Source organism: Lotus japonicus, chromosome 4, assembly GCF_012489685.1.
Source record: "Lotus japonicus ecotype B-129 chromosome 4, LjGifu_v1.2".
Taxonomy (NCBI): domain Eukaryota; kingdom Viridiplantae; phylum Streptophyta; class Magnoliopsida; order Fabales; family Fabaceae; genus Lotus; species Lotus japonicus.
This window is the reverse complement of record NC_080044.1, coordinates 63,934,238-64,006,326: the sequence shown is the minus strand read 5'-3', so window position 1 is coordinate 64,006,326 and position 72,089 is coordinate 63,934,238. Positions and strand designations below refer to the sequence as shown.

At 36.4% G+C, this 72,089-nt stretch overlaps 3 protein-coding genes across 3 annotated transcripts; 2 read left to right on the top strand and 1 right to left on the bottom strand.

The window, feature by feature from the left end:
• Nucleotides 1-35,752: 35,752 nt before the first annotated feature.
• Nucleotides 35,753-37,285, bottom strand: LOC130713140 (uncharacterized). The gene is made up of 2 exons (XM_057562936.1): nucleotides 36,553-37,285; nucleotides 35,753-36,351 (listed from the first exon to the last, which is right to left on the bottom strand). Exons 1-2 carry the CDS (start codon nucleotides 37,283-37,285, stop codon nucleotides 35,753-35,755), a joined length of 1,332 nt encoding a protein of 443 aa, XP_057418919.1.
• Nucleotides 37,286-43,125: 5,840 nt separating this feature from the next.
• LOC130716131 (axial regulator YABBY 5) lies at nucleotides 43,126-47,141 on the top strand. The gene is made up of 7 exons (XM_057566330.1): nucleotides 43,126-43,535; nucleotides 44,601-44,720; nucleotides 45,784-45,907; nucleotides 46,173-46,221; nucleotides 46,322-46,397; nucleotides 46,483-46,551; nucleotides 46,889-47,141. The coding sequence occupies exons 1-7, from the start codon at nucleotides 43,449-43,451 to the stop codon at nucleotides 46,934-46,936; spliced, it is 573 nt and encodes a 190-aa protein (XP_057422313.1). The 5' UTR covers nucleotides 43,126-43,448; the 3' UTR covers nucleotides 46,937-47,141.
• Nucleotides 47,142-47,782: 641 nt separating this feature from the next.
• Nucleotides 47,783-49,107, top strand: LOC130716130 (uncharacterized). The gene has a single exon (XM_057566329.1). It carries the CDS (start codon nucleotides 48,084-48,086, stop codon nucleotides 48,705-48,707), a length of 624 nt encoding a protein of 207 aa, XP_057422312.1. The 5' UTR covers nucleotides 47,783-48,083; the 3' UTR covers nucleotides 48,708-49,107.
• The last annotated feature ends 22,982 nt before the right edge of the window (nucleotides 49,108-72,089 follow it).

Below are 72,089 nucleotides of genomic sequence, written 5' to 3'. Positions count from 1 at the left end.
TGGGCATTGCCCTTTTGTTTATTGTTATTTCAAGTTGTGTATGGGCTTCGCCTCTTTCTTACCTTTAATGAAATCTGTTTTAAGTTTATTTGTTGTTACCTTGAGGTTGTTACCACACTTTGTTGTTATTTAGGTTTACATACCTTAGCCGATTTTTCGACGAGGCTTGGTTTCTAGTGGCCACTAGAATTGCCAAGGCTTGTAATATTTGGTGGCGATACTTTCTTATTCCGAAAGGTTTATTCGCGGTAGTATATACCTTGATACGATTTACCTTGCATAAACTCGTAATATAAGTTAAAAAATAGCAATTTTGTTGAAACGATCTTTTCATTACTTTTTCATACATGGGAACAATTGTCCCTTCATTCTTTACACATGCCGCCTCATTAAAAACCTCTCCAAAGAAAGGAAAAAAGAGTGCGGCTTCATTCACCTTTGTTGTTTCTTTTAACTAAAAAACTGCTTCAGATGAGAGGCGTTCCATGTTCGTGGAACCTTTTGACCGTTAAGTTGTTCCAACTTATAGGCTCCTCCTCCAACGTCGCCTATAATCCTGTAAGGCCCGCCCCAATTGGGCGAAAGTTTGTTGTGCTTGTCAGGTATTGTATTTTTTCGGAGCACTAAGTCTCCTACCCTCATCTTTCTTGGCACTACTTTCGTTGAGAATTTTCTTGCGACCTTTACTTTCCCCGCCTCGTTCCTTATGTGTGCTTCACGTTGTTCTTCAGGCAGCATGATTAGATTTGCTATTAAGTTTTCCCCATTGTCATTCTCATTAAACCGAGCCACTCGCCAACTTTGGTTTTCAACTTCAATAGGAAGCATGGCATCAGTTCCATAAGTTAAACGATATGGGGTTTCCCTTGTGGACTTTTTTACCTTGGTAGTGTAAATTTAGAATTTATTTACCAATATGGTGCAACTTTTAAAAAATTTACGGAACTAGTGTAAATCGCCACTACCGGTGGCGATATCTATTTTTTTTTCTCACCCTCACAAGAAATCGCCAATAAGGGTGGCGATATTTATGTTTTTTTGGTGTCGTCATTACGATTGGCGTTAACAATATATATATAGTCTTGACAGTTATTGAAGGAGCCAATTGAGCAGGCCTCATCAAAGTTTTATTTTTCTGTTTATGGAAGGCTGAGCCTCCTGTTTTAATTCCTGTTTTTAATTTCTGCAATTTAATTTTCTGCAAAAAGCCCCTCCGTGGTGGCGTCCTACTTCTCTTAATCCTCTTCTCATCCCCCTCCTTCTGCTTCCGACCCCCTCTTGGTATCAGAGCCTGATGGGGAAGTAGGAACATGCGATCTTGACAACTGGGAAATTCCAAAAATCTCTCATGCTGAGATCTACAAACCAAACGGATCCTTTTTCAAACGATCAGATTTCATTATCAAAACCGTTGAGCAAACCTATAAGCTCAGATCTGATGATGAAGAAATTCATCTGCTTTCCGAGAAAAGCATCAAAGAACATATCAGCAAGAACTTCAACTATCTTCATATAGGTAGTGTTCAAGTTGGTCTTAAACCCCTAACCAGGAAATCTCTTGACATCGCTGTACTCCTTTGCCTTAGGGATGTTAGACATAATCAATTCCATGACTCCCTCTTAGGAACGGTTGAAACCAGCCTGAGTAATGGACCAATCTTTTTCAATTGCTTCCCAGATCTAACTGTTAGTCTGGAAGATAAAAACATCCTTGATGTCCTCTTCCTAAATATCAAGCTTCACGGCCTTGATATGAAAGAAGATTCCATTCCTATCTCTTTGATCTACAGGGTTCAATACAAGGTAATGAACTCTATCAAATCTTATTTCTTGCGAACCAATTGTGAGAAATCTGGAGAAACTACCCTCTTCCTCACAGATTATGATAAGGCCAATGTTATTGTGCCCAAAACCATCCAATGGAGTGATATCACCCTTCCAGAAAAATGGTCTTTGGAAAAGGCTACTCCAGCCCAACCTGTTGAAACTCCTGAGTTTCGTGAAATCATCCAACACCAATCTGGCCAAGTAGATCTCATCTTTGATAGGAGAAATTCCTTCTCTATCCCTAGATCTATTAGGACATCCTCAAATGATTTCCAATCCGCCATGTCTAGAAGATCTTTTTCTATGACTAGAAGGAACCAACCCGAGTCTAGCGCTCGACCTTCCCTCTCTCATGACGGATCTACTATCCATTTGGCTGGATATGTCAATACCACTCCTGTCAAGACTACCTATGACAAGGGTGATGAAGATCATCAATCTACCTTATCTCCAACGTATTCTTCTCTAGAAACCCCTGGAGAAACTTCTGATTTCATTGGAGCAATCACTACTGAATTCGTCATCGACAAAGGAAGTATGAAGGCAGATTTCTACTCTGACCGATGGACTCAGCAAAGAAAATGGTTCTTTGCAAAGTATCAGGGTGAAAAGAGAAAGAAGATCCAAGAAAAATTCTATGGGTTCCTTGAGAAAACCCAGCAAAACAACTTCTTTTTTGAATGGTTTCAAGATTATGCCAACAAGAATTGGAAATCTTACCCCTTCCAAATTGACATGGTTAAATGGCAGCATAAGGATGGAAAAGAAACCCTTTCTAACCTGCCACCTAAAACTCCTTTCCTTCTTAAAGGAGCTCAATCTACACCTGTCCTAGCTTCTCCCTTCAAGACTAGGAAAGAAGAAGGTGATGTCACTGGTAAAGACATCAAAGACCTCATGGAACAATCAAATTATACCAATAAGTATCTTCAAATTCTTGGAGAATCCCAAGTGCAGGATTCCTCTTCCAGGAAAGGAAAAGAAAAGGTCAAGATTGAACCTTCCTCTTCTAATCTTGATATCCCTAAAGGATGTCAACTTGAAAAACCTCTTTTCAAACCTTTTCAAATCAGTAGCCGTTCCAGACACTCGGCTCAAACTCTTCGAGCAAAAAAGGAATCTGACAATGAGCTCCTCCAAAAGGTGGTAGAGCAACTTCAGCTTCTCAAACAAGTTATTCCTGAGACACCGGAACCTCCTGAGACTCCGGAACCTACTCCGGAAGCAGTTTCTAATCCCACTATTACTGCTCCTCCTCCTCCAAAAACTCGTACTTCTACTCGTAATACCTCTACTTCTTTAAATAATATTGAAGATGGTAAGGTTGAGTCTGATTCTGATATTCAATCTATGAAGTCTGACGTTCAATCTATCAAAAGTATTCCGGTCAATACTGTCATTCACAATTCTAAGAATCAGTGGAGAAAAGAAACCAAGCTCTACTATCCTAGAGCTACTGCTCCTGATCTTCTTTTAGAAGAATCTTCAAACTTCAAAAGCTTCAGTGCCAACAATGTCTATGAATGGAATATTGATGGTGAAAACGAGTATGGCATCACCAAAATCCTCCAAAATATGACTATGGTAGCCACTGCCTATGTTACCGCCAACAATTGTCCTGAATCTCTTATCGTTGAAGTCTTGGTTGCTGGTTTCTGTGGCCAGCTCAAAGGTTGGTGGGATAATTATCTCACTCAAGACGAGAAGGATCAGATCTTGACCGCTGTCAAGACTGATGAAGAAGGTAATCCTATCATGGAAGATGGCAAATTCATCTCTGATGCTGTCAACTCCTTAATCTTTACCATAGCCCAACATTTTGTTGGAGATCCTTCCCTCATCAAGGACAGATCTGGTGATCTTTTGTCCAATCTTAAGTGCAAATCTTTGGGTGATTTCAGATGGTATAAGGATACCTTCCTGACCAGGGTTTACACCCGTGAAGACAGCCAACAAGCCTTCTGGAAAGAGAAATTCCTGGCCGGTCTTCCTAAATCTTTTGGCGACAAAGTTCGTGAGAAACTTAGAAGCCAAAATCCGGGGGGAGAAATCCCATATCACACCCTTAGTTATGGACAGCTCATAGCTATCATTCAAAGAGTTGCTCTCAAAATCTGTCAGGATGACAAAATCCAACAGCAACTCACTAAGGAGAAGTCTCAATTTCTTGGTCATCATCTTTGTCGGCGATGCTGGCCCAAGATTTATTTGGAAGTTTGGTGAGGCCTTGAGGTATTTCATCTAAGCCTGCTTGTTTGAAGGCAAGGAGTGTTGGGATGGATAAAGCATAATCTGCTTTAGTTTGTTTTGGTTGGGAAGATTGGGTCTGAGCAGTGGGCTCAATTTTTTGGACAGTGGGTCCAGATTGGTGAGCAGTGGGCTCAGATAAGATTAAAGGATCAGAGATTACAATACCTTTATTCCTTTCTCTGCTTTTGCCTCTTCCTCGTGAGGAGGAGGAGGAGGGGCCTCTGGAGGCCATGTTAGGTTCTTCCCTGCAAATATTCACGAGTAAGAAAATCAGGGAGAGAATTGTTAGATCCTTTTATATATTCAATATCGAAGTCAAAAACGCTTAAAATAGCTTGCCATCTGGCAAAGATATGTTTTGAAGCTAAGTTTTTGACATCTTTTTGTAAGATTTCTTTCGCAGATTTGCAGTCTACACGGACTAAGAATTTTTGATTAATCAAATCAGATTGAAATTTTGAAATAGATAAAACGATTGCTAAAACTTCTTTTTTGACAGTAGAATAATTCTGTTGAGCAGAATTCCAATGTTTTGAAGTAAAAGCAATAATTTGTTCCTTGTCAAAAACCTTTTGTTTCAAAATACCACCAAAGCCAATATCAGAGGCATCAGTTTCAATAATTTTGAAAGCTTGAGGATTAGGGAGATAAAGACAAAGGAGATTCTTGACACGAAGTTTGATTTGTTTATATATATATATTTTAATTTTTTTAACAAAACGCCATTAATAGTGGCGATATTTCTTTTTAAATAATAACGCCAACAAGATTGTCGATTTGTTTTTTTGTTTTTTTCTTAAATATTAAAAATAGTATCCATGTTTGATTATAATGGCATGCATTTTGTTTTTTTTACATGCATACATTTAATTTTTTTTACGGGACTATTTGTTTTTGCTTTTATTTTTAAAAGTAACTGAGTACTAAACCTCTATATATAGTGTTATTATTTAATGTATTACTATTTAACTTAAAATTAACTATATATTTTAGTGTTTAAAAAAACTATATTTTATAAATTTTAAAATAAATCAAACTGAACAAAAAATTAAAACGTGAATGACATACTATAGGAATTTCAAAATACCATTATAACCAAAATCAAAAGGTAATGTTTTGAAAAAGCTTGTTAAAAAAAAGGAAAAAAAAAGTTATCGCCAGTGCTAATGGCGTTTTGTTAAAAAAAAAAAAAATCAAAGTCGCCACTTATAATGGCGACACTAATAAAAAAACAAATATCGCCACACTTTCTGGCGATTTCTTGTGGGGGTGAGAAAAAAAAGTAGATATCGCCACTGGTAGTGACGATTTACACTAACTCCGTAAATAATTTAAAAGTTACACTAAATTGGTAAATAAATTTCAAATTTACACTACCAAGGTAAAAAAGTCTCCCTTGTGCTTGATTGCTCAGTGGTGTTATATGCCCATAGGACGCCTGGTAATTCTTCCGCCCAAAGTCCTTTCGCTTCATCCAGCTTCTTCTTTAAGCCTTTTAAAATGACCTTGTTTGCTGATTCGGCCTGTCCATTGGTTTGCGGGTGTTCTACCGAGGCAAATCGCATTTCAATTCCCATTTCCGTGCAAAATTCCCGGGTAATATTACTTGTAAATTGGGTTCCATTGTCCATCACCAATGCCATAGGGACCCCGAATCTGCACACAATCCTTCGCCACAAAAAATTCCTGACCTTGGCGGCTGTGATAGTCTCCACTGCTTCAGCCTCTATCCATTTGGTGAAGTAATCAACTGCCACGATGATATATTTCATTTGTGCCTTCGCTACAGGGAATGGTCCTAAAATATCAGTCCCCCACATGGCGAATGGCCAAGGCGCCATCATGGTTGTTAATTCTTCCGGTGGAGCCTTGTGTAAGTCAGAAAAGACTTGACATTTTTCACATTTCTTAACATACTCCAAACAATCCTTTTTCATTGTCGGCCAATAAAATCCTGCTCTCAAAACTTCTACTGCCAAGGATCGCCCGCCGATATGGCTGGAACACACACCTTCATGGACTTCCGCCATTATTCCATGGGCGTCCTTGGTATCAACACATTTGAGCATAGGAGACATGATTTCCCGCCGATACAACTCCCCATCCACTAGCGTGTAAAAACTGGCCTCCCTGCGTTTTGCTCTTAAGTTCACATCGTCGTCGTTTGAAGGATTTTCCAAGAAAATCTTGATTGGCTCCATCCATGAAGGCTCGCCTTCGATAACTGACTTTACTGCTTTTAACTTCACTTCCACCAAGTCAATACTGGGGCGAGGGAGAGTTTCCTGAATAACTGTTTGGTAATTGCCCAATCGCCCCGTGCTAGCCAACTTTGCTAGCACATCAGCCCTTTCATTTTGACTTCTGGGAACGTGCTCTATTCTGATCTTCCCTATCTCCATCATTAGTCTCCGCACCACCTCCAAGTATTTTGAAAGTTGCGGGTCCTTGACTTGATACTCACCATTTACTTGTTTAACAACCAGCTGTGAGTCGCCTTTGATGAACAATTTTTGAACTCCTAACTCAATGGCTAGCCTTAGTCCGGCGATCAGAGCCTCATACTCTGATTGGTTGTTGCTTGCCTTGAATTCGAATTTCAAAGATTGCTCAATGACCATCTTATCTGGGCTTTCAATAGTGATTCCAGCTCCACTTCCGGTGTTGTTTGAGGATCCATCAACAGACAGGATCCACTCGCCCTGATTTTTCTCGCCCTCCGTGGGTGTTAATTCCGCCACGAAGTCGATCAAGCTTTGGATTGTAACTTGCCCTCTTGGTTCGTATTGTATATCGTACTCAGACAACTCAACTGACCAGCTGACTAACCGCCCAGACAAGTCAGGCTTTTGGAGTACTTGTCTTAAAGGAACATCAGTTTTAACTTTAATTGAGAAACTCTGAAAATATGGCCTAAGGCGCCTTGTTGTCTTCAAAATTGCCAAGGCCGCCTTCTCAATTTTCTGATACCGCAATTCAGCGCCTTGCAGGGTGTGACTCACAAAATATATAATCTTCTGTTGCTTTCCTTCCTCCTGAAGCAACACCGTGCTGACCGCCCTATCCGTGACAGCCAGGTAGAGCATCAGAGGAACGCCTGGCGTAGGTTTGGATAGTACTGGCAACGTTGCTAATGTTTCTTTCAACTTGGAAAAAGCTTGCTCGCATTCCTCCGTCCATTGGAACTTGGAATTCTTTTTTAAGAATTGAAGAAAGGAGCCGCTTTGTCTCCCGCCATTGGCAAGAAACGTGCTAAAGCCGCCATGCGTCCTGTTAATCGCTGTACTTCCTTGACGCTTGTTGGACTTTTCATTTCTAAGATCGCCTTGCCTTTATCTGGGTTTACTTCAATCCCTCTTGATGTTATCATAAAGCCCAAAAACTTTCCCCCTTGAATCCCAAACGAACATTTCTCAGGATTTAGCTTCATTTGATATTTTCTTAGCTGAGCAAAGGCTTCCTTAAGATCGTCGCCATGATCCTTTGACTTGGACGACTTAACAATCATGTCATCTACATACACTTCCATATTTCTTCCAACTTGTCTTGAAAAGATTTTATCCATGAGGCGTTGGTAGGTGGCTCCAGCATTTTTCAAACCAAAGGGCATTGTTTTGTAACAATAATTCGCCTGGTTAGTCATAAACGCCGTACTTTCCTCATCTGAAGGATGCATCATGATTTGATTGTAGCCAGAATAGGCATCCATGAGACTTAAAAGTTCGTTGCCAGAAGCCCCATCTACCAACTTATCAACATTGGGAAGAGGATATGAGTCTTTGGGACACACTTTGTTCAGGCTTGTGTAATCCGTGCACATTCTCCACTTTCCATTAGCTTTCTTGACCATCACGACGTTGGCGAGCCAGGTTGGGTACTGCACCTCACGAATAAATTGTGCCTTGATCAACTTCTCAGTTTCTACTTGAATCGCCTTGTTCTTTTCATCGCTCATCTGTCGCCTTGGTTGGATGACTGGTTTTGCTCCTGCCCGTATCGCCAACTTATGAGTGATTACGTTGGGATCAATTCCTGGCACGTCATTGATTGTCCATGCAAAAAGATCTAAATTCTCACCTAACAGGTTGATCAATCTTTCTTCTTGTTCTTTTGTTAATCCGCTACCGATTTTCAGAACTTTATCCTTGATTTGTGCTGATTTTGTTTCCTCCAAAGGTTGTGGGCGGAAATCATCAGCGTCATCTCTTGGATCCAAACTAAATCCTTCATGTGGAAAAATCTCCGTGATACGGTGGCTTTCCTTGGCGGCCTTTTTCCCATAAAGAGCCACACTGCGAAGGTAACACTCCCTTGCTGCGCTTTGATCCACTCGAAGGACGCCCACCTTCCCATTACAGGCCGGGTACTTAACAGTTAAATGCGCTGTTGAAATTACAGCACATAACTTGTTGAGGGTGTCCCGCCCCAAGAGTACGTTGTAATTGGCCCTACATGCCAATACCAAATACTTCACCTGAAATTTTTTGACAAAATCCTCCTCGCCAAAAGCCGTCGATATTTCAACATATCCTCGCACATTGACTCGGTCTCCTGTAAACCCCACCAGGGTTCCAGTATAAGGTTTCAAGTCCGACTCCTTCAACCCCAGGCGCTCAAAGGCGTCCCCATAAATAATGTCCGCCGAAGATCCCTGATCCAAAAACACTTTTTTTGTCATGTAATTGTTGACCCTGATTGTCACTACAATCGGATCATTTTCATGGGGAATAACGTGTGCAAAATCTTGAGGGGTGAAAATGATGGGAGAGTGATTCAACCAGCATTCGCCCTCGTACACCTCATGCACCGAATGAACAGCCGCCACGTACCGCTTTCTAGCCTTGCTTGAAATAGCGCCTCCTCCAAATCCTCCTGCAATCGATGAGCATTCCCCAACAGGGTCGCCCAACTCTTCCACTATCTCTTTTCCTTTCCCCCTGTCCCCCTGAGTTACCTTAGTGGCCTCTGATGTTGCTGCTTCTTTAACAAAATTTGCCAGATGGCCAGCCTTGATCAACCGATCAATCTCCCGCCTCAAGTTCCAACAATTATCTGTGGTGTGCCCTAACGTTTTGTGATACTCACACCATCGGTTTGTATCCACGTTGGCTGGTGGTCGCCTAGGAGGCGGCGGGTATTGCACCGTGTTTGTTTGTGCAACTGCCTTTAAGATAGTGCTTAGAGGGGCATTCAATTTAGTAAGTGGAACAGGAGTTGGCGAGGGTGCTTGTTGACCAGCCGGGGCTGCCGCGGTACCTTGGGGATTCCTATGCCACGTATTCTGGAACCCGGGCTTGGTATTTTGATAGGGGCCGGGTCTTGGAATACGAGGAGTTTGAGCTACCCGTGTATCCTTTCCAGTCTTGTTCTTTTCCTGAGAAACTCCGCCAGCCTGGACGTGTTTTCTCCCCTCCTCCCTTTCTTGCTTCTTTTGATCATCTTGCTCAATCAAAATGAATTCTTGAACGCGGGCACGAAGATCCATCATGTCCTTAGCCGGTCGTCTAGTCAAATCTCGGTTCAAATCACCCGCCCTGAGGCCATTTTTGAAAGACGCCAGGCAGACATCTGGATTGTCTTCCTCCAATTGAACCGCCATTTTACTGAATCGCGCCATGTAGTTCTTGAGCTTCTCCCCTGGCTGTTGATGTATGCTGATAAGGTCAAACATGGTTGCCTTGGTAGTTTTATTGGCGGAGAATTGAGTTAAGAATTTCGTGGACAAATCAGTAAAATTGTCAATGGAAAAGGGCGCTTGTCGGATGAACCATTGCATCGCCATCCCCTTGAACGTTGACGGTAACAATCTACACTTCACCTCATCTGTTGCTCCTCCGATAACCATTTTTGTGTTAAAGTAACGCAAGTGTTCCATGGGGTCAGAGTCGCCTGAAAAGGCGTCCAAAGCCATCGTTTGCAGATGCTTTGGTATACCCACCCTTGTGATGGCGGGAACAAAAGGCTGGAACTCGACAACATCCTCGGCCTCGAGCCGTTGTTCTTGCTTATAGTCTTGTCGTTGGGTTAAATACTCCACCTGGGCTTGCAACTGCTCGTTCTGGCTTTGTACTTTTTGCAAAGTATCCAACATTTGTTGCAAGGCCGCCGGAGTGATTCCCGTCACTACTTCTGGTGCTTTTCTCGGAACGCTGTTTTTGAAGTCGTCCAGATTCACGTATTCAGGCGGCGCTGATCGTCGCCTGACTCCTGGATCTGATCTAGCTATCAGATCTGAAGGTCTCCCCGGAGCAGCATTCACCAACGACACCGGTGACTGCGCCACCGAGTGAACCCCTTCCGAAGAAGCCTCATGCTCAGGCTCTTGAGGCACTTCATGGTTGTTGTATTGTCCGCCGCCGCGGCCGCCGTGACGACCACCACCCCTCCGGCGATGATCGCTGCGGCCCACACCACACGAACGGGTTTCCATGGATCTTAAAGCTCACCGTCTACGTCAAGTTGTAGATCGAGGTAAGACCCACAGACGGCGCCAATGTTCTGTACTAGGGAAATCTGACCTAAGAGACTGACAGAAAGCAAAACCCTAGCAGAGTACTAAAAATATCATAAAAGGAATATTCTCATTAAATGTTCAAAAGGTACTTTTTACAAGGTGTTGACCTCTCCTTTTATAGAGGGAATGATCACGATGTGGACTTTCATTGTACTTGGGCCTGACAACCGGGGCCCAAGTCTCTATACATATAAGACAAATCTAAAGGAATCTTCCAGCTGGCGTGTGGGCCCGGCTAAAGGAAGGGCGGCATTCAATGTTGTTCCGTGAATCCCGCCAAGGCTGCTTTCGTTCATGTGTTTGCTCGATTCGGGCGGGCATAAGCATTCTTTATGTCCCGCCCAGTCCAGCTGTCAAGTTTCACAATTTTTTTTTTGAATAATTGCTTTCAAGTTACACCATTTAACATTGATTGAATTTTAAAATTATTAAAAACTCAAAAATATATGGTTAGATGATAAAATTTGTCATTATCATTTTTTATTAGAATTAAGAGCAGCCATTGCTGACTACATATACGTATTAAAAAATCCACCTAGGCGAACATATACGTATATGGATATCATGTAACTTAGGCATGATGACATCAATTAGTAGCCAAGCATCTCTGACATAAAGAAATCTTCCTATAGGCGCTCATTTTACTCTAAATTTTATAGTTGTGTTAAAATTTCTGTTGAACTCGACGATTATTATATTGAATTCATTGTGGTAAAAAGAAATTCTGATTCACATTCAACTCAATGTGATAAATTATAACTTTTTTGTTGATTCATTGAGAAATAATCATACACAGAAAGACATGGTTTTAAATTGCATGCTTGAAAGACAATTATAGGTAGCTTACTAAATGATCATGCATTATGTATATATGTCCTAAACCGTGCAAGGAAGAAGTCACTTATTGGAGAACACCTTTCACAACTCACAAGATGAGAGTGACACAGATGCATTGGTTTTCTACCCTTTGTTGGATTGTTGCATTTTGCATGTTTAATTCCGTGGTGGAAAACAAGAATCCGTGTATGATATGATTTTCTGATTTGTTTGTGATTTGCTGAGCTCTTATACAAGTTTGGATGAATCATTCGGACTCATCGTGCTCTTGAAGCAATTCCAAATGCTTGCTCTTGAAAAATCCAGAGGCAACTAGCACGCAGTCCACATTTCAAGCATTAGCACCAACAACAAAAAAAATCACTTTTTGAAAGTCATAGTTTCAGGAATGCTATTCCTTCTAGCTTGGATTCCCCCCATTGTAATATAGCTTAGTGTTCTGAGAGATTCCCAAGCAAGATATATCATAATGTGCCTGCCTACCTTTGGTTTTCATGTTGATACTTTATCTCAGCTACTTTTACTATATACAAGAAACCTGTAGATTAGGGGACAGTTACATGGTGAATGGTAAGATGTGAATACATAGTTGCATTCACTTTAACTGGGTAAATTAATTCAAGAACTTTTTATGGACTCCAAGTGTTTCTTTCCCATGTTCACAAAGAAAGTGTTGTGTTGGCCATCGGAGGTTAAAACTACGGAATCATCACATTGAGCTAAATGGGAAATTACAAGTGAATTATGGACGTATTTTTCACAAAAAACCTTAAGACATTTGGTGTGTGAGCTCTCTCACTTATAAAGTACCTAACACATTCTAATTCTTCAAATATGAGACTTACTCAAGCTTGATATCACAACATGTTGGACTTGAAAGTGCGGACTTAAAGTATAGCTCTAGGCTTGGGTGATTGCGATGGGCTAGATGTGAGTATAGTTGGGGTCTAAAAATGCCTCAAGACATTCTTAGACTTGTACACATTACGTAAATAAGTATCGACGAAAAGATGCATTGATGCCGTGGATTTCCCTCTTATTTTTGTATTTTTGTTCCCGATAGAAAAAGGCATCTCTTGACCTCTACTTTCACTTTACACCGGGCTTTGTTGGATGTGAGATTATCAATTATATACTATGATTTTGGTTGTAATTAATCACTATTGTGGGACTTCTCTTTTCAACACTTCAATTAGACTTGTTTTTTGCAAGAGCTAGTACTCAAGTAGAACCTTAAAAGAGGTTTTGTTTGACTTAGTGCTTCTTTTGTCTTGAACTTGAGCCTCAAGAGCTCATAACTTAATTCTAGTCTATAGTTGTTTGGTAATGCAGACAACCGCCTAAAGTGAGTCGAGGCGGTTTACCTGCCAGAGAATGTAGGTTGAAAAAATCAATTCACGGTACTTTGCTGCTCTTAGAGTGAACTTACATTTGGTGTCTAACTTCAGCAAATCAATAGCTGTTGTAATTATAAGGTGGATAATGGATAACTTTTTAGGTGAATTATAATATGAGAAGTTGACAAACTCACTTTAACACTCTTTTTAGAAGTAAAAATTCACGTGAATCCTATAAAATTAGAAAACAATCCATATTTTAAGTGGACTCACATAAATTTTAAGTAAGCTCACCTAAACTTTAAACAATAAATAAAAAATGTTGAAAATATAGCGTTAATGTGAATGTTAATTAATATCATTTTTATTATATATAATAAATGGCTCAATGCCAAATCATTTATTAGTTAAAAAAGTAAAAAAAAAACATACTTAAGAAGGTGGTTTTGTTCTGTCCAAATCAATTATAAGTGCGTCATGCTTAATCTGGATTATTTATAAGTTAACAACGTGATTAGATGTATTTTAAGCCCATTATATTCCATTATGATTGGGTGTTGGGTCTATCAACGTGTTTGGAAAACTCACTCAAATTCACGTTTGAGCTTAATTTATGATTTCAGAAGTAAAAATAATTATTTTTAGATTCATATATCCATATTTGGACATCCAAACGTGAAACCAAATATTCACCATTACTAAAAACTACAAATTTCTCATTGTCCACTCCGTTTGACCTTTTCCTACCGATCTATATTCCATTGCACTTGCCACTTATTGGTTTCATAGGTTTGAAACTCAAAGTTAAACCACTGAGGAAGTCAATGATACATCGTTTGATTAACAATAATTAATGTAGTGTCATTGTTCTTCCTAATGCCACGACAAAGTAGAGCACACTTTAGAATCAGGTCCATGTGTCTTTGCATTGGAAGTATTATAACTCCAACCAAGTAGAGACCAGAAAGGTAGGAGCTAGGAATCTAGGAGGTGATGTATTCGATTCTTTCAGTTTCTCCACCTTTCATACGAGTTGGGTAAATTAAAAGAAGGAAAAAGCTCATACTCACATTTTACCTAGCAGTTTATACCAAAGGGGATAAAAGATAACTTTCATGGTTAATAATAATACCTACATATACTCACAAAGTGGAAGCTTGGTTTTTTTAGCAGCAATTGTACTTTTCCAGCTTGGATTGATGTTTGTGGTACCCAAAATTGTGTTCAAATGATCAGTAAATTTGATTCTATACAATTGTTTGATTTTTTCCCCAAAATCACTTCTAGTCTTTAAATCATGTTCAACTTGGTTTAGTTTTTCAGTGCATATTCACGATATGAAATCAGGGTGAAAGTAAAATCATGGTGGACAACCTCAAAAATTAAGTAATATCGCTCCTGTTTGCTGTGATTTTGGCTATTTTTTGACTTTTCAACGTTTATCTGCACATGAACTTACTTAAAACAATTAAGAAAAAAAACTGTGGGCCACTACAAATGAAGCTCACGGATGCATACAAAAACAATAAAACTACAATTCCAATAAAAACTAGAAGAATAATAATCTGGATGAAAGAGGATCCCATTGGTGGAGAAATTCAAGGGTGGCCTAGATGTGTGCTTCATGTACACCTCGCAGTTGAATAATGTCAGCTACTTTCTCCTAGACCTCATGAAAAGAAGAACATGAATACACTCTTCTCTTCTCCAATGCATCTATTTGATTATAATTGCTTGATTATATTACTTTTTTATTGTATAAAAATGCAATTTCACTTTTTACTTTTTCAGATCAGACTTATCTAGTATAGTGTATCTATTCCCATGAGAGTTGAGGTAGAAGAGGTGAATTAACCACAGCAAGTCTCACCCACGGCCAAAACAAAATAGGCAGAGTCAGCTCTGCTGTACTGCAGGCTACTATTTAATGCCTTTCTGAATCTGATACCCTCCTCTCCTCTGCACCATATTCACTGCTACGCCCTTTCACACTCATGCTCATATGTATGCGGTGTGGATGTTGCTCACCATGTTTAGATTAAGTTTTTTTTTATCAGAATTAATTATTACATTTTGTGCTCACATAATTAACTTTTTTTTCCCATGATTGATTTAGAGTTTGGAATCAATTAAAGAATTTACACTCGAAACAAGTTGGAGATGATTAAAAGCACTTTCAATCATAGTTGTAAAATTCAGATCGAATCAGCTGATTCAACCGATTCACTCGAAAGTATCGAAATTGTCAAGAAGTTAATTTATTTTAAGGAAAAAGCCGGTGTTAATCTCTAAAACAGTAAGCACTAATAAAAACTAGTGCTATTGAACCGATCAAAACTGGTGTTATTGAACGGACCAAAATCGATTTGAATTAAACAGTGAACATTTGTATTCATCTATTCAATATCAGCCCAATTTTCAATCATTAAAACCATCAAGTTAATTTTACTTTTTCTCCTCTAGTACACGTGAAAATGCATTTATTTTTCTTTTCACATCACAATACTTATTAAATTTCTCAACATTATTTTGAAATTTTCTTTCTCACTCTCATAAGGAGATGAAAATTGAATCTTTATGAAACATTAACAACTGTAAAATATCTACACATTTTCCAACATATATAGCTACACCCTGGAGCTCCCCTCAGATCTTTCTTTAGGAAGCAACACTACTGGGCTAATTTTCATACGAGAAAATGCATGTTACTCAATTTGGTTACACACACTTTTATACCAATCAATCATACAAACCTCCAAAGATTGCATCGATTGCCCCCTGAATGCTTCAATTCTTCCGTACCATTTTCTCTCTATCACTTTCTTGCATACATGTCTAGGGTCCATTACATCTTTTGTAGTACTTTGTTTACTTTAATTACCTTCCCACCAATTCACAGACATAGAAGCTCCACCGCGCATGCTAGGTTGGCTGCTACTTATCAGTCACCTTTTCTGCCTATAGAATAGATACAGAGGCAGCTACTCAAGCATCCATCGATAATTTGGTACTATGAATTGTGTTCTCGTGATAGAGAGAGATATAAGTTCTTTGTTGCTCCAATACCTTGTTTGGTTGAGAGAAAGAGAGAATAAGAAAAAAGAAATTAAAAGAAGAAAGTGATGGGAAGAAAAGTAAATCTATAATAAGTGGTTTGGTATGAGAGAAAGAAATGAGAAAGAGAGAGTAAGAAAAATATAAAAATAATTCATTTTTACACAAATAGACATTTTAATCGATAAAGAGTAGCAATAGGTAAAAAATGAGGGTGGTGGAGAAGGAGGGAGGACCCGATGGAGAGGGTCGGGTGAGGGCAGTGGAGTTGAGGGAAGAGGGTGACAGTGGAGGAGAAGGAGCGAGGGGCTGATAGGAGAGGTGATGCACGTCTAAATAGTATGTCATTTACATGTTTTTACCATAATTGTATGTGTAATTGTTACACTTTCTATACATAGCTCATATATTTTTAAGTGTATTTGCAAATTGCAGGTGAAAAGAAGAAAAATGAGAAAACATGGAAAAAGAGGCAAAAAGAAACAATTTTAGTAGAGTTTCATGTGCTAACGAAAAAGTACGATTGTGCTTGTCAGAGGCCAAGCTATTGCCATGAACCTAATGTCTTAAGGTTTTGGGTTAAGATGTGGCGTCGAGATCTCTTGGTGTCTTGTTCCTCGGCCTATGGGCTCCCCTGTCTCCCCCAACAAGTGGTATCAGAGCCGATGGTTGGTGTAGCCATGGTTACGGCTCCTTGTGTCGAAAGTCTTCCTAGCGGTGTGGCTAGGCGGCGGGTTCCGTTGACGCGGTGAAGCGAACGGCGATGCAAGAGTGGATAAGCTTCCGCGGAGGGGGGGCATGATAATGTGGAGGTGACTCACACTTGAGGAGGAGATTGTTGAGAATTCAAGTGCGGAGTTGGAGTCCCACATTGGTTAAGTGTGGGTGAGGAGAAGAGTTTAGAGTCCCACATTGGTTAAGTTTGGGTGAGGAGAAGACTTTATAAGAGATGTGACCCATAAACCTAATGCCTTAAGGTTTTGGGTTAAGATGTGGCGTCGAGATCTCTTGGTGTCTTGTTCCTCGGCACATGGGCTCCTCTGTCTCCCCCAGCAAGTGGTATCAGAGCCGATGGTTGGTGTAGCCATGGTTACGGCTCCTTGTGTCGAAAGTCTTCCTAGCAGTGTGGCTAGTCGGCGGGTTCCGTTGACGCGGTGAAGCGAACGACGGTGCAAGAGTGGATAAGCTTCCGCGGAGGGGGCCATGATAATGTGGAGGTGACTCGTACTTGAGGGGGAGATTGTTGAGAATTCAAGTGCGGAGTTGGAGTCCCACATTGGTTAAGTGTGGGTTAGGAGAAGACTTTATAAGAGATGTGACCCATAAACCTAATGCCTTAAGGTTTTGGGTTAAGATGTGGCGTCGATATCTCTTGGTGTCTTGCTCCTCAGCCCATGGGCTCCCCTGTCTCACCCCAACAAGTGGTATTAGAGCCGATGGTTGGTGTAGCCATGGTTACGGCTCCTTGTGTCGAAAGTCTTCCAAGCGGTGTGGCTAGGCGGCGGGTTCCGTTGACCCGGTGAAGCGAACGGCGGTGCAAGAGTGGATAAGCTTCCGCGGAGGGGGGCCATAATAATGTGGAGGTGACTCGCACTTGAGGGGGTGATTGTTGAGAATTCAAGTGCGGAGTTGGAGTCCCACATTGGTTAAGTTTGGGTGAGGAGAAGACTTTATAAGAGATGTGACCCATAAACCTAATGTCTTAAGGTTTTGGGTTAAGATGTGGCGTCGAGATCTCTTGGTGTCTTGTTCCTCGGCCCACGGGCTCCCCTGTCTCCCCCAACACTACGACCATGCATTCCCCCAGCTTGCCCGTGGCTAAAGGATTTTGGAGCTTCAACAGTCGTATATGCTTCCTTGCGCAACTAGAGGCCTTAAGTTTGAGCTAATTATTTCTATTTAAGAGAGGTTGGGTAATAGAGTTAGTGTTCTATGATCATATATATATATATATATGTATGTATATTAGTCAACAGAGAGAAGAACAAAACATTATAGAGGAGAAGAAGAAGGATGAGAGCAAAAGCATAAGAATCATTATTTCCCTTAGTTTTGTACTACTTAGATTTCATGTGCTTATTATACAGGTTTAATCCTCAAATTGGTCTCTGTCTTTGTTTCGTCGTCTGAACTAGGTCTCTCCATGAAAAAATTATTGAAAAAACTCCTCTTCTTTGTAAAACGTTTGGAGTAAGTCCTCGTCAGAGCTCCTGCTGACTGGGTTAATGAGACTTCCGTGGAATTTAGAAATAAAAATAAAAATTACACATCAAAAAATTAAATTAAATTAACAAAATTGAAAAAATTAACCCTAATTTAATTAACAAACCCAAATTCTCCCAAATTCCCCCCACCCCCCAAATTAACCCAAAAAATGATAAGATGTCAATCCTATTTTTTGAACCCTAAATTTCATCTTCATCTTCATGTTTGATTCCAATTCCTTTTTTTTTAACCAACCACTGCTTCCAGGTGAGAAGTAAAAAACCCAAGAAACACAAAAGAAAAGAACCCAGATTCGTCCCATACAACAACCAACAAACACAAATCGGCCAAGGCCATTCATACTTGAACGTCTTCCTTCTCTCATCGGTTCGTGCTACTGCTTCTTGAGTTAATTTGGATATGGTGGCTTGGTTGAACATAGAACTTGGGCTATGAAAGGGGAAAATGAGAAGAAGAGGTGATGACCTCCTCATATCTGGGTTTTCGTTGTGGTTCAAATATGGGTTCTCTCGGTTGAAACTGGATTTGTAATTGAGATACAAAGGGTTTGGGTCTCGTGGAGGTTAGGGTGTTAGGTGCTGGTTCCATATGGGGTTTTGGGTCTCATGAAGGTTGGGTGGGGTTTTTTAGTTGTTGAGTTTGGTGGAGGTGGAGGTGATTTTTTGGGTGGTGGTGGCTATGTTTTCTGGTGTTGCTCGATTGATATTTCTAGTGGTAGATGATGGGTGGAACGACAATCCTTGTGGTGGATTTATCTCCTCATCCTTTTGCTCACACGGTGGCTGGGGTGCGTTGCTCGCGGTGTAGGAGTTTCTGAACCTCACCAATATCTGCAACATTCAAGATCTGGGAACCACCACAGACCCAAAACTCCCGGAACAATTGAAAAACATTCAGATGAGAACGAGAATGTGAGAGAGATGAGAGGAATGTGTTGGAGCTCCACGGTGTAACACCCCGATTTCCAGGTGTCACTTTAGTAACTCAAAAATAAACTCTAAACGGAAAAGCAGGTATTTTTTTTTCTTTTTATTCTTATTAACTATAGTGATAGAAAAATAAAGACATAACCCAGCAACTAAACTAACCGATGTACGAACATATATACATGTACAGCCTCAGCTGCACTCCAACGTCACGCGCACTCGCAGTGACTCTAAAGTAGTGTGCCCGTAGGCAAATATGTACAGATCCAGAAGTGTGAGTAAGAAAGTTATAATTACAATCCTCCAAGAGTAAGTCGGCCCCAAAATGGCCTAAACAAAGACCCCTATAGTCCGACAGACTCTCTGTGATCCCTCAGCAAGAGAACCACACAAAAAGCCATGCATCGGGAACCTACCCTGTCCCAAAAGTAGGACGAATAAGAGCTCTACACAAAATATGACGCCTGCCTAAATCTACCCTCCCAGTACAGCTCATAGCTCCTCCTCCTCCTCGTCGCTCCCGACGTAGTACTCGTCATCAGTGTCAGAGTCAGAGTCCACCGTGATCATCTCAGTATCCAAATCCACGACCTCCCTCCTGACTGTCCTGCGTACAACCCTAGTCGAGCCCATCTCAACATCTACCTCCTCAGTAAGGACATCCTCCTCCACCACACGAACCAGAGGTTCCACGCGGTAGCCGCGCGGTGGAGTAAACGGAAAACGGCGAGAGGCAGATGGAACAACAGGCTCCCTCTTCGGCTCCACGAGCCTCGAGGACGACGCAACGTCGGTAGGATCGACAGCAGTAGCAGGAAGTGGCGCGACAGGTGCATTAACATCAGCCTCGATCTCGGATGGGTCCTCGTCATCGGATGAAGATGAAGGTGGTGCAGGTGGTCCTCGACCAGTGCCCGGTCCACAGCGAACTGAAGGCGGCAAGTTGAAGCTCAGCTCCATGCGTCGTAGAACTCCCTTTGTCAGACGTCCATGCTCGTCAGTACGGTCCTCCATGACCCTTCCCCGGTACGTCGCCCGATGATCCACAGGATCGATCAGCCAAGCGGTGGGGGCATGCCGGTCAACCAACTCAAACCTGATCCCCCCTGAGGGAGAGACCATCGAAAACCAGTCCGCCATCGACATCTGGCAGTAGGCCGACCGCCCAAACACAAACATGAAACCAAAGCCAAGGCGCTAGGGTCAACTCACGGAATAAAGTAATTATACATACGACATGTGATTGGGGTATAGATATATATGTTTATGTATATATATATATATATATAAATAATCCTAGCATGTTATCGGCTCTAACAATGCTTCGATAATTCAGACAGCATACAATTCCAGTCAGGGTGAATGTATGCGTGAAATGCAATTCAATATGATCCGGATAGTTCAATTGGGATGGGCACCATCGAGTCAGTCCTAACACCGGCCTAGTGTTTAACCATTTTCGCTCGGGTGTCACTTACAAACCCATGCATAGTCAGATCAGTCCCAACCACCCTAGGTCGTACCACTCTGCCCGCTATGCCGAAGATACATCCATGTGTTCTTCGATGAAGGCCGTCCCAACCTTCGTGAAGCCGTCCCAACTTCACCGAGGCCCAATCTTTCGATCGTACAAACCTCGAATGTATGCATGATGCAATATGGTTAACCAAACATCGAATCGTGCTCACAACGCAAGTGTTTAGCTTAATACTCAAATTCAAAACTCAAGAGTTTAATGCCGACCCTACGACATAAACCCCAACAACAAGAGTACCAAAGTACTCGGCGACTTCCTCTCGTCACCGTGGCTCACCCCCGTGGTGTCCACCAATTCTCCAGAACCTACGACAAAGTCGACTTTTCCCCGTCTTTCGCAATCATTTTCCGTTTAGATTCCTTATGGTTTATTCGTTAATGAAAACTTTCGAATTGAATTAGTCAGGTTATGAGTTTAGTTCTTGAAGACTAAGTTCTCTAAGGTCTCTAGTTTTCAAAATTCTATTCATTCTAAATTTGCCAAAATCCCACCAAATGTAAATCCCGGTGAAAGTCTAAGTATACAAACGAATGGCTAGGTCTCAAACCCCATGTTTGGACTTGCCTAGGGTTGTTCCTCCAACCCGAAAGATCAAAAGGAATCAGTTCAGTGATTCTTCGCTCCGAAAACGCGTCAATGCGCACAATTTAATAAACCATCAATATCATAAGTCATGGAAACAACATAACAATAATTCATCATCATAACCAATATCAAAGTAATACACAAGTCGAATTTATCGACGCCTATCATGCATCATTAGCTAATAGGTAAGTTGCCCTAACCTCGAGTTGCTCCAGCCTCTTGGTATGGGTTCTCCTCACACAGTTGCTCCGTAGTACCTAAAGTTCCTTCAACTGAACCTCGGAGAAAACAAAGCAGAAATCCAAACAAAATCGATTAGCTCGATCACAACACAACTAATTAACGATAGACAAAGCATTTGAAGCTTCAGAGTACAACAATCGAGCACGAGAGGACGAGTTATCGCAAAAACGAAAACCTCCCCCCCTAAACATGCTCTCGGCCCTAAAGAGGAAAAGGGTTCCGGCGCTTTTTCTTCGATCTAATTTAATTCCTAGGTAGTTTTAGGGTAAAACTAGGGTAAAGAAACTGTCGGAAAAATTTTAGAACGACCAGGTCGAATTACGACTAGTTAGGGGCATTTTGGTCCAAAATTAAAGCTCAAAAACTCAAAGTTAAAACTTCGGAAAACAAATTTGATGGGAATGTTCACAACGGCATTTGTAGCAACTAATCCTAAAGGCACTAAGTCGGATTGTGGCTTTTCGACATTAAAGTTTCAATATGTGCGCAAAAGGGTTTTTATACAGATTTTCAGATCTTTGACAACTCGATCGAAATCGGCGAACAACGGCGAGTGTTCTAGGTTGTTGGGCAAGTATGGAAGGTAGTTCAAAAGAAAAATCGGGAAAATCGGACATTTTTACGAAAATCTCGAAACTTTGAGCTCAGAAAGAGATAAAGAAACGCGATAAAAAGAATGATCAGAGGTAAGAATCAAGCAAGTTACCTCGATGCCGTGAAATAGAGACAAATTGCTCGAAGATCGGTCGAGAAACGACGAAGTTCTTCTCCTCCCCTTGCTCCTTCAAACCCGCGGCCTCAATGGTAGTTGTGGGAGATATTTTGATTTTTTTTTTTTTACTATTTATAGGAGAGTGAAATCGCGGGAAAATGAATATTTCGCGATTCCGATTTTGCAGCACGTTCATCGGTGAATTCTAAGCGAGATTCTGGCGACAGAATTCCAGAACTCAAAACAAATCTCTTGAATTTGGGAAAAACGATCCAAAAGCGGTGTAAGTTAATTTGCCCCAAAAAACTACTTTTTGCTGTGAAGGTCGAATGACAAAACTTCGTTCTGAAGAAAGATTGGAAACGTCGAAAGAAATTTGGCAACACGGATGGAAACTTCGAATAGAAAAAGTCTTCATTCAGTGATTGAATTTAGGGTTTTTAAAGAAAAGAATTTAGCGTCGTCGGACTTCCGAGAAACGAATCCTATCGTGCGTACAGTCCAGAGTTCCGAAATGAAACACTGGTCGAAGGAAAAATAAAGAGAACTTCTTATTTTTCCAAGGATTTGAAATTTCGCTTAAATGTTGCTTTAAGAGCGGAATTAGCCCATTCTGGACACTCTCGCCATAAGGCGGGTGTGCAGACGACTCACACTAACTCCTAAAACGACTATGGTACTATCCTCAAGCAATTCCTGAGCTTTCTTCTTCATTAAATTTTCCCAAACAGCAAACTCATGTCACGCTTACACTGATTCTACGCGTGAGTCGGAAAAATAACATTCAATCCAGTTCTGCAAATCTGGGTCTTACACACGGGATTTCCACGAAAGAAGATGAGCTCATCTTAAGTTATTGCTCCTCGCGGATGTATTCGAAATAATTATTAATTACTCCCAATTGCTTATGATTACATGCTGAAATATTTCTTAGAACCTCTATGTTCTTCATATCTATTTGGATTGATCCCCTTACAATCATGACTTGCTTGTAAGTATTGCATTCACATAGGACAATTAACAATAACTTAATGGTGAGTTAATTTAATAAGAGGGTACGGTTCACACAATTGTTAATTAGGAAAACATATATAAAAACAGAGGGAGATGATCCAACATCATTGCAATCTTATGAGGCTTTCTTATTCTAACTCTTTCTTTCTATTTGTTTACTTTCTTTCATGCTTACACCAACCTTTTCAAATGTAGATTTGCATGCTTAGATATGAATATGAATTTACCCCTAGAATTAGTTTGACCTCTCGATTCCTTGGGTTTGATAACTGAGACTTACAATCATGTATCACTTGAGTGATAGAGTACACTTGCCCTAATTTGTGGATGTGTGATTTTAGCTTAACAAGAGGCTGAGGCCGAGGGAAACATAGGAGGAGGGGGTCGACGTGCAATCAGGCTGAGGGTGAGGGGGTGGAGGTTGCAGGTGAATGTACAAGGGTTTGAGGAATGAGGGAGAGAATAGACTTGGAACATGAGACAGATAAATCGATGAATTTTAGCATCGATTGGTCGATGCTAAGCCTGGGGATCCGTGAGCGTTTGTTCCAACCGATGCTAATGTTACTTAAAACACTGCTAATTGTCAACGAGCGGACGTTATATTGGCTAGTTATTTTAGCTTATGTCATAGCTGATGTTATATACTAGATATCTGACGCTAATTTAATGTGAGATGTTTTTGACTGTTTGCGTTGGTCAGCCGACGCCTAAATAGGGTATGATCGTGGCCACTGGCATCATATTTTTCTTCCTCAAATATCGACACTTATATCTAGCTGACAATCCTAGCTAGCAGCCAAAATATAACATCTTTATCGAATATTCCTCTCAAATGAGTTCGAACACTACTTAATTTCGACAATAACGAGAAACGAGGCTCAGTTTAATCATGTCAGGGGTGGAATTCGACCTTCACAATATAAACCTGACTTCACATTATTTTGAGAAAAAACACCGTATTATTATTTTTACTTGTTATAAAAAGTAGGGATTTAGAAAGAAATCATTTTAATTTTTTGGGCGTAAAAAATGATTTAGAAAGTAGGGATTTAGACACCGTATATTATATATAGTACATGTTATCAGCAGTATAATTTTTTGGGCGTAAAATTGATTAAGAAAGAAGTCATTTTAATTTTTGGACCAAAATTTTCCTTTTCATTTTTTTTTAAGTGATAGGCAGCATCTATCAATAATACCAAAAGAAGAGATTATGGTGATGCAAATTGAGTTATGTGGAATTTATTACACCAGACATGGAAAGGGACTGGTGCTAAATGAGCAATGGAACAGTTCCTATATGGAGGATATGGCTAGAACTCCACAAAGGAGAAATCCTAATAATCTCGATCGTGACTTTCTTATTTTAATTTTTCCGTCTAGCTTTACATCTCCCATTCCCAGTACTTTTTTTCTTTCTTTCTATATGTATCTTGTTTTGTCTTCTACTATAAATTAATCTGCAAATATTTGACCCACGTAAAGTTACCAGCAAAAAAAAATTCATGTAGATAATGAGGTCTCAAGTATAATTAAATCACACGGTTCAATCTTTTTTTTTTCTTTCTTTCTTTCTTTATTTAAATGAAAAAGGAAATAAAAAATACATTAAAAGCAAAGCAAAAAGCATGATGTATGTATATACTACAAGCAATTTCAGTGGCTCTTATTGTTTCAAGGTTTTATATTGATTTGCTTAGCCTTGGAAACAAAAGCTTCGAGAAGAAGCCATTAATTAAAAGAAAATGAAAGACATTCCTAGCTAACATTTACCACCCAAAATGACAGCGCAACATTTACTAAAATGTGCGATTAACGAAATATAACAATGCTGTTAATGATGATTAGTTTCCTTAGGCAATGTATCAGATAATCTGTCTTTGTTGATATCATATCTATCATGATATGATATCATCTGTATTTTTTTGTTAATTTTATTTTTTTAGTGTTAATTGAGGTATCTTCACAACTAATAGTCATATGTAATAAATTCATCGTCTCCTTATCAGTGCACTAAACTTTATGAGACTGGCAAAGATTTGGATGTATAGAATTTCAACTCGTATCATTTTTTTATAGATAAATATTAGTTGTTAGTAATGTTAGTTGTAAGACTCGGTTCTAGGACATATTATTTTAATATTAATATTAAATACTATCATATGAATTGTTTGTGTTATGTGTGATATAATGTCTTTATAAGGGCAATTATTTGGTATATGAAATGTTAAGTCTTGGTAATGTCTGGGCGTCGATGGATGTAACATTACGAGTGTTTTGACTGTAATATTGCTAGGGTTCCGTGACGGCAACATTTAAGGTAAAAAATGCCCCGACAGTGGCGTTGTGTTGACGAATTACGTCGGCGAGGACGATTTCATGGGTCATACCTTATGGGAAGGTGTTGGGCATGACTCTAAGGATATTCCATGCGAGAATATTCCTTTTGATATTTTTGAAGGGTTTTATTTAAATAAATTGAGTTTTTATTTAAATAAAATGTATTTAATTATTTTTAACCTATAGTTTATTAAATAATTAATTCCGAAAATATTTCTGAGATATTATGGAGTTGATGCACGAAATTTTGGAGGCAAAGTTGATGATAGGGTTTTTGAATTCAAAATATGAGGTTTTATGGTGCTTTAAGAGGGAAACGTAGTGGTTAATGCACTTAATCACATGTTCCTTGACTTGATTTTGTGTTACACAATTTTTTAAAAAAAAAATATGAATGGAAGGAGGTGGTGGGCGGCCAAGAGGAGTGAGGAAGTGAAGGTGAGACTTTTTCATGTTTAAGGAGGTTTATATGTGATTATGAAGAAGGAGAAGATCAAGGAATGCAGTTTCCTTGACCACAAAAATGGAGGGACTAGGATTTGAATGTTTAATTTTTAAAATGACTACTTTCAAAATAAATATTCCTTCATTAAAGTCATAAATGACTTGTTTTTTAATCTTTAAAAGTTAAAGTTTTAATTCCAATTAAATGGAGGATTAAAGCATGGTTTTAAAGAGAGTTTTGGACTAGAAAATAATTTGCAAAATGACCCTAGTTGACAAAGCAATGGCCGGAATTTTCAAAGAGGTTTTGGAGTGAATTATGCATTCATTTCCTTCTTGAATGTCTTGTCCCCTACTCACTAGTATAAATAGAGCATTTCCCCCTCTCATTTCTTCACACCACTCACTAGCTTCTTCTTTCCTTCTAGCCGTGAGTTCTCTCCCTCCCTCTCTAGTTCATCTTTTGTTTTCTTTCTTGCTTTCTTCTTTGATTAGGGAAGACTCTGGTCATTCTCATTATGCTCTGTGGTTGCAGTGAATATTGATCTTCCACATCCAAAAGAGAATGATCATTTGATCTAATAATCAAGGAAAGAGTTGTGAAAATTGTGTTTTTCTTCAAAGTGCTCTTATGATGTTTTTATGATCTTCAAACAAAATATTTTAGAAAGGAGGTTTTGATCTTACGAAAGAGAAAGTTTTGGATTTTCAAATAGAATTTCAAATGCCAAGGGTATGGGTATATTATCGCTTATATAGTAATGTTAATCTGTCTGTTCGTTGGTAGAACATTTCTGAGTGTAGACCTAGTTTCAAGGAGCAACCCAAGACTTTTAGGAAAGCTTGATTGTGCTTGATATGTATGGTTATGTATGCCCTGCTATGGATTGTTAGAGCATCTTCAGTGCTAGTTCTTAGTTCTTAGCACAATTCATGTGGGCCTGTATTGCCATATGTGCTTAAGCAACTTTTTTGCAGATTTTTCTCTAACCATGAGTTCTTAGCACTATTCATCCGGCCCCACAATACCATTATATTAATATTTTTTATTTCCATATAATTTTGATTTAAATTTAAATGCTAATTCAATACTTAAATTAAATGAAGGAGATAAAAAAATTAATTTTTTATGCTAAGAACTCAAAAAGTAAAACTTCTTATATAAGAACCTACTTATTTTTAAGAACTAAGAACTCCACGTCATCCCCTCCAGTGGTTAAGAACTCAGTTCTCAGTTATCAGTTCTTAACTTAAAAATAAGAACTAAGAACCTTGCATTGTATATGCTCTTAGAATGAACATGATCGTAGGAATACCAATGATTGTATATGCTAGAGATGATATATGATTATTGATGCAATAAATTCTGGTCGTTATTATGAACATGCCTATGTGATTAGGATGTTAGCCTTATTTATTATATGCATGCATGTTATATTCCTAAATATGATGTTCATGGGATGAACATGAAAGGCTTAAGGCCTAGAGCTGACTTGCATGACATGAGTTTGTGACCAAGTGACTGGACAGGGCTAGTCTGCGGCGAGGTTCAGGGGATGGACCTGAACGAGGACGAACGTGATACGACATTTTGTTAGTGAGGGCTAACCTCGATCGTGGAGTTGTGGGACAGTTGTGCGTTGGCTGAGAGCCGACCTCGATCGTGGACTAGTGTTTGTCCTTCCTTTCCATGAGGGATTGGCTAAATGGATATTCGAAGCGTCTGCATGCAACAGCATGAACATTGACTAACTAAACTTAGAACTATGATATAGTTCCCCCTACTTGTGAATCATAGAACTTAATATAACTCCCCTTATTTGCGAATGTTAGCTTAGGGAATGACTTGAGATTGATAGGTAGTATAACTTACTTGTGACATGTGAGTGTTAGAAGTTTACCCTTGCTTGTTTGTTGTTTGGGACGCTTAACGCCCAAAAGACGAGCATGTGTGCGATCAGCCGAGATGAGACCTGTACCTGCTCGACATGGATGACGATACAACTTGGGATATTGATCATACTCGAAGGCGTTATATCTACACCGATCGTGTACAGGGATGGAGGTGCACACGTCAGAGGTGATCCCTTATCCTCATTTGTTATCACGAGACTCTCAGGATGCCATATTCTCCACCTCAATTCGCACTAGAAGCTGTATTTGACGCCGATAGGATCACCGAGGAGGTTCCCAACCAGGATTCACACTAGAAGTTGTAGCTTGTTATTTAACAAGCTATATTTTGAGAAGGTTTTATTTCGACTAAAATTTACTCACGTTTTTTGAAAAAAATTACTAAAGTGACTCTCTAGAAATATGGGATGGTACATTAGTAAATTAGTCATCCTCAGAGTTCGAATCTGAACCTTTCACCGTCCCAAACTCTTATGTCCCCAAACTCTTATCACTTGAGGCATGGGCGGATCTACTTGTAAGTGAGGGGGTTCAGTTGAACCCCCTGAACCATTTTTTTTTGCACTTACACCTCTATATAATACTCCCTCCGTTCCTAATTATAAGACCTAGTTTCAAAATTTTCATGTTCCTAAATATAAGACCTCTTACAATAATCTAGCAAAATGTTTTGTATTCTTCCATATTTACCGCTCACATTAATTGTATGTTTTCAATTCCAAAGTTACCACCTACCATTAATTACTACTAATCCAACTAACTATGACTTTTGATATAAATGCAATGATTATTAGTGAGAGAAAATGACAGAGGGTAAATAGGGAAGAATGCATGCATTTTTAAAAAATCAATACACTAATTAGTCACATTAAGTGCTTTCTTAATAAGCGTAATTTTTTGGAATATGTCATATTTAGGAACGGAGGGAGTATATTTTTTGAACCCCCTGAAAATTTTAAATTATATTAGTAGACTAAGTTTTGCACCTATTTGCACTAAAGACTTACCATCACTTACTCCTCTCACTCTCTCACACACTCAACCACTCATCCTCTTTCTCTCGCTACCCTAAATCCCACCCAACTGAGATGTGGGAATTGCAATCAGAATCATCGTATGCAAAATAGTTCAATCTCAAATTATGCTTCCTTTGTTCAATTTTTCTGTTCGAGTTAGCTACTTAATTCTTGAAGACAATCGAATTATTCATTTATCTGATCTTTATTGAATTGAAAACGTTCAATGAGAATAATATATTTTTCTGGTGTTTTCAGTTTAGATTTCTCACCTCAGTTGATCAATTTAAACTAAGATATTTTGCATGTGCATATATACATAAATATTAATGCATCATACATACTTATACATGTACATATATACATAAATATTTGCAAATACAAAATTTTAAGTGACAGGTACTTTTTCCTTTGTTTTTACTTATTTGGGCTGCTATTTTCACTAGTAAGTAAAATGATAAGAGAAAGTCGCTTTTATATATTTCTGCAAGTTTTATGTAATATTTAACTTTATTCAGTTTTCCTTCAATTGAGGGGAGAAAAGTATCGCTATTGTTAGTGCAAATTATTCAACAATTTCATAATATGAAATCACGTAGAGGACAACTATGACTTGTATGATTTCTAATGTATAAACATATTAAAGTTGTTTTTAATTATATTTTTACCGATGTGTTCATGTGAAAAATTTGAACCCCCTGACCGGGGTTCTGGATCCGCCACTGACTTGAGGTAAACAGCTCGGATCATATTCAACAGTTGCATTTTAACTAGAAAATAAGGAGCTAGCCATTATGAAAATCTGGGGATCAGTTATACATACATTTATCAATTAATTTTCGCCCCCCTCGTCCGCTGTGGCTGGAGTTGCAGGTTTACATATATCTGAAGATGAGAGTGGTCACACTCATTCCCTCGTAATAATACAAATCTTACTATTTTATATCAATTTTACTCATTTTGGTAATGTAGCCAAAACCTTTTCCGCATTTTGATGAATTCACCCTTTCCTCTACCTGTATTAGTATGTTTCAATCCAATGAACCGCCTAACCCAAACTGAACTAATACTGAGTTTAATTAAACACTTTTTTTTACAAGAGGAAGGCTAATTTTTTGGTAACAAGAGAAGGCTAATTAAAGCTTATAAAACTAAGTTTGTTTAAACTTTTTTTATGAGAATGACGGGCTAAGCCTCCAGCTTTTTAAACTTTAAACACTATTTTCCTTAGGCTTTTTTATATTTAAACCTGCACAGAGTCAAATTATCCCAATAAGTTCTATCCCTGTTATTTATCTATCAATTTACTTGTTTTATGTATACGGAAACACCAAGTGATGTAAAATTATCATTTAAGTTTAAGTTTGTTAACTATTTAATGACATAAGTATTACACCTCTCAGAGTATGATAAAACTTACATTTGTTTACTACAATTGAATCTTAAGGCAGTTCCAAAGCAGTACAAACCACGAAAGAACCTTTATCAATCGTCGGTTGGCTTTCGGTCATCAATGTGACATTTAGCGGCGGGTAAAGATAGTGCTAAGTACACCGTCAATTTTGTGTCGGCTGGACGAGCTAGTGCAATGGCGAGAACTTTAGTACTGTCGGTATGGTCGACTCTGACTGTCATCTTTTTCTCCGCCAAGATTTAATTTCATTATATGCTTCTCTATGCCAAAACTCAGACAAACCCTATACCTTGTCTGTCGCCCCCAACCATCAGCCGTTCTTCACCTCCCCTAATCCCTCATCTGTCGCGCCTAGCCATGAACCCCACCCAAACCGTCGCACCCGCTTCGCCGCTATGAGCCGCCTCCGTCCCTCGTCTTGGAATATGGTCCTCTCTTCGGCGGCCCTCGTCCTCCCTCCAGCGAGTCAACATGTTCCACCCGCCACCCTCACTTTCTCCCACGGCCACCAGATCCTCCATCCTCACCTTCTCCCTCGGCCACCAGATCCTCCGCCATCACCCTCTTCCCCAGCCTGTCTTCCACCGCCCCACTATCGTTTTTTCGGGAACTGTACCGTTGCCGCTCCACCGTGACTGACAGTCCCCTCTATCACTTTTCCGCGAGCCGCCAATCCGCTAGCAACGATTGTGCTGTGCTTAGAGCCTTCCCCCGTTGAAATTTTTGATATTCAAACTTGTTTCAGATGTGGTCCTTGAGTGTTTTCGCACACTATTCATATTCAAACTTTTTTAACAAGGTTATTCGTTGATCTTTATTATTGTATTGATTTTATGTTTTCTATGCCACTTATATTAATTTGATTATATAAGAAAGTGTTATAATTATGTGTAAGTGCAGATAATGGTTTGTTAGGATATACAAATGAGTATAAATATTGATTCATGAAATGTGAACTCTAATTTGTTTGTTATTATTAGTTATATTAACTTCAATGTATATGAAACTGCTGAAATTATATGTAATGAAGATAATGGTTTGTGTTAGGAAATCATGATGAGTGTATCTATTGAAAAGAATTATGAATTTTTATATGATGGTTAAAGTTTGTATATGTATTATTTGTATTGTGTTCTGATATATTATGTTAACCAAGCTGGGCCAATGACGCTATTCAGATAGCTTGTTCGGATTGTGTTACCCGTGCTGAGAGGGGTTGAACAACTAATTCATGTGTGTTCCAGTATGGAACTACTGTGAGGTCTAACCAAACTAGAGAGCGAACAAGAAGTAAACAAGCGAGTAAAAATGCGTGAAATGATAGATCCCCACCGCTTGGGTGGCGCCTGTTATTTATAGCTTGGGTTTTGGTCCGGTTGGACCAAGGGTTACCCGGCCCATTTGGTACATAAGTTTGGTCAGCCCAATTGTGAAATACATTGATCCGCCCATATCAGTCCACAAACCCTCAAGACACTAAGACTTAGTATAAGGCGAACGTGTCTTTAATAAGCCCTCAACTATTAAATCAAATACAATGCCAAATAAAGGGCGTGTAAATTCTAATACTTGTAAATTTTGGCAAAACAGATAATGATAATCACATTAACCCAACTTGTCTTTCGTCCCCTTTCTTTGTGTGTTGAATCAACTCGTCAAGTCCCTTCAACTGCCACTTCATATTCCCTTACCGTAGTAAATTTCCAAGTAATCATTACTTTACCTGTCATAAATATATCAACGAGATACCCTGCATTTACTTGGGAACTTGGTGCAACAGTGTTATTATGTATTTTAAAATCCCACTAGAACAATCATCAAAAGAAAGCCAATTAAATTCGCACACAAAATTAAATTTACATATGAAAAGTCATACCCCTTTCCTGCAACGTTTAGTCCTTGGACCAACATACCCCTTACAGTCTGTGACAATTCAATCGTCTTTGAAACGTTGCGTCTTCCGGACTGAAATGCCCTTTTGATTCGACCCTCACAACGAATCACATCCATTCAAATTCAAATTTTTGGACCAAAATGTCAATTCAGTCCAAACGTCAAACCTGTCCTTTGAGTACACGCGTGAAGACACGCGTCTACTCAACATTTAACCTGCGCATTAACTCACCCTTTCACCTCACCTTTTCATCTTCTCTTCCTTCCCTATATAAAGTCCCAAATTCATACCTTGCTCCCACATTCTTATCCTTTCCTCATCTGCACTCTCTCTTTTCACCTTAACGAAAAGAGTTTAAATTTTGTTGTTCTGCCAAAGAGCTCCTTCATCCTGCAACAATCTCCGCTTACATTGATCTTCACAGATCAAGCTTTCGTTCTCCAGTCTCCGTTTTCTTAAGGTAAACTCATCTTCCCTCTTTCTCTGCTACTTGCTATTTCTATTTTCTTCTTGTTATGTTTATTTTCCAACACTAAACCTTCTTCCCATCTCGAGAAATTTTATACCTATCTTTAGTACTCTAAACCCAGAAACCTTAAACCCAAACTCATCTTTCATCTCATACTTCTCCTCTTCTGCTTTCAGGAATTTCCCTTAAAAATGGCTGCAAAACGTACTCGTAGAGAGCACTCTACTCCTATAGTTCCACCTACTGCAGATTCCCTATGGGTTGCTAGTAAAATTAAAAAACAATTCTCCAAACACTGTACCCCAAAAGCTGTTGTAGATTTGGTCACTAAATACAATTTTAGGAAAGATGGCCTAGATGCCCACTTAGACATAATTCCATGCTCTCCTGATGAACCATGCTGTTTTGGAAAAATAGATGGTCAAGGGCGAAACTTCACATACCTCTTCGAAACCTTATTCTCCGAATTGAAATACACCTTGCCTTTTTCTGACTTCACCTGCTCCGTATTGACTCTTTTAAATGTAGCCCCAACACAACTTCATGGTAACGCCTGGGCTTACCTAAAAGCTTTTGAAATTTTATGCCTTACCCTGAACATTGAACCCACTAGTAATAAATTCTTCTATTTCTTTGAAACTTGCGGGCGAAACGTTAGAGGTGAATACGTTTCGCTAGCCACTGCTAGGGGTTTAGGGCTGTTTACTTTGTTCAAAAGTCACTATAAACATTTCAAAGGAAAATTTTTCAAACTTCGCGAATCTGAACAATGCAAAGATATATTCTATTTTGACGATGGAAGTCCACGATTTCCATTCTACTGGACGAACCAGTATGAAGTCATCATCAAACTTCCCGATGATGCTTTGAATGAAGAAGAACTAGTAGATTGCCGACTTCTGTCTGGCTTAGGATTGAATCTTACAGATTTTATGGCTGCCCTTTCTAAGAATGAAGTGAGTAAATATGTTGGTAAGGCATCCTATTTTGCATTTTGTCTTCCCCTCGTATACCAATTGCCCTCTTATATTCTAATATCGTTTTGCTGTTACGGGTAAAATGGCTCGCCTCACTGAAGATGACATCCTCCGCTTCCGTCGTGAACAACAAGCTGCTCGTGAGAAAAGGAATCCTTCAAAATCCCTCGCCGACCAAGACACTAGCCACTCTGGGACTGAAATTGGCCGCCCTACCAAGAAAAAGAAAAAAATGAAGAACCTGCTTCTGTCAAAAGCAAGACTCCCAACCAGACTTCGCTAGATCATTTCATGAACAAGGGTGATGTGCCTGGGGCGAACAAAGGTGGTTCGTCCAGTGCTCCACCCGTTGGCTGGAAAAACTTGTTGAAGGGATTCGAGGAATTGACCTCAGATGAGGTGACTTCGCTCTGGGACTCCAAGATTGACTTTAATTCCTTGGTGGAGACGAATCTGGTTTTTGAAGCAGACCGGGAGAAAATGAGAAGAATCGTCTTGAAAGAAGCTTGCCAAGCTATGATGACTAAGGGCTTGGAGATTGCTGCCATCTCCAAGATGGTTGAACTGGAGTCCGCTGGATTCGATGGCCTCGCTAATGCTAAGCTTGTGGAGGAAAAAGAAAAAGAAATTGGAAAAATGAAGACAACACTGAAGTTATTGGACAAGTCCAACAAAGCCAATGAAAAGAAAGCCGCTGATTTGGCTTCAAAAATTGAAGGTTTGAAGAAGACTGCTGAAGAGAACAATGCTTCCGTTCAAGAATTGACTAAAGAAAATGAAAAAGTGAAGGTTGACCTCGCCCAACTCACTGCAGTGCACAATCAAGTGCTCGAAGAGAATTCCAAAATGAAAACAGAAGTCTCTGAATTAAAATGTTCTGTCCTGGACCAATTTGAAGCTGGCTTTGCGAAAGCGATGAGTCAAGTCACCTTCCTTAATCCTGACCTGGAGATCAACTTGGAGAATACAAACCCTTATGCTCGCATTGTGGATGGTAAATTGATCAGCCCGGATAACGCGGATGAAGAAGAAGAAGAAGAAGAAGAAGAAGAAGAAGAAGAAGAAGAATGAGGAAGAAAATGCTAACAATAAAGAGGGAGAAGGAGAAAACAACTAACTCCAAATCTCTCTCTTCCTTTGTCAGATTATGTAAAAGACCTCCGGTCTCTTTTGTTTTTCTGTTCCTTTATTCCTCCTGCTTTCTTTTATGTAACAATTTCCTTGAGTGCAATGAATTTCTCTTCAGTGTTACACAAATGTTTTAATTTCTTCGCCCTTCAAGATCTTCACATAATCTAATTGTTTCTACTAAAACTTTCATGTCCTCTAATACACTAATATATTTCTTCGCTCACACAAAGAAATGTAAAAATAACTTATTCTATGGCTAGGCATTATTCTAAACAGTCATCAAAGCTAGCAATATAACTTCAATATTAAAGCTCAAAATATAACTTAATGGAAATTTCATTCACTAACCTTTTCATCAGAATCGCTCCGCCCTTCTTTACTGTTTATAACGAAATAACTTGTTAAGCGATTAGAATCATCTCGCTTTTCTTATTCTACTGTATATAGTAAAATACTCCTGAGTGAATCTCAAAGATTTTGTAAAGTTTAAACTCAATCAACTACTTTGGAATCATAAGGCCTTTGTGTGTATAACTTAGTCAAATTTTTCATTTTTTGACTTAGTTATTCATGGAAATCAAAGTCACAATATTTGATTTCATTAATATGCTCGCGTGGAGACTTGTGCTTAGTTTGGACAAGCTTAAATCCAATTTAAGGCTGTGCTTATGAATTCGTGGTCAAATGCTCTTGTTTTAAGAGACTTACTCTTTCTCAATTGTTTGACGTCGCTCAATTGATAGACCTTAGTTGATACGTTTCCGCTATAAGAAAAAAATAAAATGTTACGCCCTTGAACATTTTTTTAAAAGGTTATGCCTCGTTAAAAACTCTCCCGCCTGGGGTAGAGAAAAGAGTGCATACCTGTTTATTCATTAATATGTGATGCCTCGTTAAAAACTCTCCTTTTCAGGTAGAGAAAAGAGCATGTCAAACTTAGTCTTACACAACAAACATAATCCTAAACAACATGGAGAACCAACATAATATGTCACACACACAACTGAAACAACGAACGTAGTCTTCAACATACACAAATTGAAACAAACTGTACAAACATAAAGCAACCTGGACGAACATCTTGCACTTCAACTGTAATAGTAGCGGAGATGATGTACGTTCCAAGCCCTCGGTATCCTTCGCCCAGACAATTCTTCCAAATGGTACGCCCCTTGTCCCAACTCCCTTCGAATTTTGTAAGGTCCTTCCCAATTTGGTGACAACTTTGAATCGTATGGTCCTCTTGTCTTTCTTCTCAGCACCAAATCACCTGCTTCCATCTGTCTTGGAACCACCCTTGTATTGTATCGCCTTTCTGACATTTGCTTTACCACTGCTTGTCTCAAACGAACCTCTGCCTGAGTCTCATCAGCCAAATTCAAATCAACAAGTCTATTCATATCGTTATGTTCCTCATTATAAGTTGCCACCCTGAATGTTACATCTTGAACTTCCACTGGAATCATAGCATCAACCCCATAAGTTAACTTGAAAGGTGTCTCGCCCGTTGTGGATTGTAGAGTCGTATTGTATGCCCAAATAACAGTAATCAATTCATCTGCCCATAATCCTTTTGCTTCGCCCAAACGCTTTTTTACTCCATTCAAAATCACTTTATTTGCGGACTCTACCTGCCCATTTGATTGTGGATGCTCCACCAAAGCGAAACGCATTTCAATATCCATTTCTGCACAAATAAATTTCACACTTCTGCTAGTAAACTGTGTCCCATTGTCTGAAATGATTGTGGCCGGAACACCAAACCTACAAATTAGCTTCCTCCAGTAAAACTTTTTAACTTTTTCTGCTGTTATCTTCGCCATTGATTCCGCCTCGATCCACTTAGTAAAATAATCCACTGTCACTAAGACGAATTTAACTTGTGAACCTGCTGGAGTAAAAGGTCCCAAGATATCCACGCCCCACATTGCAAATGGCCATGATGAACTCATTGAACTCAACGTCTCCGGCGGTTCCCTATGCAAATCTGCGTACATCTGACACTTTACACACTTTTTTGCATATTCCATACAATCTGACCTCAGTGTTGGCCAGTAAAACCCTGCTCTTAAGACTTTTGCTGCTAAAGATCTTCCACCTACGTGACTTGCACACACTCCTTCATGCACTTCAAACATAATTCTGTCAGCCTCTTCTTTGGAAACGCACCTCAACAGTGGAACTCCTACTCCCCTTCTGTACAATTGATCGCCCAACAGGGTGTAGTGGCTTGCCTCTCGAATCTGATCCTTAGTAAATAAAAGCAAATCAGCCCCTTCCGCCTCTAAACGTAGCTTGATTCGATCCATCCCGTCTTGATCTATCACCATCGGAATTGCCATAACTTCCTCATTTTCAATGCTGGGACTGTTTAAAACTTCCTGAATCACTGACTTGTTGTTCCCTGGTTTCTTGGTACTTGCTAACTTTGACAAGATGTCATCCCTCGTGTTCTCTTCTCTTGGAACATGGTTGATCTGCACTTTCGCCACCTGCTTCATCAAATTCTGAGCCTTCACCAAGTATTTGGCTAACTGTGCATCCTTCGCCTGATATTCTCCTTGGATTTGTCTTGACACTATTTGTGAATCTGTCTTGATCCTGATGCTTTGTACGCCCATTTCGATCGCCAATCTCAGCCCTGCAATTATAGCCTCATACTCTGCCTGATTATTGGTGGCTTTAAAATCAAACTTCAATGACTGTTCAATTGTTACACCTCATGTTCCTTCTAAAATCACTCCAGCTCCACTACCCTTAATATTGGATGAACCATCAACTGATAAACTCCATTCACCTGACTCTTCACTTTTCTCGTCTGGAGACATTTCATTAACAAAATCAATCAAAGTTTGTGCTTTAACCTGTCCTTTCTTCTCAAATGAAATTCCAAACTCAGACAATTCAACATCCCATGAAACCATCCTTCCTGCTAAGTCAGGCTTTTGTAACACTTGGCGAAGTGGCAAGTCAGTTTTGACTACCACTGGAAAGCCTTGAAAATAAGGTCTTAACTTCCTGGCGGATATAATCAAGGTCAAAGCAGCCTTTTCTATTTTTTGGTATCTCAGTTCTGCCCCTTGGAGTGCGTGACTCACAAAATATATGATCCTCAGATCATCCTTAAGTTCTTGCAATAAAACTGAGCTAACAGCGCTATCAGATATTGAAATAAATATTGACAGCGAAATACCTGGCACTGGCTTTGATAAGATTGGTGGTTTTGATAAGTGCTCCTTCAAACTTTGAAACGCCACTTCACACTCCTCTGTCCATTGGAACGCCTTGTTTTTCCTCAAACACTGGAAGAATGGAGCTAATTTATTTCCAGAACATGGTAAGAATCTCGCCAGGGCTGCAATTCTTCCCATTAACTTTTGCACATCTTTTACTGAGGTGGGACTCTGCATTTCAATAATAGCTTTGTATTTATCAGGATTTGCTTCAATTCCCCTTCTTGTGATCATAAAACCCAGAAACTTTCCACTCTGAATCCCAAACGAGCACTTCTCTGGATTAAGTCTCATATTTTGCTTTCTGAGCTCCCCAAAAACCTCTCTCAAATCTGAACAATGCGTTAACATTTCATCTGATTTTACCACCATGTCATCAACATAAATTTCCATGTTTCACCCCACTTGTTTATCAAAAACTTTGTCCATCAACCTTTGATAAGTTGCTCCTGCATTTTTTAGCCCAAATGGCATGGTTTGATAGCAGTAGTTCGCCTGATTCGTCATGAAAGTTGTTTTCTCCTCATCCGGTCCATACATTCTGATTTGATGGTATCCAGAATATGCATCCATAAGGCTGAGCATTCCAAATCCAGACGCCCTATCCACGAGTTTGTCAATATTTGGCAAAGGATAAGAATCCTTCGGCCAATGTTTGTTTAAATTTGTATAATCAGTACACATTCTCCACTTTCCATTAGCCTTTTTCACCATAACGACATTCGCCAACCACGTTGGATACTTTACTTCTCTGATAAATCCAGCTTCCAATAACTTGTTAGTTTCTACCTTTATAGCTTCTGCTTTCTCTTCGCCCATCTTTCTTTTAAACTGAACAATTGGCTTTGCTCCTGGATTTAAGGCTAACTTATGACAAATAAATTCCGGATCAATTCCAGGAAGGTCTTTCGCACTCCATGCAAACAAATCCATGTTCTCAGCCAAAAGTTTGACCAACCTGTCTTGTTGACTTGCTGTTAAACTCGTGCCAACTTTTAAATTCCTTTCGCCAGTTGCCACTACTTTGGTTTCCTCTTCGGACGTCATCTTGCTTTCTATAAATCCATCACGAGGATCCAAACTTGCTTCTCCTTGATTCATTTCAATCTCATAAACCCGATGTCCCTCTTTCACAGCTTTCTTTCCCATATGACCGTACTGTTTGAAACTTTCAGAGTAACATTTTCTGGCTACAATTTGGTCAGCCTTTAAGACTCCAACTCCTCCCTTTCTCAACTGATACTTGACTGTCAAATGTCTGGTAGAAATGATCGCCCCCAATCTATTCAATGAAGGCCTCCCAATAAGCACATTGTATGGTGAAGTACATTTTACCACTAGAAACTTAATAGCAAATGTCTCCACATTTTTTCCTTCTCCAAAAATAGTGCTCAACTCCACATAACCTCTGACAAACACCTTTTCGCCAGAAAAACCCACCAAAGATCCATCATAAGGTTGCAAATCAGATTCTGTCAGCCCCAATTTTTCAAAAGCATCTCCATAAATTAAATCCGCTGAACTCCCTTGATCCAACAGTACCCTCTCAATTTCATATTCAGCGATCGTCAGCATCACCACAATTGGATCGTCCTCATGAGGCTGAACTCCCTCAAAATCTCGCACAGTAAAAGTAATAGCTGGCTGGTTGGTTGCCCAACTTCCCCAATCATTAGAATAAACAGCATTGATTGAATGAACATACCTTTTTCGAGCTGAATTAGTTATTCCACCACCTCGGAATCCACCAAAGATAGAATGAATTCGTCCCTTCGCTTTCCCTTCTGATTGTCTGTTTTGACCATCACTCTCAACTTCCTTTCCATCTTCTGTTCGCTTTGTTGAAGTTCCTGCCTCATTTGAATTGTTTCGCCCTTCAAGTTGTTTCATACATCCAGCCTTCACCAATTTATCTATCTCTTTCTTCAAAGTAAAACAATCATCAGTATTGTGTCCCGAAATCCTATGATATTCACATCACTTCGTCTTATCCACATAACCTGTTAACGACTTTGGTTGCCAAGGAAAACGGATAACGTTCGCCTCCAAACACGTGTGCAAAGCATCGGTTAAATTAACCGCCAAAGGTGCAACACGATCATTTTGATTCCGAGTCCACGTCATCGAATGCCCTGGCCCATGCACTCCATACGGTTGAGCACGATTCTTGAAATGAGAACGGTTATCAAATCGACTGTCATAACAGTTTCGATTATTATATCCTGTATCTCCACGTTCAGTCCATCCCTTCGAATGTTGATCCGTAACCGCTCCTTTCTTCGCCTCAAACTGCTGTTTTTGCCCCGTAACCGCTGCATTTGGGCGGTTGTTTTTTATCCGGTCGCTCTGCTCCTCCCTGATGTACCCTTGCACTCTTTCACGTAAATGCGCCATTGTCTCCACAGGTTTCCTACTTAAATTGTTGTTTAAGCCTCCAGGCTACAAGCCCAATTCAAAAGCTACAATGCAGATTTCCGGCATCTTATCCTCCAAATGAACAGATAATTGGTTGAATCGCCCCATGTAAGACTGCAAAGTCTCATTTGGTCCCTGACGAACATTGAATAATGTCGTTGGAGTCACCTGTTGAGCACGACTGGTTGAAAATTGAGACAAGAACTTTGTTGATAACTCCGTGAAATTGACAATTGACCTTGAAGGCAAAGTTGTAAACCAAATCATTGCTGACTTCTTGAAAGTTGATGGAAGCATTTTGCACTTCAACGCGTCTGATGCGCCTACAATAACCATTTTTGTGTTAAAATACACTAAATGGTCCTTTGGATCCGTGTCGCCGAAATAAGAATCAAGCTTTAGCGTCTTCAAATTATCTGGGACGGCGGTGTTTGCTATTTCCTCTGTGAAAGGTTGGAAATCCACCACCGTCTCAGCCATTCGTCGATCGCCCTCTCGTAACCCCTGAGTCTGATTGAGATCAGTAAGTTGATTTTGTAACTGTTGATTGTGTTGACGAAGATCATTGAGATCATCCATGATCCGCTGAAGAACATCGGGAGGAACATTATCTTGTTGGACATGATTCCTCTCTCCGTTCGCCCCGGATCGAGTCACCATTGCAGTGAAAAATGAAGTCTAAGAAAGTATCCTTCGACCCCACGGTGGGCGCCAATGTTTCAGTATGGAATTACTGTGAGGTCTAACCAAACTAGAGAGCGAACAAAAAGTAAACAAGCGAGTAAAAATGCGTGAAATGATAGATCCCCCACCGCTTGGGTGGCGCCTGTTATTTATAGCTTGGGTTTTGGTCCGGTTGGACCATGGGTTACCCGGCCCATTTGGTACATAAGTTTAGTCAGCCCAATTGTGAAATACATTGATCCGCCCATATCAGTCCAATATCAGTCCAATGTGGCTGTTGTCAACCGAGTTGAATTAGGCAAATATATGTTTTGTTTTTGGATACGATACTGAAGTATGGATCAGGCGATCAGGTTATTAATGTGAAATGTAAATTTTAAATTTATGGGTATTCAATTAGAACTTGGAAGAGATTGCATCTAATGACATTACGAATGACTAAAGAAATGTGTAGGAAATAAGACAAGCAACTGTGTATTACTTTCAACATTTCGTATTGTTAAGATATTTTATTGCACACTTTGATGCCTTAACACAAATGAGTGTAATTTACCTGACTTATGTGTACCAATAATAATGAAACAAATTTTAAATGAGGTGGCATGATTAATTCAGAACGGAATTTTTAAATATTTGCTAAAGTGCCCTTATTTTATTTTATTTTTTATTATTGTTTTGTTATTTACCACTGGTTAACAGAGTAGTAATTAGTTTTTTAACTGTTCATTTTTTTTCTACTGTTAGTACTTCTTCTTCATGTCATTTCACAGAACGCGTTTCAGGTTTTTTCTTTTTTGCTTTTATTAACCTAGCAACAGAAGTTGCAGCATCCTTACCCTTTTTAATCTTTTTTTTCTTTTCAAATTCTGGTTTGTATATGTATGTACGCGGATGTGCAGCTTATTGAATCTATGTTCATTTCATATTGCAAAAAAAAAAAAAACTGGGCATGAAGAAGAATTGTGAATCGCACTCTCCCTATTTCGAACAAAGCAAAACCAACAAACATAAAAGTTGAGAAGAAGAACTGCAAATCAATTCAGCGAACACCCTTCTTTTCAAATGAGCAAAAAAAAAATCAATTCAATAGGAGCCTCTACAAAAACCCTAAATTTGCCCTCTTCAAAACCCTAACTTGATTTTTTGTAAATTGGAAACCCAATTCGATCGGACTGTGAATGAGAGAAACCAGTGTGTGAGAGAAGATTGATTTTTTTTTTACCTCAACAGAATTAAACTAAGTTTCTAAATTTGCAAGGTAAATCCTTTGGGTCAAACACATAAATAATATAACTGGTAGGGCTAGAAAAATTAGCTGATACATCATACAAATCATCATTAAATAATTCAGATGACATCTCTCTATTGGTCCACGTCACTTCTGTATGGTATCCAAATTTCTACTCCTACACCATAAAAATCTCCTATTTTATTATGTTTGGTGTATAATTTTTTGTTAATGCAAACTTGGTGATGACTTTTATCATTTGTTAACAATTATCAGTATCTTATATTGGTGTTTTCAAGCATGCCAGACACTATCTCTTCAAGTTAGGGGTAATGTTTAACCCGATCAAGAATGACCAATATAGGTTAAATTGTGATCAATTGATGAAAGTCACCATCTTTTTTACATAGGCATGCGGGCATATTAGCATCGGCTTAGCCGAAACTATTATCAATCCTATAAACCGAGCAACGTAGCGTCGACCGTTATAATCAACTCTAGTTTCCATGCCTCTACACAAGTTGACATTAAAACTTGTGTTGAGCTAGTTTTCCCCTGCTATCTTCGGTGTTTGGCCGACGCTATTTAGCACTTTTCTTGTAATGGCATTTCCCAAAAAGCAACCCATTTGAGCTGTAAGTGAAACGTGCCTCGTTACCAAACATTCATAGAATATTTTGTCTCGAAATAAGTATTAGTTTAAGTTTAAATGGAGAACAAAACATGCTATTTGAGTGATGAGAGAAAGAATTAGTTTAACTTAAATCTTTTTTTCCCAATATGAGCAAAAACCACTTTCTTTTGGTTTCCCGGTCCCAGCATTCTCCTATTGCCGTGGGAACTACAAAAACTACTTTTTTTTTCATAACAATGCTTTCCTTACCCTACTCTCTCCCTCCTCCATCCCCTTCCCTTTCTCTTTCTCTCTTAGGATTCCAAACAAACCCTTCTTCAACTTCTTTCTCCCACTTTTTACCCTAACCTTTTATATATACAACAAGCCCTTCTCCTAGTTTTACTGTTTCCAATATTATTATATATATAAACACACACACATGCCCGGTATCTAAGAAAGAGAGAGAATACAAGGCCTTTGCTTTCATTTCTGGTGTCTAACATATTGCAATTAGAGAGCTATCTAGTTAGCTTCTTCCATATTCTTCTTCTCCTTTTCTTATCCCTTCTTCTTTCACCTCCTCCTTTCAGTAGAGAAGCTTGAGAGACATGTCGACCTGTGGCATCATCGATGTTGCGCCTGCTTCTGAGCAATTGTGCTACATCCCTTGCAACTTCTGCAATATTGTTCTTGCGGTAGTATATATATCTTTGATTTCAAATACAACAACTCTCTAGCTAGTGCATGTTTGTACATCATTTTGGTTCTAAAGTTAAAATCAATTTTGGTAAGAGAAGTTTCTTGTGAGTTGGAGCTTCTGAGATAAAAAGAAATGATTCTAAAGAGAAGTTGATCCAAACATGCTTTGTTTAGAGGGGGATATGTTTTTCATCTCTTGTTAATGGTTTCAAATATACTACTATATAATTATAAGCACACTGCAAATGCATACTTTTGATTGTTTTTGTTTTCTTTCTCATGTTATATTCAAGGTCAAAAGAATTCATTCAGATCCTGAAAAAAGAAGCTATGTTGTGTGTGTTGTGAACAAGTTGAATCAATTCTTCTCTCTTTCTGTGCTTCAATGTTTTTTATTTTACAGTCAGGTCTCCATCTCTCTGGACTTTTCTTTCTTTCTTTTGCAGTCATAAATTAAAAGTCATAACCTGAAGGACCTCTTCTTCTCCCTTTCTCTGTCTTAATTAGCAAGGGCATGTTTGTTTGGGTGTGGCTGAATTGTGCCCCTATGCTATGCTAGAGCTAGCTAGCTGTGTTTGATAAACATGGAGGCTAGGGTGTCCTGGCCCTTGAAAACGCCAAAACAGCCACTATACATGATAAACTGTCTTGATAGGACAAGTCCTTTGATTTCACATCTCCCACCTGCATGTGAACTAAACTACACACCCCAGGTGCTATCTGATCAACTTGGCTTCTTTATGATTCCAATTTTAATACATAATAAAAGAATAAAACCCTTGTAAATTTCATCAATTTCCTTTCTTTTTCAAGTAAAAAACCAAGCTGCACCCTATTTCTCAAATTCTTACTAAATATGTTTCATATTTAATTTGTCCTTTTCAAATTAAATCATCACCCCAAGTATTCATGAAATCATGTTGTGATCTGTTTTTTTTTTAATGTGTGTGTGTGCTTGCTTGGTGTATATAGTACAAAGTACTATTATTGTTATATAATTAGAATGGAATGAGAAATAATTAATAGTGGTTGTTGAATGTTGTTATTATTGAATGATGCAGGTGAGTGTTCCATGCAGCAGCCTGTTTGACATCGTGACAGTCCGATGCGGGCACTGCACTAATCTTTGGTCTGTCAACATGGCCGCTGCGTTTCAATCACTCTCATGGCAAAATCTTCAGGTTAATTCAAACACATTACATTACATTCACTCACATTCCTCAGCTTCTTGTGATGTGATCCTTTCCATGCTTCAATTCAAAGCTTTTAGTTTTTCCATTATCAGTTTCTCTATTACCAGAATCAATTCTAAAACCGAAACGCTATTAACAGAATTTTCTGTCTAAAATTAATTATGACTTTGTATTTAATTAGTTAAGAAAAAGAAAAATTAAAAAGTAGACTATTACATGTAACTAACACTGAAAAGCTAAAGTAAATAAATAAATTAATTGGCAGTTAGGCTGGCATTGATTTCTGGATCCTAGGGTTTCTTTTTTGAGAAAATCGAAGCCTCACTCTCAGGTAGGTTTCTGTGTGTGCTGAGTATCTAGCATTTCAAAGCATCTCTGTCACTTCCAAGTTCTACCTGAGAGCCGTAGCTAGTAATTACCTGCAGCCGCCATAGACATTAAAAACCTATTTACTTTTTCTTTGTCACTTTTTGTTATAGAGGCGTCAGAAACTGTCTTCTTAACTCCATCAATGGCAATGCCAAAGCATACTGAAAGATATATTTAACTAAGAGCTTTTGGATATTACCTTGTGGATTGATTTGATTTGATTGAAATGAAAAGTATCTAGTTTGTTACTAGCTAGGTTTCATGATTTCTTTTCAAGTTCATTGTCCTCTGCAACCCAAACAACCCTATTTAGAGAGGTATCTCTAGCTTAGCTTGGTGTAGATCCCTAAAATCTAAGGCCCCTTCATTTCAACAACTGTCAACCTGGGTTTTCTCTGTGATTAGTTGCATTCTCAGTGATTATAAAGGGACTTTCGTTCCTCTCTATGATAAAGCATGCATAATTTCTCTGAAGAAAGCATATGCATTGATGAATAAAGAAAGAACAACATTTATTTTATAATTAATAAAAAATTAATTGATCCCTCCCTCATCTTCCTAGGCTTTTCCCTATCCATCATGCCACTTCCACTGAACATGAAACATTTGATTATGAATTTGTTACTTTATTATGTTTATAGATTCCTCATTCAATACTAATGTTGTTTAGTTTCATTTACAGGCTCCTGGCCACTGCAACCCAGAGTACAGAATTGACACGGGCTCCACTTCCAAATGCAACAATAGGCTTGCAATGCGTGCTCCCACCACTCATCATGTCACTGAGGAAAGGATTGTCAACCGCCGTGAGTAGACATTCAAATTTTAGAATTAATTCTGAAACTCAGAAGCTACTCACATAATTTTTTTATTCTGAATTTAAAATTGAAGAACTTTCAAGCATACTTACTTATTACTTAATATCCATTCTCTAATTAATTTCTAATTCATCATAGCCACATATATAGCTTTTATTTGAATTTTTAACAATATTAAATGAGATTATTGACAATGTTACTTACAATTGATATAATATTGATATTAATTATGAGTTGTTATTTTCTTTTCCAGCTCCCGAGAAGAGGCAGCGTGTACCTTCTGCTTATAATCAGTTCATAAAGTATTACTACTAGCTGCATGCCTATACTATATATTCAATTCAAGTCAATTCAATTGGCAACATAAAAGCAGCTCTGAAACGTCTTTGTTCATATTTGCAGGGAAGAAATTCAGAGGATCAAGGCTAACAATCCTGATATCAGTCACCGAGAAGCGTTTAGCACAGCTGCAAAGAACGTAAGGACCAAAATTAAATTTAATTATCAGAAAATTATGAATTAGATCTCTTTAAAAATATAATAACTGATTATTTTATTTTCAGTGGGCACATTTTCCTCATATTCATTTTGGGCTCATGCTGGAGAACAACAATCAAGCTAAGATGGACAATGTAAGTATTTTCAGTGGGAACATTTTCCTCATATTCCACTTTGTGTATTACATAGATTAAGAGAGAATGAATGATTATGATCCCCAATGTTGAGCTATTGCATGTTACTTTTTGCACCAAATTAACAAAGAAATGGGGGCAAAAATAAAATTCTTTCAAGTATAAAACTACAACAAATTTATTTAACAATAAAGAATTTATATTTATATATTTTATATTATTTTAAAATTTTAACTTGTTATACTTAGATAATTCATGCAAAAAATTTCTTAAAACTATAATGCATGTATTGTTGTGTAAAACTTCATCTGATGAGATGGTATTTGATTATATTCAGGTCTCTGAGAAGCATTTGATGTCAAGGGCTGCGCTGTTGAACAAATGAAAGCTATCTTAACCATATCTAAGGACTTCATTTTCGTTTAATCTGAGTCTTGTCACAAGAAACAATATTAATTGTCCTCTCTATTAAGGACAGTTAGCTCTTTTTTCGTTAATCATATCAGTGTACTTGTCACTGTTTGCTACTTGTTTAGTGAATGTTTTTAATTAATTAATATCAAGTCAGAATGCTACAATTTCGCTTTTCATTTTTAGCAAGTTCTATTATGTTCTAGCGGATTCAGAAAATGCCACAATGGATAAACAGGTAAACTGATGTAGGAGCTTTTTAAGATAATTTTAGTATTTTAGTAATTTTACTTATTTGTAATTAAGATCTTTTAGGATCTTAATTATTTTTTGTTAGGAACTTATTTATTTTCAATTAGGATCTTTTATTTTCAATTAGGATCTTTTAGGATATTATTTATTTTACTATTAGGATATTTTCTTTTCTTATTTAAGCACTTGTAAGGCATAGCCTATTTCAGTTTTTTGATAATAAAATTTAAGAGTTTTCTCTTCTTCTCTGGTGGATTCCAGTGTATTTTCTAGGGTTTTAGCGCTTGCTAATTTCCTTTCTGGTGGATTCCAGAAACATTTTCCTTAGGATTTGCGCTTGCAATCCTAGTACGACTTCCGCTGTATCAAGTGGCATCAGAGCAGGCTTTCTCCTGTCTCTTTTCTTTGCTTGATCAACCATGGAAGATCAACCAATGACCAAAGCAGACCTGAAGGATGTTACCGTGGCTCTTACCGCGGCCCTAACTGCTATTACGCAACATATGACACAACAGATGATACAACATATGGCGACGTTCACAGCGGCTTTAACGGCGCAGATCAACAATACCAACAACGGTAACTGGGGACGAGACAGGAGAGGGAAACCACATAGGTTTCCGCGCGACAACAACAACAATCGTTCCGCTATATCTTTACCTTCCCAATCTTTGCATTCACCATCCGTATCTCATCCTTATTACCAAGTTCAGTACTCAACCTCTAAAACCACCGAAACTCCACACCCCCAACCTGCTACTCCAAACCTTATCAATCCTTACCCCAACATATCACCGACTGCAGATCCAATTTCCTTACCACAACCCCTACCAAAACCTACTTCAAATTCATGTCCCTCTACAAGACCTATGTACGCAACTTCTTCGGAATCTGATTCTCAAATTTCATTTGCGCCATCCTCTGTTGTTGGCCTGGAAGATGAGGCAAAAACGTTGATGGATGATTTGTGCAGCGAGAGCGCACCAACACCAACACACTGTTCTCTTTTATCTAGATCTGATGACATCTTAGAGGTTGTACCCCATGTTATATCTGAGCCAGACACCTCTGTCAATTTGGGCATCGAAGCAGTGTTCACACCTTACAATCTAACACTTATGGTTGTGCCTCAGGTTCGATATGTCCTTGTTCCCAAGTTTGCACCCCATTTGTTTGGTAATATGCCTGAGAAAAAGGAACTGCAATCCAACTTGTCTAACTCGCAATTCCGACAATTTATTCCATGCCACTGGAAGTTGTTTCAATCACGGCTAGTTCATCCAGAAATCACACTCCATCAATTTCATGGTGTTTGGCGAAAACAATTTGATCCTGGCATCAACAAGATGGATGCTAGTGTTTCAAAACAGGAGTCTCCACACTCTTTTCCATGTGCTTTTATTAGATATTCAACACTCACTCTCCTTGGTTTAATTTGGAAGCCTTTTGATCCTGGTATTTTGAGGCAACTGAAGTCCTTTATCGTGATGTGAACTCGAGGTCGAGTTCTTTACAAGAAGAGGAGACTGATGTAGGAGCTTTTTAAGATAATTTTAGTATTTTAGTAATTTTACTTATTTGTAATTAAGATCTTTTAGGATCTTAATTATTTTTTGTTAGGAACTTATTTATTTTCAATTAGGATCTTTTATTTTCAATTAGGATCTTTTAGGATATTATTTATTTTACTATTAGGATATTTTCTTTTCTTATTTAAGCACTTGTAAGGCATAGCCTATTTCAGTTTTTTGATAATAAAATTTAAGAGTTTTCTCTTCTTCTCTGGTGGATTCCAGTGTATTTTCTAGGGTTTTAGCGCTTGCTAATTTCCTTTCTGGTGGATTCCAGAAACCTTTTCCTTAGGATTTGCGCTTGCAATCCTAGTACGACTTCCGCTGTATCATAAACGATATCTTAATCGACTCATCCGTTTAATTGGTTCATAATATTTGAAAGAGTTAATTCCAATAAATATTATAAATTTTATTAAATCTTTTCGCGAAAGAAAAATATACTAGTACTCTATAATAATTTCTGCCAAAAGAATATTTTAATATATCCAGCTAATGTCTCGTTAAAAATAAAGACATTTCATTCAGTAACTAATGCTGCAATTACCAACCAATTATTAATGTCTGGAGCTTTGTAATCTGGAATTGAAAATCAGGTTAAATATATGAGCTTTTGAAGAGGTTTAAATTGAGGGATGAACCTAATATGCACCATTTTTAGGTGGTGTAATTTTACACCACCTACTTTGACCGAGTATAGCAGGTCAACAAATTATTCTTTTTAAGAAAAAATATCATTAAAAATTTGTCATAAATTAAATTTCTTTAAAAAAAGATGTGTTGACCTGTTATAGCAGGTTAAAAAAAGTGGTCTAAAATTAGACCACTTTAAAAGTGGTCCACATTAGGGGTCACCTAAATTGAGTTTCAAAAAAAAGATAAAAGAAGAGGTTTAAATTGGAGAAGAAGTGAAAAATCTCTCATGTTTTTTCATGTTAAATAGTTAAAAGTCGGAAAAGAGAAGAAATACACATATTAAGGAGTGTAATTAATTTTGTTGAATTTCAAAAAAAAATTTATTTTTCTTTTTTACCTTTTAATTAAAATATATTTTATCTTTCTTCATTTAATGTTTCTACAAAGGTATTAATTAGAAAAACATCAATTTATGTTTTCTTGAAATTGTAAATTGACAGATATATCAAAAAAAGATTCATCAAAGTTAACAGTTCATAAATGGAATAATATTAAATAGATGTATTAAAAAATTGGATAATTAATCAAATTAATAAGAGATATATATAAAAATATTAATATTATTTCATGTGTTAAAAACCTAAAATTGATATACAGTACTACTAATATAATTAATTAATTTCTCGAAATAATAAGTTTTGTCAATGCTTATTAATTTACACAAGTTTCAGTAATAGGATGCCACAATACACCACATTCTTCCTTTGAATTGTTCCCAACCAAATGCATTGTTTTATTGACCTAAAATATTGTTGAACACCACATTGTACTCGTGACATCTAACACTTGTCACAATATTTAACTACCACAAATTGTAGAGTGAATAACGAATATAATTCTACAATTTGTGTTGTGGTTGGAAACTGTCACAAATCATAGGTATTGGAGGTATCATCGGAAATTTGGTATCCGCCAATCACAAATATTTATATAATTCATTGCTTATAAAAAAACAAATTTACCTAAGTTAACGATTATGTAACAAAAAGTAAGTGTAGAGCTAAGCTACCACAAGTAATAAGTAGAGGATAAAACTTAGGTCTTGAATTTTGGGAGATAACTTCCTATCCCTGAATTATCATTTTTCAGTTTGTGTGTCATAAATTAAATAACAGTAAAAACTGAACACATAAAACTGTACATGAATCTTGTACATAAGTAAACTAGGCCAAGAACAAAGATTGTAGTCCAAGTCACTTATAAAATAAATAACTTACTGCCCGCACACAAACAAATTTAACACAAAAAAAATTGAATTTTTGTTCATGATACTAAAGTTCCTCTAATAGTGTCACCAAAAAAAGTTCCTCTAGGCTCTAATAGAGTCTTATTTGAATCATTGTTGCCCTCACTGGAAAAAGAAATTGAATTTCAGAACAAGTTATATTGTCATAAGCATGTAATTAAATTGTCTTTTTTTTATAGGCAACAAGAATTATATTGAATGGAAGTACAAGGAGTACTTCAAACTAATACAAAGATGAAGAAGAAGAGAAAAAAAAAGAGCAAGCTAAGAACTAGCAAGTTCAAAAAAACAAAGGTCCAAAAAAGACGCAACTACCCCACCTAGTACCACCTTGAAAATAGACTTAACAAAACAAGCCTCATTAAAACCTTACTCGGATAAAACCCCCTTGGGAACCAAATGAGTGTGTAATGAAGTTTGCACCTTGGCTTTTTAGCAAATTAAGGGTTCGAGCTTAAGGAGGCACAGTGTAGAAATATATATATATATATATATATATATATATATATATATATGGTCATGTGTTTTTATATAATATTTTAAACTTTTAGAATAATTGATTTATAAAAAAAATGGAAGATGAAATTTTTTATTTCGTATCTAAAAATATTACTCCATGTGTTCATATTTACAATCACTTTTAACTATGAAATTTTGGTTCTCGCACAGGACAGATGTCGAACGCGATGCTAGGACAACCGGTTCGACAATTGACAAACAGTAACAAAACTAGCAAAATAATAAAGAAGAACACAGAGGATTGGTAACCCAGTTCGGTGAAACTTCACATACGTCTGGAGGGTATGCACCCAAAGAAAGGAAATCCACTATCTCAAGATTCAGGAATTACAGACACTCATGAACACAACTGTTCATAGTTCACTTCCTAATCTACCCAGTGTATTTCTACTTAGTATCTCAATCTAAGTATGAGAGTCCCTCTCCCTTTCTCTCAATCAATGCCACAGTGATTGGTAACAAACAATCAACAATCAGAGTTTTAAGAATCAAAGAAGGACAGAACACAACTTTGCTTTATAGAATCAGGGAGCAAAGTTTGTTCACAAGTAACAAGGACAAAGAACAACGAACAACCCTAAAACACTTGATCTTTCTCTTTTAGCTTTCGTAGTCTCCTTGTTTGAGGTCTTCATCCTTTTATATACTTCAGCAGCAGTAGCATAGGCACTAGGGTTTGCTTGGGCTGAAGTAACAGATTGCAACAACAAAACAAATCAAAACTGAATCTCCAAGATATTGTTGCGTTTTTCAAAAGTAAAGATAGAAACAAATCTTTTAACAAAGATTGTTTCAACAAATAACAACCCACAAATAAAAACCCTTATGGTACAGCTACTTGATCCTCAAGTAACTACAAAACATATCTTCATAAAATCTTCAAGGGCCCAAAAACACGTTCCAAGCAAAGGACTAATGTCCTAGCTTCACGAAATCAGATGTCAAGGTATCTGCTTCGACATCAGGTTGTTTTTGACAAAATGCAGACAACAAAGAGAATTCATTGGTAAGTGTTAATTGAATATGAAATGCAGTTGAATTTGAATTAATATTATATAATTTTTTTATGAATATTCAAAGGTGATATTATATTAAGGACATAAAAGTTTAAAAATGTGATTTATAAATTGGAATAAAAGAAGCGTATAAGAATTTCACACTCAGCCAATAAAGTGTTGGTCTAATGATACGGTTTTTTACCCCGAAAAAATTAATTATTGGAAGAGCCAATTACAATTTTACGAATATTTTGAATCACTTAAAATGTATTCATGTATATATATTTTTTGTGCAGTTAGTTTTTTAAAAAAAATGGATTAGTGGTGAAAGACAACAAAGTGTTCTTTTCATTTTCAAAATAAAATATCCAAAATAAGATTTGTTCCTGTCCAAGCATACTCCATCTCATAAATTAACGAAGACCTTTTGGAAAAGGAATTGATGGACCACCATTTTGGCATTATGGCATCCCCATCTCAACGTGCAGGAATTCCCATGAAAGCACTCAATTGAAGCATCCACTTTTGCAGGTTGCTTCAAAAAATTGGTTACAACTTTTATGACTATCGAGCATTGACCACCTTGTGTGCTATGACTGCTATCCCATTACCAATCTACATGGTTTACACATCACCAAAGGTTGTACCAAAATATTAAAAGTTTAATTCGAGGAAACTAGTGTAACAAGCTTCATAGGATAAGCTATAATAGCATCTTGTAGATTATAAAAGGACATTGGGAAAACGTTACTCAAGTAGAGTTTCCTAGAATAGTTATTTGTTTATTATAGGGGTAAAAGATTGTGATGAAAATAGAAGGATAAAAATAAATAGAATACACTTTCAATGTGGTAAGAGATGCAAATATTGACTAAGTAATATATGTGATGCATATTTTAATTTTTTTTATAAGTAAAATATCGTTGGAAGAAATAGCTCAATTAGAATATTTTTATTTAGTGCTCCAACACTGCTCGCAAAGGTGGATATACTACTATCTCTAAGAGCATCTCCAATGGGGTTGCTTAAATCCAGTTGGCAACTTAAGCAACATTGCTTATTTTGGAGCACCACTAGAGCAACATGACGTGGCAGTTGAGTTGCTTAAATTTAAGCAACAGTTGCTTATTTAAGCAACGGTTGCTTGTTTTCTCTCTCCTTACTTTTTGACTAAAAAATCATATTTTCTCTTTCATTCATGTACTTGTATAGTGTCATTACCTTGAAATAATATAAATATAAGAGGTATAATGGAACCCAACTAAAAGTAAACTAAGCAACCGTGGTTGGAGCGAATTCTGCTTGGGTTGCTTAAATCTTATGTGTTAGTCTGGACCCACCGAAATAGTTTTTAAGCAACCCAACTAACAACTATGCATTGGAGATGCTCTAAGGAGATAAGAACTCTTTTTTGCATCAATGCTAAGCTCTTTATTTATTTATGATGAATTTAGTATTAATAATATATTTTATGTTGGTGTATGTATAGTTCTGACGATCAGAATCTGAAACGTCAAAATCATGTCTGCTAAGCATTCATTTCATTTCATCACTGATTTTCCAGCCCACCATACTGACAGCCGCAGAGCAGAGGCACAGACACAGCCCTTCCATTTCGCACTCGCCCTGCCTTCGCCTTCTTAAAGTCATGTTTGTGTTTGAGTTTTCCTTGTCAACTCTATTTATTATTTAATTATCATTCAAGCCCAGATATCAATCATTTATTGTTCATGCTTATAAACTGTTGAGTATTTATGTTAAAATTAATAACTAGTACTATAAACATAGTGTTTTTTTAGTTTTTGATTTCTTTTATTAACCAAGATGTTCTCACTATATATAGTTGCGTGATACTAATTTTTCATTCCATGAGCAACCATCTAAGTGGTAAGGAGTTATCCAATGATGAGTATTTTCTATTCACAATAATTTAGAATCAAACCTCCAATCATTCAGTTAAGAGAGAAAGTATTAAATCATTAGATCTATTCTCTTGTATTTTGTTTTGTGGTTTATAATGAAAGAAAGCATGCATGTGGAGTTAAATTTGTACTATTAACATTTAGATGTTTTTTCACAATTTTAGGAGTAGTATCACTTATAGTGTACTTACTGATCTCTTTATCTCTTATTACAAGTTGTTTTCTTCGAGTTTATTTTTTATCTCAAAAATATAACTCACTTTAGTATCTCTTGATTAAATCCATCGGTGGCAACCTTGATGAAGCTCGATATCAATGGTAGTTTCCGTGAACATGTTCGTGATCGAGCAAAATAACTTCATGGGGGAGGGGTGGGGGGAGGAGCGGAGCTATTCTTCGAGATGAGTGGGGTTGCTGAATTCTTGAGATTGCCTTGTGATGTTGGATGAAACAAGTTCATGGCAGAGGCGAATGTTCTTCGTGATGGGTTGTCTCTGATATTGATTTGTGGCTTCATGATGGTTGATTGTTAAGTGAATTGTGCGGAGCTCTTGCCTGCAATGGCAGATTTGAATAGCAGATGTTTTGTGTTGGTGTTGAACAAAATATTCGAGCTTCCTATTTTACCATTTAAAATGTATTTTATTTATCCGCGTTTATTTTGCTCACATGGACATTATTTATAAAAACCTCAATTAATGCTCATTTGAAATTTTAGGTTGACAAATAAAAGGATTAATTTTTTTCTTTAAGTGAAGAGTTACTAAAGAACGAATGTGGTATTAAATCATGTCATGTTACCATAATGTATGGATATTATTAGTATTAACTTCATAATGTTAAATTAAAAAATTATCAATTTGAGAATTATTATCAATTATTCCATAGAGTTACAATGCAAGGTATAATGAAGCGCATGTAGATAACATGGTTGATCAAGCTTAATTAGAGATTTTGGTTTCGTTCCCTAATAAGGTTTTTCTTTCTTCTTCGAAGTTTAAGGCATTATTCTTTTTGTGATAATAATTAAAAGATGCAGAAACTAGAAGAAAAAAAAGGACATAGAAAGAAGATAGCACTAGCAAGAGAGCCCGAACAATCCGATTGGCTCAGTCCACAGTTGTAGGGCAGGCCTCATCCACGACAGACATTGGCCCCACATCATGAAATATAGGGAGCTGTGGCCCCCGGTCAATCCGGGAAGGCTCAACTCTTTCAAGTTTCAAATAAGCTATTCTTGTTGAAAATGACAATTACACATTGCAACTTTTGGTCAAGTGGTAAACATATTCGGGAAACTGCTATTATCTCTTCTAAGTTCCCATAAAAGATGTTTTGAGCATTCAATATTGTGACCTAACTATTACATAATTGAACATATTTATCGATAATTGACAATTACACTTTGTTAGTGTTACACATTGAAACTGAGTAATTTAATTTAATATGTAAAAAAAGAATTAAAAGTTAATGTACTTTAACTCAGATTTAATGTTAGTTAAAAAAAATTACTTCCTCCGTTCCTTATTATAAGACAATTTTACCTAATTCTCTTAGATTAAGAAAAGTAGTTATAAACAATAAATTTTAAAAGAATTTCTTTACTTTCCTAGATTACCCTAATTTAATTACTTATAAATTTCTCTCTCCAAGTTATTATTTCAAAATCCTATTGTCTCTTTCATATTAAATATGAGGATAGTTTTGGAAAAAAATAATTAATGCTTCATTGATATTGTAAATGGAATTATATTTAGGAACCAGAAAAACACTCAAAAGTTGCCTTATAATAAGGAACAGATGGAGTAATAGTTTTTATATTAGAGAGACACCGCACTTCTTGAAGTTTTCGTTCGTTCTTCAAATAACCCTCTCTTTTTTCTTGTGTTAGTCAATCTTTTTTAAAGGGGAATTGATGATCTCACGTAAAAAAATTCTCATGTTATAAGTTTCGTGTTTATCTCTCTTTTTTCATATGTAAGTATTAACTAAGTATAGTTGAGGCTCTTAAAGTATATGAAAAGAGAGATATGCACGAAACTTTTAACATGAGAAACTTTTTTGGTATAAAGATACAAACATTAACTTTTATGAATTAACTTCAATCAATTGCTAGCTAGTTTAAACTTTCTTATATAGTCTACTTTCTAGAGTTTTTTTCTCCAAAGGAAATATGTAAAATAAACAATAAAATCAAATATGAGTAAGTGTCAAAGCATCATGATGCAATATTTAAATGAGCAATAATTGCTATAGAAGTTAACCTTTTCAATTTACGCATAAATTAGGAGAGTTATTTGATAGAAACAATAGAAAACCCTATTGAGGTGCAATGTGTGATTTAGCCTTAATATTTAATGGAATTAAAAATCTATTGCATCATTCATTATATCTTTCATTTCTTTATCTTCTATTCCTATTTCTCTAAGATGGAGGTAAAATTTTGAGTATAAATTCTCTCTTATTGCATTCTTTTCTATCATTTATCTCATACTAAATAACACTTCGTAATAAAAGGCTTATAAAAAAAAAAACTTCGTAATAAAAGTTTGAGAAAATGATACATGCTTTGATATGTAATTTTTGTTTTACATTGCCAGGTAATTAGATTTCAATAATTAATGTGTCAAATTAACTATTTAAATAAAAATAAAAATTAATTTTCTCACCTCTTTAAAATTTGATTGTTTAACCGTTAATTAGTGCATAAAAATTATTCACTAAACAATTTCTATCAATATATGGTAAGACCTTTCCATCATTCAAGATAATTTTCTGTAATATCTATGCTAGTTGTGAAATTTAAACGTGCCATATATTAATATATACCTCTTTTCAAAAAAATTAATATACCATTACCACCTTGAACAATGAAACCTGCATTTCCATCATGCTTTACAACCAAAACAAAAGAAACATAGACCGCACAAAAGGGAATCATGCTCTTTGAAGTGTTTCACCAAGAGCAAGATCAGCAAATAAAGCAAGGAGTGCTGGGTCCTCTTGAAATTGATAATCTTTGGTGGGGTAGAAGGAATGGCAAGTTAGCTAAAGGGTTATCTAGTTGATTTTTCTTCAAGTATATTCACAACTACAGCTGTGATTAATTCCTTTATTATATAGTTGATGTGTCAAGAGGTAAACGACTGATCATGAAATATGTTTCATTTACCTAGGTAACAATCAAATTTTTGACGTCATATTTAAGAGATGAGGTGAGCAAACACCACACTAGACATGATAATTTGGGTTATCTAGTTGGTTGTGTGGTAGTAACATGTGATTCCCATGGGGTATGGCATCCCGTTCCTATCACAGGGTTGCTTCTTTGCTTTAATGAACCCAATTCTTTCACTCTGTGATCAATCAGATTAACACGTGGTGCCTCTCTATCTCCCTCCACCCTGTGCTGTCGGAGGACCACAGGGTAATAATTTCACAGTAACATTCCCTTCTCTCCATGAAATTGCCACTGATTTGCATCAACATATATCACCCCCAATATTGCAGAAACCGAAATGTGCTTGCGCTGCCGTGTCCTAAGGGTCATTTCTAGTTATAGATACTGAATATCAAGTATCAATACATCAACTTCCAAATAAGGAAACACTAGATAATAAATACAAATAGGATATTCTATCTAGAAATTTGTAAACTTATTATACACGTGACTAAGAATGAATAAAATAAGTACACAAAGCAATATAATAAGTAAAATTATAATGGAATACTAAATGATGTCCAATAAATAAATCAACATTACTACTTCCTCCATTCCAATTTATTTGTTGTTTTAGCATTTGCACACAGTTTAAGAGTTAATTATTAAATTAATATTTTCACCAAAATACCCCTATTTATTTTCATTCATGTCAATCATTTCTTCCTCATTTTCCACACTCACACTACTAATTTCACATCTTTACCAATACAATGTTAATTTTTTTGACAGAACCAATACATTGCTAAGTGTGGGAGAATTGATTTGTTTATGTTCTCTAAATAATCCCATCAAGTATAGCCTTTTCAATTTCATGTGCATTCTTTTATTCTACTGAGAACAAGTATAGCCTATTAAAACTCTCGGTTTTTACTCTCCCCTAAATATGTCAAAATTTTGCATACTTCCAATTTTATCAACTATACATGCTTCAGCAACAAAAAGTTCACCATTTACCTGCAAATTTCTGCTGCAGCAACCATAACCCATAACCAATTTATAATGTGAGTGATTTTAATGTATGCTTAACTTTTCCATTGAAAATATAAGAGAGAGTGTGTGAATTCAAAATTTGAGTTACTACTATAAGAGAGAAACTTGACCAGAAAAATGACTTACATTTTTGTAACGCCCGAATTTCTCAACTGAGGAGTCACATTAGTAACCTAACAAAGTCTAAAGACTAATCTGCAATCCCTAAAAACCAAGGGGATTTTTTTCTGAAAAACAACTAACCACTTCGGCTAAAAGGTTGGAAACATATCATAACTTTATTTAAATAACTTGTTTCCCGATATACTCTAATAATAGTTTACAACACCATAAGTAAGGTTCAGGCTTTAATAACAGAGTTCTCATATAGTAAGGGAGACTCAAACATAATCCATAAAGGAGAAGCAAAGCTGCTTCCCACACCTCTACTCCGCCGCTCACGACCCGATCTCCAACTCGAGCAGCTAAGCTTCGGCGGAAGGATCTCCATCGCCTAATAGCGTTAAGCGCCCAAACAACAAATAACAAACAGAAAGGGTTAACTCCATGCAATTACCATGTATAAAAGAGAAAAATCATGCTATTCAAATTTAATTACCTAGCATGGTAAATAAACTAGCAACATAACTCAACTCATATATCAACAACTTAAACATAGATTAACTCAGATAATAATAACCTCAACAATGTAACATCAAATCAGATATCAATAAACCAAGAACTAGAATCCAACAACATAGGGTCAGGTGTTAGTTTCCTATAATGCAACTATATGTTGCTACCAAAATGGATCGATCAATAACGTTTCTCAAGACGGGACGATCACGTGGGACAATCACCACCACACCGCCACTTAACGCCACTACGGACGGGACAATCACGTGGGACAATCACCACCACACTGCCACTTTAGGACATCTCGAAAGATGGGATGATCACGTGGGACAATCACCACCACACCGCCACTTTATAACGCCTTAAAAGACGGGACAATCACGTGGGACAATCACCACCACATTGCCACTTCAAGTTCAAGCCCTAAATGTCGAGTTAGTCAACAACAATCCTCAACCTCAGTAATCACTCGAACAACAGTCTCAAATCCAACAATCAAATCAAGGTAACCACATGTTATTCATAACCTCAACGAACATAAATCAATTCAATACATACCAACTCAGTTCAATGATAGAAACCAGTAAACGGCCGTAGCCTCTCAGAAAACGGAGACACACGTCTCAATAAGTTTACTCGGCCGAAGCCTTCAGAAAACATTTGGCACAAGCCTCAGAAACAGTCAATATAAGCAAACATACAACATTGCAAGCATAACAATCATAATCATCTGCCAATCAATATAAACATCTTCATCTCAAACGCATGCAGTGCGATAAAAGCAGGCAAGACTAAAAGACGCGCTAAAACTGAGTTACCCTTACCTTCGTGAGTAGAAGTTGGGCATGGAAGTTGTGAACCTAGAACAAGGAAACACAATCATCAACACAAGCTTCACTAGGAGCAACACGATCTAATAATACTAATTGAAATCGTAAAGAAAGCCTCTAAAGCTTCAGAGTTCCTATTTAGGCACAAATTGACAACGGAGACTTCGTTCGCTAAAACGAGCATAACTCGAGCTACAGAACTCGGAATGACACGAAACCAACGCAAAAATTTCGACAATTGAAAGAGCTACGCAATGGCTCAGGTCATACAGACCCAAAAATTATTTTTGGACACGGTACCCAAACAAATAGGTTTCGGCCACTCTCAAAAATAGGGTTTCCAAACTTTTTCTTCGATCTAAATCAATTCCTAGGTATTCTTAGGCGATATCTAGGCCAGGGAAACTCTCAGAAAAATTATCGGGTCGAAAACTGTCGCAGGGGTATTTTGGTCAATATTTTAAGCTTGGAAACTCAAAATCAGAATTTCGAAAAAAAAATTAGATAGGGTCGACACCAACGAAGATTATGACGACTAATCCTACTAACGCCAAGCTCAGTCGAGAGTTTTAAGCCCAAAGGATGGAACTTTAGCCAAAAATGAGTTTTTCAAGCAGAATTGAAACTCGGCGGCCTTTCGGCGACATTCGGCAAAATGTAATCCGCTAAACATGCTCAGGGGCACGCAGGGAATAAGTTTAGACAGAGAAATCAAGTTATTTGGACGGTTTTACAAAAAGCTCAAAACTTTGAGCACAGAAAGACATAGAGAAAAACGACAGAATTTACGATCAGAGGTAAGGAAAAGCATCAGTACCTCGAGGCCTACACGTAGCAACGAACTGTGCGACGATCAGACAAGAATCGACAAAAATCTTTTTCTCCTCCTTCCTACAAGAAGCTCACGGCCGTGTGTGTGTGTTTGTGAGGTTTTTTTTTGTTTTTTTTTTCATTTTCTTGCTATTTATAGGTTTTGGAAAATGCGGAAAAATGAAAATTTCGCGATTCCGATTTTTCCTGCGCATTCCTCTGTGAATTCTAAGATAGGTTCTGGCGACAGAATTCCAAAACTCAAAAGAGGTTTCTTGGAATTAAATCAAACGATCCAAAGTCGGTGTAAATCGATTTTATCCGAAAAACTACTTTTTGCAGTTGATGTCGGATGAGAAAACTTCCTTCTGAAGAAAGGTTGGAAACATCAAGAGAAATAGGTGTACACGTGTGGAATCTTCATTTGAAGCTCGGAATAGAAAAAGTCTTCATCGTCGGTTGATTTTAGGTTTCTTGATTTATCAGTGATTTAGTTTCGGCAAACCTCCGAGGATTAGAATCGGACGTTCGTACATTCCAGGGTTTCGTATCGAAACACTTGTTATGGAAAGGAATAAGAGGAATTCTTATATTCCTCTTGAAGATTTTTGGAATTTATTCCTATAGTGTTCCAAGGGTATAAATTAATCTATTCCTAGGGTTTTTGTCCTAGGCGTAAACGAATAATACTTGCGTCATAAGTTCCGTCGATTCGAATCTTGTCTTTAACCTTCTCGTGAAATATCTTCTTCATACATTTATTCCATTTAATAAACGTTTATCCAGTTTCCTTACTTCACGTTACATCGAAACTATTCGTGAATAAGAAATTTCACTAATTTATTCTAAGCTAAAAACTTGGGTCTTACAATTTTCGTAAATAGGGATAGTAATTAATAGAGATAGTGAAGATAGTTAATTTAGGTGCTAGGTTGGCTTATTGAGAAACTTTAAATTAATTATTCAACAAGGGTATAGAGGGAAGAAAATGAAAAAAAATGCATTGAATATATAAAACAACGACCATTTTGGAATTTCTAGCAAAAGCTAAAATAACAAACAAATTGGAACGGAGGGAGTATTAATAAGTGAATTAGGACTAGGAGTCTAACTTTATGCTCAGTTTTCCAATGAATAAACCTTCAATGTGTCTCAAACCTATATTTACTAAAAAAAATGTTTTATATGTGCCACTGGTGTTAATTTAATAAATTAGTGCTTGAATATGCTTTTTTAAGCAATAATTCATAGAACTAAGTAATTTAAGTAATTTAAGAGCATCTCCAAATCAAGGTTCTTAGTTCTTATTTTTGAGTTAAGAACTAAGAATTGAGTTCTTAACCACTGGAGGAGATGACGTAGAGGTCTTAGTTCTTAAAAATAAGAACTAATTAAGTTCTTATATAAGAAGTTTTACTTTTTGAGTTCTTAGCATAAAAAATTGATTATTTTTGTCACATTCTTTTAATTTAAGTATTGGATTAGCATTTAAATCTAAATCGAAATTATTTAAAAATAAAAAATATTAATATAATGGTATTGTGAGATCGGATGAATAGTGCTAAAAACTAAGAACTCATGGTTGAAGCAAAATCTGCAAAGGGTTACTTAAGCACATGTGGCATTACGAGCCCACATGAATAGCGCTAAGAACTAAGAACTAGCATTGGAGATGATCTAAGAAAAAAGATTGAAAGTAGGTAGGCTTTAATTCTTATCTATCTGTCTGGAGAGAGAGAAGAAACATGCATATTAAGAAGTTCAATTAATTTTATTAATTTTTAGAAAAGTATGATTTATTTTTCTATTTTACCCTTTCTGAATGTACTTTATCTTTCCTTATTTAGTGTTTACATAAGGGAATTACTTGAAAAAAAATATCATTGAATGCTCTATTGAAATGCTAAATTGACAGATTTATATGAAAATTTTTTTTTTTTTAAGAGCATCTACATTCATCATACTCACTAAAATATCTACACTTTATTTTTTATAATTCCCCATAATGTCACATCATCTACACCACTTTACTAACTTTTTACTCCAACTCAACAACTCTTAAAAGTTTTTATAATGGATCTCACCATCAACATCACATTTGTATATTTTATTATTTATCTCCATTTTAATTAATTGTAAGTGCTTGTAATAAATACAAGCTCACTTTTAAAGTCTAGTGTAGAGTATTTATTCCCACATACTCATATTTGTCATGTTGGAATTGAATATGTACTTTAAAGGTCATAGATACTCATATGAGTATGTATTTAACATTAGATACTATCATTTTTTTTTTAGTAAAACATTAGATACTATCATTGGAGATGCTTTAAGTGGTCAGTTAATTAGGGAGATATGTAGTACTAAGTTATAGAGATATCTTATCTGTCAAGATACTGAAAAGAATAATCAATAGATAAGTTATTGATTACCAAAAAACAAATATGCATAATAGAAAGTTTGCAACTTCTTAATTGAGTCCTGTAATTCGAATCTTCATTGAAAGACAAGAAAAAATAGAAACATGAGAAGCTATTCGTTATGATTTTTTTTTTGGGTCACAAGGTTATTCTTGATGGTTTTTTTTGTTGGTCGCAATTCTTTATGGTTATAAACTTATAATGGTCACAACTCACAAGATTTATAATGTGTTTTTTGGTCAAAGGTCAATGATCTCACAAGATTTATAATCTAGACTTCACTTGATTGTGTTATTTTATTTTTGCTGAAACAACTAGCAGGCCCTTTTTTCCATAGAGTTAATTTCTTTGGCCTTGCAAGTTAGTTATAATAGCTTGTACTGGGCTTGGCCCAATTTTCAAACTTTCATCAATATAATGAGTGTTATGACAATGTTTTATCACAATCCAATAAGAAGGGAAAATGTTCCTTTTATGAATAAAAAGGTCAACTCGCATTCGACCAGAAAAAAACAGATATACAACAAATCAACTCAAAGCCTCTATATCTATTCTCTGTTCAGCTTAGGCCACAAACCAATAAATAATGAGGCTAGAAAAGCCATCACGCCCAAAACAGCACTAAGGTTGATGGCCTCATTTAGCATCCTAAGTAACGTCCAAAATTATCGATACAAACCGCATGAAATAAGCAAAGACATACAATGCAATCTACTTAGAGAAAGAGCACGGGTTACTAAAGAAACCTAATAATACAAGGGAAAATTATCAGTTACAGAAATCTGAAATCTTCAACATACGACTACAACGTATAAGGCAAACCTCATACAGGTCATTGATCTGTTCATTGTTTTGCCTTCAGTTTGACTCTGAAAATTTTCAGCTGATGAGATCTAGCCATAATCTTGCAATTGGCTAAGAACTTGTGACACGGGGTCATTCATCTCATAAAAGTAGAATATAACAATGAAGGGAATAATATCATACTTCTCTCTAATAAAAGTAGCTTTGGGAATAGCTCTGGATTAAAGAAAACTAGAAATAATACCCGTGCGTTGCACGGGTTTATTTATAATATTTTTAAAATTATATATGATTATTATAGTTTTAATAAATATTAAAATATGTTTATTATAAAATATAATAAATTAAATAATAATGGAGGTGAGACATTTCATTCAATAGAATTAGAGTTCTCTAAATCTAAATAATTAATATTACTCAAATTTAATAATTGATATTTTTTTAAGAAAAATTTATTGAAACACAACAAAATGAGAACAACCTTCTCATTTAGATAATTACATTAGATCACAATAGACTCATATATGTTGTTCCCTACCACACCCTTGATTTGCCAAAAAGTTTGTTCCAGTGTTTCCCTCACGCAATACATACACTACACCAACACATTGAATTATAGATATCATATGATCTATATGATTAAATACATGTTTCAATTTCAATGACCTTCTATCTCCCTTAGACACTCACCCGACCACTAAGGAGGAATCACTTTTAACCACCACATTTGAAAATTTAAATTGTTGGAAAAAATAACAAAGCATGTAACACTACTTGAACCTTCGTCAAAAGCCCACATGCCACAACATTTTAGTTTCTTTTGCAAAGTAACCTAACACCTCTCCTCCTTAATCCCTCAAAACTCTGTCAATACCACTAACCACTGGATTCCTTTTCGACGCCCCATCCACATTAAACTTCAAAGCAATTGCTGGCGGTGGCTCACAATACACTGTTCGTGACATCTTTTGTTTCAGTGGTCATTCAATACGCTCAAAGCCTCTAGCAAACTATTCCAAATCATATGGACAGTCATTCCACTTCCCCTTGACCCACCAAAACACACGAACCAAGCAATAGTCTCATATATGTTCAACAACCAAAACTTTGTTATTAAACATGCATGCATTTCTCCATAATCATTGATATTAAATAATTAGCACTGAAGTAGTTTAATATTTTATTCATTTAAAAATATAAAAAATCATTATGTGAATTTGAAATATATTAAATCAAGTAATAAATTTTTAATGTCCTAAATAAGTTATAATGGCATTTTTTTTTACACCGTATATCCACAATAAAGTAATTTTAACTTTAAAAATTATAATAAGAAATTATTTTATTAGTTTAAAGAATTATTTATTAAATTTATTTTTATTGAACTTTGGTCATATTTATTTTACTCTGTTATTCTTTCTCAAGTCATTTCTATTAATATATAATATATCAAAAATTATATTTAAAGAATTTTTTCAACGAATATACACATATAATAGTTAATGGTAAATATTTATAGAGCGCCACTTTTTATTTAAATACTACTTTTTCTTAATTAGTTTTTAATAAATATTATTTTATTATAATTAATTTTAACTCTCAATATTTTTGTATATCAAAATATTACTTAGCTTTATTTTAATTTTCTCCCCTCCAATTTATGATTGATAATAAATATTCTAACATTTTTTAATTAATATTGAATAAACTATTTTCTATAAGTAACTGAAATTTATAATTATTAGTTAATACAATTAATACGAAGGGGAGTTTTTTTTATTTAATATATTTTCTATTTTTTTACTATTTAATATATAGTACCGCCATATGATTTAATGTAGTTTTTTTGTAGTTGATGATTTTTCTCCGAAATAAAGAAATAATAAATGAGTAATATAAAACAAAAATTCAAACTTTAGTTTATAATTTTATTATTTAGTATAGGTAGCTAAATAGTCTCTAGTTGATTTCTTTCAGTTTTCAATCTTTATATTTCATCTATTTAATAAATAAAAAATTATTAAATAATTCAATTCAAAGGTTATGTTAGCAGTTTTGGCCAATTAAAAACCCAACGACCAATTAAAACCCCAAATAGTAACTTACCATAGCAAGTTTGGACGCATGACATGAAAACAAATGACAAAAGGAATACAGGTAGCACCTATATTTCATGATTTATTGGGGTTGAATGAGAGTTGCATAAAACACAAATAGATGAGGTGTATTTATATTTGAAGATTAAACATTGAAAAATATGGAAGGTCTCACTAATTTTGAAGAAAAGATGAATGAGTAATGCACTCATAATAAATCAGACTGATCCATATTAGTAACCTATAATATTAAGTGAATTTGGAAAAATGAATGATGAGAAAGATGACATATTTTTGATTAGTTGAAGGGAATTTGCACTTTCAGTAACAATGAGTGGTGTTACCATTTACAACTTTATAAAATTATCATTCATCATATTATATCATGCGGTTAAGATTTCTCTCAAAGTCATATGATGCAAATTGTCATGTGTAATGTCAAAAAACAAAAAAATTGGCATGTAATTATTATGTTTTTTTTCAATTATAGAGGCTACATGTATTTTTCAAAAAAGTTATATTGGCATGTGTAAAGTCAAAAAACAAAAAGTTTTAAAAGTTACATTATATTAAAAGTTGAATAGAAATTTAATTTGTTTCATTTCATTATTTATATGCATTTAATCCTTATAGCTCAAGTGAGCTTTACATATATATAGATTCTTGTTGCTTCATAAACATTATGAATACTTGACTTGCCTATTAAAAACACATAAGCAGAACAATGATCAATAACAAACACGCTCAAACCAGGAGTTTGAAACATTTATAACTACATAAAATTAAATTCATAAACATTTGAAAGGTTTAATCTTTGCGAACTGAACCACCGCAACAACATTAGTCATATCGCCGGAGGCTAAATGACCTATAACTTGGGCACATAGTTATCGGGAAAAAACACTCTATGCGACCACTGCACAATAAATACCAACGTAACGTAGAGGACGCAATTGAGATGCAGATGAATGACGCAAACTTAACAAACAAAAAATTGAATATATATCAATCTTGTTCAAGTTCAAAGTTTATATTCAATTTTTTGTTTGTTAAATTTGTATTCTTCAATCTGCATTTTAATTGTTGGTATTTATTATTTATTGTGCAGTGTTTGTATAGAGTGTGCTTTTTTTGGCAACTATGTGCGTAACATGTCATTTAGCCTCCGACGATATAACTAACGCTGTTGTGGTCTTTCGGTTTGCCAAGATTAAACCATTCAAAGGTTTATAAATTTAATTTTGTTATGTAGTTATAAATGTTTCAAACTCCTTGTTTGGTTGTGTTGTTTGTTATTGATTACGTGTTTTTAATTAGCAATCCAAGCATTCATAATGTTTATGAAGCAACAAGAATTTTCTTTAGTCCAACGATTCCTGAAGCTACTTATGTCAGGGAGACGTATGAGACGTATGATATTATAATTGGTATGTTCTACTTTAATGCAGTGATAGCCCATGTCAACATTTCATCCATGTCTAGGTTTTTCGAGAGGAATGACTCAATGACCATGTGTCACAAGTTCTTAGCTAGCTAGTTGCAGGATTGTAGCAAGATCTCCACTGTATATTATTTCAGAGGCAAACTGAAGGCAAAATAATTGAACAGATCAAGGACCTGTATGAGATTTGCCTTATACGCTGCAAAATAAAATACCATCTTGTTTAAATTTTGTTTCTAATTTTCAATGATTTATATATAAAAATTAAGATATATTCGAGTTATAAAAGACACGTATGAGGAAGCAACTACAAGTATGAGAATGTCTAAGGACGTGACTAATGACTCCCTACATCAAGGCACAACCATTAGTACATATCTATTTAATTTGGGTTTTGACGTGCTTACGACTTACGAGAGATATACAAAAGAGCATTCATAAGTTTATGATGTTTGCGGATGATATAGTTCTAAATAAAGAGTCAATGGAAGCCGTTAATTTTAATCTTAGATTAGGGGAAAGATTTTGAAATCTAAGGTTTCTTCTCGCTTAAGCATGAGTAAAATAAAGTATATATATTGCAACTTTAGTAAGACATGCATTGGAAATAATTTAGAAGTAAAAATTGTCAACAATATCATCCCACATGCTTGATAATTTAAGTATTTGAGATATAAAATAATGGAGAAATTCACAAAGATGTTAAAAACAGAACTTATTATGGAAGGTTAAAGTGGATAAAAACACCGGGAATCATCTGAGACCGCAAAGTTCATACCAAGCTCAAAGGAAACTTTTACCAAAATGGCAAAATGCTATAAGGCATATTATCCTCTATGGTAGTGAATGTTGAGCTTTAAAGGGACAACATGAGAAGAAATGAGAGTAGCAGAAATGAGAATATTAAGATGTCTAGAAAGGGATACACAATGATTCTATAAGAGGAAATATCAATATGACATCTATCGAGGAGAAGATGAGGAAAAATTGGTTAAGGTGGTTCAGACATGAATGAATGAGAGTTTTAGAGGCACTAGTGAGAAGAGTTGATAACATGTTCCTAGTCCTAAAAAAAAGGAATAGAGGAAGGGCAAAAAGACGTTGGAAGATTATTAAAAGGGACCTTAAGGTTAATACACCATTTTTAACGAGATAAGATTTTTTTGTTGTTGTGCATTAATAGTGAAAATAATTAAAAAAAAATCATTTTCTTGATATAAATATTTGAAAACAGGAAACAAAGTAAAAGTAAGACAGTACTCTTGCAATTAATAGTGACCAAAAATAAGAATAGAATGTTATGAATATTTGGATGCTCATCAGAGTTAGGAGTCCATGAGCCAGACCCACATGTATACTTGTTCAACACTCTAAACCTAATAGTATAAATACAAGAAAGTCTGCACCTAGCAGAGCATCTCCATCACACTATTTATCTATCTTTTGTTCCTCTATTCTCCTCTCTTATTTAGTTGTTTACTCTTTATTCATAACACGTTATCAGCACGATAGTCTCTTCATAATTCATAATTCCTAAGTGAAAGAGTAAGTATCACTTCCAGAGTAAGTACCACATCCATGTGGAAGGTTATAATTTTACAAAAAAAAAAATTCTCCTTCTTCTTTCTTCTCATTCTTCTTCGAATCATTTATCTATGAGTCCAGAAGTACCATAGTACTAAGCATGAATCCTGAAGATTCATATCCTTACAGTCCAGAAGTTGAATTATTTTGCATGAATCAGGAAGATTCATAGCCTTACAGTCCAGAAACACTGTAATTGAATTATTATGCATGAATCAGGAAGATTCATAGCCTTACAGTCCGGAAGTACTGTAGTTGAATTATTTTGAAAGAATCATGAAGATTCATAGCCTACAATCCAGAAGCATTGTAGTTTAATTATTTTGAATGAATCATGAAGATTCATAGCCTACGTGTCCAAAAGTACCGTAGTTGATTTTTTTACCTTACGAATCCTGAAGATTCATAACCTACGAGTCCAGAAGTACCGTAGTTGATTTTTACAATACGAATCCTGAAGATTTGTAACCTACGAGTCTGGAAGTACCGTAGTAGAATTTTTAAAATATGAATCATGAAGATTTGTATCATACGAATCCATAAGAATTGTATTGAGATATATTCTATTTGAGTTATGAGTCCAGAAGTACCATAGCATGAATACACAAAGAACAGTTCTTGGAGAACTAGAAATTTATATGAATATTAAATCCCAAAAAGATTCAATCAATTTATTGGATACGTTTGAGAGAAATTACTCTATGATTTAGTTGACTTGATCATTCTTCATTCCTTCCTTGATGTGAATGAAATATTATTGAATCTTGCCACCTGAAGTGGAAGAGATAAAGAAAGGTCATGAGATATATCATAATGGGAAGAGATCAAGAAAAGATTCATAAAATATATTATATTATTAAATTGATCTCTTTATTGAATTTACTACTTTTCATATGATTTGTTACATAAATTCTCTTATGATAATTGATTTGTGAAATACTATCTTCTAATTAAAAAAATTTTAGATCACGGTTGTATTTTTATTGGTATCAATATCAGTTTTTCTATCTTCATGAAAATTTTATGCTTATATAATCATACATTTAATTTCTGTTATAATCAATTTAAATTCAATTCAAATTATATATATATATATATTTAAAAGAGATATGATCATGATGAGTTTATTTTTATCTTCAATAAATTGGATACAGTTCCTAAATAAATAAATAAAATTTACATGAGTTGTGCTTTTTCCAGTCTTTTCATTATAATAACTGATTAATTTTTTTTAGTAAAAATGCAGAACATTGCAAAGCTTGATTTATGGCTAGATAATATGGGAAGAGTTAATCTAATATCAATTGATTTTGGGACTCTTAATAAAATTAGAATTTAAAGTTTTTTTAATATGTGTAAATATTTATGAGATCATGAACAGAGTATTTTAGGAATAAATCTATGGGTTTGTGATAAAATTATTTTAGTTATTTATAAACAAATTTATTTACATATATTTGGACTTCCTTCTTGTATCATAAAGGAATAGTTAAACAAAGTTAGCCTTTTGAAATAAACAAAAGAAGAAGACTCTATAGTCTTTTGTCAATATTTATATTGTAGTTCCTGAAGAACTATATCGTTATCATTATAAATGATCAAGTTGATTGAAAGACATGTGTCTATCATGTAAGCTACAGAAGTAGCTATATTAAGGAAGGATTGAGATATTTCCTGAAGTGAATATTTCAACAAACATGGCAAAAGTTGTGATCATTTAGATCAACGCATGGTCAAATGTCCCTGAAGGACATCCAATGGCATATATGATATTGTTTCATGAAATGAAACTTTTGTGGTGGCTCTCTAGAAGAAGCCTATGAAATTTCAAAGCAATATCTTAAAATGGATCACTGACACTCTTGAAAAGATCTATTGATCAATAATCTTATATTTTCTTTTGAAGAAACAACCCCAGATGCGGTTGCAATCCTAAAAATGGTATTTGAATTAATGGTTGATGTGACCATGATAATGACTCCTCATATCGAAAGTCTTCTTGACACAATGTGGTGGTCAGACAACATGTCCTATTGACACGGTAATGAAGCGAATTGCAGTGCAATTGCTAATAGTTTGTTGAGGGGGAGCATAATAATATGGTTGTGACTCACACTTAGGGGGAGAATGTTGAGAATTGAAGTGTGAGTTAGAGTCTCACATTGGCGCATGATCTCATGCTTTCTGCTCCATTTATCTTCCCCTAAATTGGTATCAAAGTATAGAAAGATAAGGAGCAATATAAAAACTGTTGTTAGATATTGCTTGGATCGGTAGTAATCCAGACATGTAAATATGTCAAACCTATTGTGTTTTCCATGCGATGAATATGAGTTAAAGGAAATTATGAGATGTAATACTCATCTTGTGACACAATTGTCATGTACACATATTCCTTATTAATTTGAAAGTCTTGAAGGACTTTATTTACATCTAATTGATGTAACGATAAACTATGTGTTGAAAATATCAAAATCCTTGAAGGATTTAAAATGCCAGAAAATTTTACTTCAAACATTGAAGTATTATTTTGAATGATAAAGTTCTATATATGGAACAAATTGAATGTGATTGACATGCATGACCGGTTAGACCATCCCGAGTCTTATGATGCGAAAGTATATGAATTCATATGAGTACCCATCGAAGAACCTAAAGATTCTTCAATATAATGAATTCTTATATCTTGTTCTCATTACCAATTAATAATTGGTAAAATATATGGGTTTGAATCCCGCATACTCTTGAGTATATTAGATGCGATACATGTGAACGTATTCACTCTTTTTATGGGTCATTTAAGTATTTCATAAATTTATCGATGCATCGACTAAATGACCAAATATATGTCATCAACTCTCAATATTGATAGAGTGAAAATTCCAACCTTGATCAAGTTGGTAAATGACATGATTTTGAATATCTAGTTGCACATGTTCGTATTCAAATTATCTAGCTGATTTGTTTAATTAAATGCCTCATATTTATAGCTAGACAATTACATATGAGAACAAATATCCTTATTTATGGACATGTGATATTGCAATTAGCAGCATTGACACACATCAAGCCAACAATTCATTAGAATTCTCCCCATTGCAATCGGTTCA

Excerpts from the sequence above, each read along its gene's own strand:
- LOC130716131 (XM_057566330.1), top strand. The coding sequence starts at position 43,449 with ATGTCGACCTGTGGCATCATCGATGTTGCGCCTGCTTCTGAGCAATTG. Across the intron at positions 44,721-45,783 it reads TCTCATGGCAAAATCTTCAG|GCTCCTGGCCACTGCAACCC; the intron begins GTTAATTCAAAC and ends TTTCATTTACAG. Across the intron at positions 46,552-46,888 it reads ATCAAGCTAAGATGGACAAT|GTCTCTGAGAAGCATTTGAT; the intron begins GTAAGTATTTTC and ends GATTATATTCAG.
- LOC130713140 (XM_057562936.1), bottom strand. The coding sequence starts at position 37,285 with ATGGGCGTACAAAGCATCAGGATCAAGACAGATTCACAAATAGTGTCA. Across the intron at positions 36,352-36,552 it reads GGGACCTTTTACTCCAGCAG|AAATGGATATTGAAATGCGT; the intron begins GTTCACAAGTTA and ends TTATTTGTGCAG.
- LOC130716130 (XM_057566329.1), top strand. The coding sequence starts at position 48,084 with ATGTACGCAACTTCTTCGGAATCTGATTCTCAAATTTCATTTGCGCCA.